Consider the following 72,089-nt stretch of genomic DNA (forward strand, 5'->3'; position numbering starts at 1 on the left):
AGGAGAACTATAGACCAATTTCCCTGATGAACATGATGCAAAAATGCTCAACAAGATACTAGCAAATAAAATCCAACAATACGTTAAAAGAAGTATTCACTACAATTAAGGAGGATTTATACCTGGGATGCAGGGCTAGCTCAATATCCATAAATCAATCTATGTGATACATTACATTAATAAAAGAATAAGAACCACATGATCCTCTCAATAGATGCAGAGGAAGCATTTGATAAAATACAGCATCCTTTCTTGATAAACACCCTCAAGAACATAGGGATAGAAGGATCATACCTCAAGATCATAAAAGATATATGAAAGGCCCACTGCTAGTATCATCCTCAATTGGGAAAAATTTAGAGCTTCCCTCCTAATGTCAGGAACATCACAGGGATGTCCACTTTCACCACTGTTATTCAATATAGTATTGCCAGCCTCAGCAATCATACAACAAAAAGAAATAAAAGGCATCTAAACTGGCAAGGAGAAGTCAAACTTTTACTCTTCACAGACGACATGATACTCTATATGGAAAACCCAAAAGATTCCACCAAAAAACTAGAACTGATCCATGAATTCAGCAAAGCCTCAGGATATAAAATTAATGCACAGAAATCAGCTGTATTTATATACACCAATAATAAAGCAGCAAAAAGAGAAATCAAGGAATTGATCCCATTTACAATTGCACCAAAAAAACCATAAAATACCTAGGAATAAACCTAACCAAAGAGGTGAAAAATCTATACACTAAAAACTACAGAAAGTTGTTGAAAGAAATTGAAGAAGGCACACACACACACAAAAGGGAAAAAAAAAACATTCCATGCTCATGGATTGGAAGAAAGAATATTGTTAAAATGCCAATATTCCCCAAATCAATCTATATATTCAATGTAATCCCTATCAAAATGACACCTGCATTTTTCATAGAGCTAGAACAAACAATCCTAAATTTTGTATGGAACCAGAAAAGACCCTGAATAGCCAAAGCAATCCTGAAAAAGAAAGCCAAAGCTAGAGGCATCACAATTCCAGACTTTAAGATGTATTACAAAGCTGTAATCATCAAGACAGTATGGTATTGGCACAAAAACAGACATATAGATTAATGGAAAAGAATAGAGAACCCATAAATGAACTCATAAACATATGGCCAACTAATACTTGACAATAGGAGAGAATATCCAATGGCATAAAGGGAGTCTCTTCAGCAAATGGTGTTGGGAAAATTGGACAGTGACATGCAGAAGAATGAACCTGGACCACTTTCTTACACCATACACAAAAATAAACTCAAAATGGATGAAAGAACTAAATGTGAGACAAAAAAACCCAACAAAATCCTAGAGGAGAAAGCAGGCAAAAACTTCTTTGACCTCAGCCACAGCAACTTACTCAACATGTCACCAGAGGCATGGGAAACGAAAGCAAAAATGTACTATTGGGACCTCGTCAAGATAAAAAGCTGCACATCAAGGGAAATAATCAGAAAAACTAAAAGGCAAATGACAGAATGGGAGAAAATATTTGCAAATGGCATATCAGATAAAAGGTTAGTATTCAAAATCTATAAAAAACTTATCAAACACCCAAAAAACGAATAATCCAGTGACCAAATAGGCAAAAGACTTGCAAAGATACTTTTCCAAAGAAGACATCCAGATGACGAATAGACACATGAAAAAAGGCTTAACATCACTCATCATAGGGAAATACAAATCAAAGCCACAATGAGATACCACCTCACACCTGTTAGAATGGCTAAAATGAATAACTCAGGCAACGACAGATGTTGGCAAAGATGTGGAGAAAGAGGATCTCTTTTGCACTGCTGGTGGGAATTCAAGCTGGTGCAGCCACTCTGGAAATCAGTATGGAGGTTCCTCAAAAAATTAAAAATAGAACTACCCTACAACCCAGTAATTGTACTAGTAAGTATTTATCCAAAAAATACAGGTGTGTTGTTTAGAAGTGGCACATGCACCTTAATGTTTATAGCAGTGCTATTGACAATAGCCAAAGCATGGAGAGAGCCCAAATGTCCATTGACAGATGAACAGATAAAGAAGATGTTGTATGTATGTATATATCTATCTATCTATATCTATATCTATATCTATATCTATATCTATATCTATATCTATATCTATATCCATACATATACATGTGTGTATATATAGATATATGTATGGGTACTTGTATATGTGTGTGTAAGTATACATATATACCTACATATATATATACACATACACACACACACACACACAATGGAGTATTACTTGGCAATCAAAAAAAAATGAAATCTTGTCATCTGCAACAACATGGATTGAAGTAGAGTGTATTATGCTAAGCAAAATTAGTCAGAGAAAGACAAATATCCTATGACTTCACTCATATGTGGAATTTAAGATACAAAACAGATGAACATAAGGGAAGGGAAGCAAAAATAATATAAAAACATGGACGGGGACAAAACATAAGAGACTCTTAAATATAGAGAACAAACAGGAATGCTGGAGGGATTGTGGGTGGGGATGGGCTAAATGGGTAAGAGGCATTAAGGAGGACACTTATTGGGAATAGCACTGGGTGTTACATGAAGGGGATGAATCACTGGATTCTACTCCTGAAATCATTATTGTACCATATGCTAAGTAACTTGGATGTAAATTTTTAAAAAACTGAAAAAAAAATAAAAAATCATTAACTAGATAATAATCAGGAAAATGATTAAGCTTTTTTAGTTACTCAAGTTTCTTTGTGAACCCCACCTTCATTTCCCTTCGTGAGTCATTTCACTCTTCCGAAACCACTGCCCCCTTGCTATCCTAGTGCCACCTACCTTTAGGTTACTCCTTGATGTCCAGTCCCCTCCTGAGGCACATGTATCCACAGCAATTTTCCATACTCTAAATCTACCCTTCCTCTCTGGATGAAAACTTTCATTATTAGCTTCAGATTATCAGTGCTTAGTTTGTATACAACTAATTGAACCTAGGAAATCAGTTCTTTTAACATAATGTAATATGTGGTTATAGCTTAATATTTCAAGAAGTTTTGAAAGTTTAAAAAAGTACTATAGACAATGTACAAGGGGGATCTTTATGATTGGGCTTCTTAGTAGCACATTTTATTTTAAATTAAGTATGCTATAAATTGACAAAATCTAGCAAGATAACCAACCTTTAGAGATTGAACAGTCGCAAGAGCACTAAGTTCTACTTTTCCCATCCATAAATATCTTTTGTGTTTAGTTTTACCTGATCAAGAGAAGATCTGTTAAAACTTATTTTTTTAATGTACTTCCATGATTTCTTTATTATTTCATGGATGCTCTCTTTCCTTTAATAGGTACCCAATCTGATTTTAGTGCATGTTTAAATTTTATTTAAACACCGTGGCACAAACTATTTAAGGTGCAAACATTTGAACAAAAATTTTCCATTACAACTTAAAGAAGTTCTCAGAAAAGAGCCAGTTAAATGAACATACCATATTTAGAGGCACAATAGCCTACATAAATGGCTAATTTTAGTTTTCACCAGTTCTTTCTACTCTCATCATAGATGCAGAAATTGAATTATGGTTATCACTGTCATGCAGATAAAGTGTATATTTATTTTTCACTCTTCAGTGATATGTGAGATAAATCATTGCAACTGCAGAAATATCTGTTAGATATTAAATCACTGATGTCAGCTGCCAAATCATCTCAGTTAACTCAGAAGGAGGAAACCTTGGCTCCTGACTCTGATTTTTATTTTTTTAGCTAATGTCAACTGAATCTCAACTGCCTGGGTGTGCAAGATGATGGGTACTATTCCAAGGTTTGTATTCTTTTTTGTGAAACATTGAAATTTACTTCCTCATTATCACTCAGGCTATGAGTTATGGATGTGCATTTTTTTTCTTTCGTGGGCTTAAAAAGTTAGATCCAGAAAGTCTCTTTCAAAGCACAAATTAATGTACTTTTTGTCTACTGTGTGAATAGGGTCTAATATATATGGTAATTTGGCTCAAACTAGTTGATAGAATTCATTTTAAGTGACGATAATAAGCATGAATTTCACAATTAAATTTCCCTATTGGCCACTTGTTGGACAAATGCATTGATTCAAAATTACTCCCGTCACTTAGAGATACTTGATTCACAGACTAGCATAATTTATATAGCACACTTCCAGTATTCTTTGGTGTACTTTGACATCTAGAGAGAGGTTTTTTTTTAAATTTTTTCTTCATAAGCAGCATATATACAGTCAACTGTCAAGATCCTTCTCTTTTTAGAACAATTTTTCTTCGTTTTTATTTTTTTGTCAGATATTCTCTAGTTTTGAATCATTCTTGGAAATTGTCTCATCTTATTTTAGACAACACAGATTCCTGAATTCTTACTTTTTCTCCATAAATTTCAGATATTGCTCCTATTTATATTGTTTTTAACTTGTTTTACACACTCACAGACCTATACTCACTCATACATTTACTTTGCCCCCTTCTTTAGGTAAGTATATTAAAGTCTTCAATAAAATTGCATTTCCTTAATCATTTGTAAATTGTGCTACAGTTTTATGTAGTTATATCAAAGCAAAAATTGCATCACACCAATTTCAACTGGTTAGGAAAACTTTACTAAGACTGTAGCAATATAAAAGAGAGACCAGAACACTATCTAAACTCAACTCTGCTGAAACAAACAAACAAACAAACAAACAACAGAACAGGAAGGTTTTAAGTGCCGAGAGCTAGTGGTAGAGTACTGGAGGATGTTAGTGGGGAGGTTGGTCAGTGGGTATATGGAGCACACTGAGTTATTAATAAGTTTGCAAATATTTTCTCTGTGATGAGGCCATATGTGTTTGCTAATTGATACCCACCACAAATTAGGCTACTACCCTCCTATTCTGAATGGGAGATGGGGACTTAATCTTCCTTGATGATTACATTTCAAAGGGATGGTTCCTAGATCCGTGGCTCCTGGGTCAAATAACTGGCAAAAGAATCTTATAAATATTTACATCTAAAACAGGCAGGTAAAGAATTTAAGATGGCAAATTTTCTAAAGAAAATGTTGTAAGAAAAGAGAGGTCAGGGCCCAGAGTCAGGAAGAAGCCCATCTAAAGTTTAGTCAAGCCAAGGGAAATGTTAATACACTAAATAAAATATCTAATATTTAGGAGGTTCCGGAAGATGGCGGCGTAGGAGGACGCGGGGCTCACCGTGCGTCCTGCCGATCACTTAGATTCCACCTACACCTGCCTAAAGAACCCAGAAAACCGCCAGAGGATTAGCAGAACGGAGTCTCCGGAGCCAAGCCCAGACAAGAGGCCCACGGAAGAGGGTAGGAAGGGCAGCGAGGCGGTGCGCGCTCCACGGACTGGCGGGAGGGAGCCGGGGCGGAGGGGCGGCTCGCCGGCCAAGCAGAGCCCCCGAGTCTGGCTGGCAAAAGCGGAGGGGCCGGACAGACTGTGTTCCGACAGCAAGCGCGACTTAGCGTCTGGGAGGTCATAAGTTAACAGCTCTGCTCGGAAAGCGGGAAGGCTGGAGGACAAAGGGAGGGAGAGCTGCTGAGCCCCCGGACGGCAGAGTTCAGCTTGGCGGGGAACAAAGGCGCCAGTGCCATCTCCCCCGCCCATCCCCCAGCCAAAATCCCAAAGGGAACCAGGTCCTGCCAGGGAACTTGCTCGCTCCTCGCAAACACCCAACTCTGTGCTTCTGCGGAGCCAAACCTCCGGCAGCGGATCTGACTCCCTCCCGCTGCCACAGGGCCCCTCCTGAAGTGATCACCTAAGGAGAAGCGAGCTAAGCCTGCCCCTCCAGCCCCCGTGCACCTTGCCTACCCACCCCAGCTAAAACGCCAGATCCCCAGCAACACAAGCCTGGCAGTGTGCAAGTAGCCCAGACGGGACACGCCACCCCACAGTGAATCCCGCCCCTAGGAGAGGGGAAGAGAAGGCACACACCAGTCTGACTGTGGCCCCAGCAGTGGGCTGGGGGCAGACATCGGGTTGGACTGCGGCCCCGCCCACTAACTCCAGTTATACACCACAGCACAGGGGAAGTGCCCTGCAGGTCCTCACCACTCCAGGGACTCTCCAAAATGACCAAACGGAAGAATTCCCCTCAGAAGAATCTCCAGGAAATAACAACAGCTAATGAACTGATCAAAAAGGATTTAAATAATATAACAGAAAGTGAATTTAGAATAATAGTCATAAAATTAATCGCTGGGCTTGAAAACAGTATACAGGACAGCAGAGAATCTCTTGCCACAAAGATCGAGGGACTAAGGAACAGTCACGAGGAGCTGAAAAACGCTTTAAACGAAATGCAAAACAAAATGGAAACCACGACGGCTCGGCTTGAAGAGGCAGAGGAGAGAATAGGTGAACTAGAAGATAAAGTTATGGAGAAAGAGGAAGCTGAAAGAAAGAGAGATAAAAATATCCAGGAGTATGAGGGGAAAATTAGAGAACTAAGTGATACACTAAAAAGAAATAATATACGCATAATTGGTATCCCAGAGGAGGAAGAGAGAGGGAAAGGTGCCGAAGGGGTACTTGAAGAAATTATAGCTGAGAACTTCCCTGAACTGGGGAAGGAAAAAGGCATTGAAATCCAAGAGGCACAGAGAACTCCCTTCAGACGTAACTTGAATCGATCTTCTGCACGACATATCATAGTGAAACTGGCAAAATACAAGGATAAAGAGAAAATTCTGAAAGCAGCAAGGGATAAACGTGCCCTCACATATAAAGGGAGACCTATAAGACTCGTGACTGATCTCTCCTTTGAAACTTGGCAGGCCAGAAAGGCTTGGCACGATATCTACAGTGTGCTAAACAGAAAAAATATGCAGCCGAGAATCCTTTATCCAGCAAGTCTGTCATTTAGAATAGAAGGAGAGATAAAGGTCTTCCCAAACAAACAAAAACTGAAGGAATTTGTCACCACGAAACCAGCCCTACAAGACATCCTAAGGGGGATCCTGTGAGACAAAGTACCAGAGACATCACTACAAGCATAAAACATACAGACATCACAATGACTCTAAACCTATATCTTTCTATAATAACACTGAATGTAAATGGATTAAATGCGCCAACTAAAAGACATAGGGTATCAGAATGGATAAAAAAACAAGACCCATCTATTTGCTGTCTACAAGAGACTCATTTTAGATCTGAGGACACCTTTAGATTGAGAGTGAGGGGATGGAGAACTATTTATCATGCTACTGGAAGCCAAAAGAAAGCTGGAGTAGCCATACTTATATCAGACAAACTAGACTTTAAATTAAAGGCTGTAACAAGAGATGAAGATAGGCATTATATAATAATCACAGGGTCTATCCATCAGGAAGAGCTAACTATTATAAATGTCTATGCGCCAAATACCCGAGCCCCCAGATATATAAAACAATTACTCATAAACATAAGCAACCTTATTGATAAGAATGTGGTCATTGCAGGGGACTTTAACACCCCACTTACAGAAATGGATAGATCATCTAGACACACAGTCAATAAAGAAACAAGGGCCCTGAATGACACATTGGATCAGATGGACTTGACAGATATATTTAGAACTCTGCATCCCAAAGCAACAGAATATACTTTCTTCTCGAGTGCCCATGGAACATTCTCCAAGATAGATCATATACTGGGTCACAAAACAGCCCTTCATAAGTTTACAAGAATTGAAATTATACCATGCATACTTTCAGACCACAATGCTATGAAGCTTGAAATCAACCACAGGAAAAAGTCTGGAAAACCTCCAAAAGCATGGAGGTTAAAGAACACCCTACTAACGAATGAGTGGGTCAACCAGGCAATTAGAGAAGAAATTAAAAAATATATGGAAACAAACGAAAATGAAAATACAACAATACAAACGCTTTGGGATGCAGCGAAGGCAGTCCTGAGAGGAAAATACATTGCAATCCAGGCCTATCTCAAGAAACAAGAAAAATCCCAAATACAAAATCTAACAGCACACCTAAAGGAAATAGAAGCAGAACAGCAAAGGCAGCCTAAACCCAGCAGAAGAAGAGAAATAATAAAGATCAGAGCAGAAATAAACAATATAGAATCTAAAAAAACGGTAGAGCAGATCAACGAAACCAAGAGTTGGTTTTTTGAAAAAATAAACAAAATTGACAAACCTCTAGCCAGGCTTCTCAAAAAGAAAAGGGAGATGACCCAAATAGATAAAATCATGAATGAAAATGGAATGATTACAACCAATCCCTCAGAGATACAAACAATTATCAGGGAATACTATGAAAAATTATATGCCAGCAAATTGGACAACCTGGAAGAAATGGACAAATTTCTAAACACCCACACTCTTCCAAAACTCAATCAGGAGGAAATAGAAAGCTTGAACAGACCCATAACCAGCGAAGAAATTGAATCGGTTATCAAAAATCTCCCAACAAATAAGAGTCCAGGACCAGATGGCTTCCCAGGGGAGTTCTACCAGACATTTAAAGCGGAGATAATACCTATCCTTCTCAAGCTATTCCAAGAAATAGAAAGGGAAGGAAAACTTCCAGACTCATTCTATGAAGCCAGTATTACTTTGATTCCTAAACCAGACAGAGACCCAGTAAAAAAAGAGAACTACAGGCCAATATCTCTGATGAATATGGATGCAAAAATTCTTAATAAGATACTAGCAAATCGAATTCAACAGCATATAAAAAGAATTATTCACCATGATCAAGTGGGATTCATTCCTGGGATGCAGGGCTGGTTCAACATTCGCAAATCGATCAACGTGATACATCACATTAACAAAAAAAAAGAGAAGAACCATATGATCCTGTCAATCGATGCAGAAAAGGCCTTTGACAAAATCCAGCACCCTTTCTTAATAAAAACCCTTGAGAAAGTCGGGATAGAAGGAACATACTTAAAGATCATAAAGGCCATTTATGAAAAGCCCACAGCTAACATCATCCTCAACGGGGAAAAACTGAGAGCTTTTTCCCTGAGATCAGGAACACGACAGGGATGCCCACTCTCACCGCTGTTGTTTAATATAGTGCTGGAAGTTCTAGCATCAGCAATCAGACAACAAAAGGAAATCAAAGGCATCAAAATTGGCAAAAATGAAGTCAAGCTTTCGCTTTTTGCAGACGACATGATATTATACATGGAAAATCCGACAGACTCCACCAAAAGTCTGCTAGAACTGATACATGAATTCAGCAAAGTTGCAGGATACAAAATCAATGTGCAGAAATCAGTTGCATTCTTATACACTAACAATGAAGCAACAGAAAGACAAATGAAGAAACTGATCCCATTCACAATTGCACCAAGAAGCATAAAATACCTAGGAATAAATCTAACCAAAAATGTAAAAGATCTGTATGCTGAAAACTATAGAAAGCTTATGCAGGTAATTGAAGAAGATATAAAGAAATGGAAAGACATTCCCTGCTCATGGATTGGAAGAATAAATATTGTCAAAATGTCAATACTACCCAAAGCTATCTACACATTCAATGCAATCCCAATCAAAATTGCACCAGCATTCTTCTCGAAACTAGAACAAGCAATCCTAAAATTCATATGGAACCACAAAAGGCCCCGAATAGCCAAAGTAATTTTGAAGAAGACCAAAGCAGGAGGCATCACAATCCCAGACTTTAGCCTCTACTACAAAGCTGTCATCATCAAGACAGCATGGTATTGGCATAAAAACAGACACATAGACCAATGGAATAGAATAGAAACCCCAGAACTAGACCCACAAACGTATGGCCAACTCATCTTTGACAAAGCAGGAAAGAACCTCCAATGGAAAAAAGACAGTCTCTTTAACAAATGGTGCTGGGAGAACTGGACAGCAACATGCAGAAGGTTGAAACTAGACCACTTTCTCACACCATTCACAAAAATAAACTCAAAATGGATAAAGCACCTGAATGTGAGACAGGAAACCATCAAAACCTTAGAGGAGAAAGCAGGAAAAGACCTCTCTGACCTCAGCCGTAGCAATCTCTTACTCGGCACATCCCCAAAGGCAAGGGAATTAAAAGCAAAAGTGAATTACTGGGACCTTATGAAGATAAAAAGCTTCTGCACAGCAAAGGAAACAACCAACAAAACTAAAAGGCAACCAACGGAATGGGAAAAGATATTTGCAAATGACACATCGGACAAAGGGCTAGTATCCAAAATCTATAAAGAGCTCATCAAACTCCACACCCAAAAAACAAATAACCCAGTGAAGAAATGGGCAGAAAACATGAATAGACACTTCTCTAAAGAAGACATCCGGATGGCCAACAGGCACATGAAAAGATGTTCAACGTCGCTCCTTATCAGGGAAATACAAATCAAAACCACACTCAGATACCACCTCACGCCAGTCAGAGTGGCCAAAATGAAGAAATCAGGAGACTATAGATGCTGGAGAGGATGTGGAGAAACAGGAACCCTCTTGCACTGTTGGTGGGAATGCAAATTGGTGCAGCCGCTCTGGAAAGCAGTGTGGAGGTTCCTCAGAAAATTAAAAATAGACCTACCCTATGACCCAGCAATAGCACTGCTAGGAATTTATCCAAGGGATACAGGAGTACTGATGCATAGGAGCACCTGTACCCCAATGTTTATAGCAGCACTCTCAACAATAGCCAAATTATGGAAAGAGCCTAAATGTCCATCAACTGATGAATGGATAAAGAAATTGTGGTTTATATACACAATGGAATACTACGTGGCAATGAGAAAAAATGAAATATGGCCTTTTGTAGCAACATGGATGGAACTGGAGAGTGTGATGCTAAGTGAAATAAGCCATACAGAGAAAGACAGATACCATATGGTTTCACTCTTATGTGGATCCTGAGAAACAACAGAAACCCATGGGGGAGGGGAAGGAAAAAAAAAAAAAAAAAGAGGTTAGAGTGGGAGAGAGCCAAAGCATAAGAGACTGTTAAAAACTGAGAACAAACTGAGGGTTGATGGGGGGTGGGAGGGAGGGCAGGGTGGGTGATGGGTATTGAGGAGGGCACCTTTTGGGATGAGCACTGGGTGTTGTATGGAAACCAATTTGACAGTAAATTTCATATATTAAAAAATTAAAATTAAAAAAAAATATCTAATATTTAAAATATTTATTTTACATTTTGAGCAACTATCTCTCTGATATAGAATTTTCAACTGTGTCAGGTCACTTTTTTGCCTTACCAAAAATAATGTAAATTTCATAAGGCAGACTTTTGTTCTATATTCTAAACATCTAGAAGAATGTCTAACATATAACTAGTGTTCAATAAATGTTGCTAAATAAATGAAATAATTAGGAACAATTTTATTCTCAATTTTTCAGTTTAGTGACATAAATACTAGTCTTTACAGTTATTCTTCTAGAGATAAAGCTATTCAAAATACTTTTTGTGATTATATTATTACTATGACATACAACCTTCACACTAAATATTCAAGCAAGTTAAAAATATTCAAAGGCAGAAGACTAAGAGAAAAAGGGAGAGTACAAAGTAGAATATATTGCAGAGTCAGTGAATAATATCTAATGTCAAACCTCTTATTGAGACCATACAATCACATTTTTTTTTTTATTGTCTCCATTTCAATTCTTCATTTTCTTACCTATCCTCCATGCAACAGGCAGGGTTATATCTTTTAAACACAATTCTGATTATACCACCTCTCTGATTAAAAGTCTCTTTCTCTTCTCTCTCTCTCTCTCTCATACTATACACACACACACACACACACACACACGCACACACAGCTAGACACTAGTCTAAGTACTTTGCATTTTTTAACTCTAATATTCCTCACAACAACTCTATGAAGTAGGTTCTGTTACCATCCCCACATTTATAGGTAAAAAATCTGAAGTACAGAAAAGTAACTTCACCAAAGCCACACAGCTACTAACTGCTAAGAGCTAGATCCTATTCACAAATTCTGGTTTCAGTCTGTGTGCTTAACTACTACCCCAAGTGAATCTAACAACTTCATCTTGGCCTACAAGGCTCCACATGATCTAGACCCTGCCTACATTTCCCTCTTCATCTCTTTTGGCTCCCCTTTCTGTCTAGTATGCTTTAGTCCTACCAGAAGCCTTACTGTACTCAAATAAACTAAGTCCTTTCCTGCCTTAGGTCCTTTACTTAATCTAGTTCTTCTGCCTAGAAGCCCTGAAACCACCATTCTTCCCTTACATTGCTTGAGGGCCCTTCTCCTTCAGATCTTAGCCTAAATATCACTTCCCTACTCCTTCTTCAAGTACCTCCTTACCTTCTTCCATCACCACTACTCCCCCTTCTTGTATTTATTTCCTACATTCATCTTCTCACAATTTGTAATTCTACATTTGTTTGTCTGTTTATTTACTTTCTGATTCTTCTCTAGACTTTAAGCTCAATAAAGAAAGGGAACATATCACCAATATGTACCTGTTTCTTAGCATAGTAGGACTTGAGTAAATAAATGAAGTACAGTTATGATTCCAACAAAATTTATGAAATATACATAACTTAATACAAAAATAAATTCAAAATACATACAAATGTAATCAACAGCAGTAATAGGCTTTTTTCTTTTTTCTATCAGGTTACAATAGGCTGAAGGAAAAGTTAAGGTAGCAGATGGCAACACTTTTCTACTCTACTATAGTATCAGCTAGACCTAGTCTAGTTCAAACTCTACTTCCAATAAAGGGGGTAAAGGAAGTAAATTCAGAATCCTTCACAACCCCCTGGTCTCTTAGTTTCTAGGGAGTTTAAGTGCAATGCAGCAGCTCCAAAGTAGCAGAAGGCTTCCTACCTCTGGCATTGCCATTACCAAGGATGAATGCCACATTTCAGAGACAGCACTGCCACCAAGCAAATGCTTCTCCAGGGCTGTTGTTTTCACTAGGACTACTGATTCACTATTGCTGTCTGCACTGTGCACCTGCACAGCTGTCCTGAAGGAGCACGACTTATATCCAATTTCTCTGCTGCTTTAACATTCCATTGCCCCCCCCCATCCTTTGACAGTGAAAGAGCCACTGCTTTCATCCCTTTTGTACCCTTGACCTTACAGAAATCCTTTTTGACCAAAACCTTCCTGAAAATTAAGTAATTCAAGGTACATAGTTTCCTAATATAGCACAACAGCTGTTTGGTAGATTCTTCTGTTTTCCTTCTACTTTTAGTCCTGAGAAATGGACAGAAAGCCAATATATTATCTTGCCTTTGTTTCCCAGTGATATAAAGCTGGGTGAGCTCTGAGAAGAGAGGATCCGGTCAGGGTTAGTACACCCCCTGATAGAAGCCCATCTTCTTACCACTATCTCCTGATTGGCTCCTTAGCTCTGAGTTTGAATGGCAAATTTATAGGGTTTTCCCCCCTTTCTTTAACTCTCTTGCTATACAATCATACTTGAAAAATTTAAAGCTTCTTGGAAGAGATAAGATTTAAGAAAGGGAAAAACAAAAAGAAGAAGGAAGTCAATGATTCTAAGCATAGAAAGTGACAGAATTTGTATTTCAAAAAAGTGAGTGAATGTCATTAGCACATGGGTGGGAGAAAAGTGAGATAAACATAATGGGATCAAGTGAAACAGATACATTTACAGGATATGTAAGGAGTTTGAATTTACAGAGGTGGTTTCACAGGAGTTAAAGGTTTAGCTTTGAAGTCAAAAAGCTTGAATTTGGATTTTAACTCTGTGGCTAATGAGCTTTATGACTTTGTCAGCATACTTAACCTCTGCAAGGCTCAGTGTGCTTGAATTAGTACTACTATTATATATAACTACGATTGACAGAAGTACATACAATTACATGCCAAAGAACTTACTGTGTTATTTGGTGCTTCTGTATGCTCTTCACCATTGCTGTCATTATCAGTGTTGTCATTTGATCCAAAAGGTGCCTGGGAACAACTACATTTGGCTACATAGGAGGAGCTCTCATGATAAAGCCCCCAGTATTACAATTTATGATATAGGTGATATTCAATAAGTATTTAATGAGTAAATAAATAAAAGTTGAAGCATATACACTATGTAGGGAAAGTTTTAAGAACACATCTGTCATGTGATATATAATATTTAAAAAAACATGCAAAGGATGTTGTGCTAAGCAACAAAGCAGTGGAGTTAAACAGACATTCATAATTACTTTCTATCTTATCCCTTGCTGTGGAGAAGTGAAGGACTAGGACTTGATATGGCGGAAGAGGGCCACTGCAGGCTTCTGCTACTGCAGGCTTCTACTGTTCCCACACTCACTAGTTAAAAAGTGTAACTATAAGCACTGCCTTAAGAAGCCAAATATCACACACACACACACACACACACACACACACACACACACACACACACAATTATCTCACTCTATCCAGTATTTTATTAAACTTTGAATTAAGGAACAAATTGAGAATACACATTTTTTTACATGAAAAGAAAAATGAGTATTCAGAACTCATGGGCTTCATATTTCCCTGAGTCAGCCTGAATGAACTAAAGGAGACTTCCCTCAAACTCCAAGTTCCAAAAATCTCTGGGAAGGATTTCTCTGGTTCTTTGATCTTCATTATACTATGTAGGGTAGATGAAAGAAACAGCCTTAGAAGTTGAATGGAATGGGCTGTGACACTTCATGTTATGATGCCAATATCACTTCCCCAAGTCTACTACATTGGGGATTTTTAGCTTGAAAGCTGTCACATGAAGTGATAATGGCTTTTCAACTCTCTCCAAAGCATGCTTAGTCTCCCTGATTTTAGAGCTCTATGGCTCTATCAGCAGGTAATTTTGCAGGCTTATGCTTAGGGACAGGACTCATGGACAGTATTAGATTCTGTAACTACAATAAAATGCTCTTTGAATGAACATAAGGTTTCCTTGACACATATTAGAGTCTGACCTTTTAAAAAAAAATTTTAAACTCTAAACTGAATACGAATTATTTGACCTCTATATCTTGCTTTTGGCCCCCAGGAATTTGAAGTATGTATATCAGGTAGTAGGAGATGTCTGTTCAAAGAAGGGAAAGTCATTTTTTTTTCCCTTAAAGGAAATTGAGTTCGAATGGGCCAATTTTCCTGGAAGCTCAAAAGGAATCCCCATATAAAATTGATTTAAAACCATAATAACTTTCATAATGAAAAGATTATACTGGATTTGGGGGTATTGCAATGAGCATTCCCACATGTGCCAACGTATAATGTAGGCCTGGCCTTCTATGGAAGGGTCCTTTCAGGCCCCCTTTTAAATTCCCTTGGACCAGCTAATCCTTCCTCTTTTTTTGTCACTGAACCTTTCACCCTCAGATTCTATTGTACTGATTTCTCCTCATGCAGATCTTAAAACAGCTTATGCGAGATAACACATTGCATTTAACAATAAAATGTAAGAACATTATTGGATTGCTGACTCTGCTGGCATATGGCCCCTGAATAACCATTTGCAGCCACAGTGCTCCTTCCTGGACACTCGTTATTTGGTATGACATATTTCAAATTCAGATGGTTAAAGATTACTATTCTTCTATCTGTATGTGGAGCTAGAGGTCTATTTGTTTTCAATATCATTATAGGCATATATATATATATATATATATATATATATATATAGCACTATATCTAGACCTATCACTCACCAGACTTTGACCTCTGAGTAAGTAAAAATAATATATATTCTTTTAATCTCTTTCCAAAAAATTGAAGGTGAAAATCTGACATATGAGAATAGGATACAAATTCAAAACACCTATTATATTGTGATTCTTAGGTTTTAAAATCAATCTCTGTGAATAAGTAACTTTGTGATCATAATTAAGTATTTTAACTTCTCTGTGCCCTAATTCTTTCAGCTGAGAGAATAGGGATAATAAGGATAATAATAATAATAATAATAATAATAATAATAAACACTTTTAAAGGATGACTCAAGTGAAAAACTTAGAACTAAGTGTCTGTCATATAATAGATATTCAGGAAATATTAACTATTACCACAACCAGAAATAATATAATTGCTTGCTGATAGTGTACAGGTCTATTTATAGAAATATTCGAGAAGAATAGTCATAGCTGACAGCGTGATTTTTAGTTCATACATATCAGGTTCTATGCTATCCACTGATAATGACAATAGAAATGACAGTTTTGCTAGAAAGGTATGATCACTACTAGAAGGGGTGGGATTACATAAACAGAAATTTCTACGTGAGGTAGAGCCTTTATCATTATCTGGGCATTCAGGAAAGGCTTTCTAAGGGAGTGTTACTTGAGTTGAGTAATGAAGAATGAAAGTTAGCCAAGTAAAAGAATTTTGGGTGACCCTTCTGAAAGGAACTGGGAGACACGACTAAAGATATGCAGTGATGAAAAATGGTGTGTGAATGAACTGCATATAGTTCAGTATCATTGGAGCAGAAATTGTAAGAAATGTGCAGTGAGAGAGAAATAGGGGCCAGGTTATAGAAGCACTGACTTCCCTGTTAAAGAACTTAGCTTTACTGTCTTTATGGCAACTTTGTTGAACTTTTTATAGTGTAGTAAAATAGTAATTTAAATGTTCTGGAAGGGATTTTATCAGATATGAACAAGAACTGTGAAAATAGGAATAGAGTGAAAAAATTAAACATTAAAATAAATATTCAGAAAACACTTCTGCCAGAATATATTAGGCATTAGATACTTGGGAAAAGGATACAAAATCTCATGGGTATCCTTAACATTTCTGGTTTATGTTACTATATAGCTATACTACCAACAGAGTTACATAATATATAATGACAAGTTAAGAAAATTATGGATTCTGGGCTTTTTTTCATGTTTATTTATTTTTTGAGAGAGTGAGGGAGGGGCAGAGAGAGAGAGGGAGACACAGAATCCGAAGCAGGCTCCAGCCTCCAAGCTGCCAGCACTGAGCCCGATGCGGGGCTCAAACTCACAAGCTATGAGATCATGACCTGAGCCGAAGTCAGATGCCCAACCGACTGAGCCACCCAGGCACTCTGGATTCTGGGCTTTTCAAACTGGTCTGTGCAGAAACATTTGTGTATATATGTCTCACTATCAAGGAGGAACACTGGAGATATATCTTTGGGAGTTAAAATAAGTTCAGTGCAAAGGACTACCAAGATGAGTTTGAAGAGAAAGAAGCAGTGGATAAGGATCAAACGTAGGATTATAAAGCTAAAAAAAAAAAAAAAAGACTGGATATCCAGAAAGGATGATGATAATGGATGACCAGAAAGGTCAAAGAAGAACTTTTAAACCCTTGACCTTACCACTTTTTTTTTTTACCACCCACTGTTCATCTTGTATCATTTCCCTCTGTACTCATCTTACAGTCCAATGCACATCATTATAATTGTTCTCTTGCACTCTTGCAGCCATTTTAATCCCTTTGTCTTCTCTTTCCACTTTTATTACATTAAATATACCAACCATGGCAAGCCTCCATTTTCTGCCCACTCTATACCTGAACTCTGAATCTGAATTTGTCTAACAAAAAGTCAACATTGCAAAATAGCTTAACTACATTTATGATGATAAAGTACTTCAAGTGAGTTTTCAGCTATGCTTCATTATTGGACTATATATCCACAGACATACTTTTCACTCTCTTTTTGTATAATTTTGTAATGAAACTATAAAACAAGATCTTCTACATACCCCACTATTTTTTCTACCAAACCGCATGAATCGAGATATCTATACTTTGTCTTCCCTCCAGTGACAATGAAAACCATATATATGTGTTCCTATGGCCAGTGCTTCCATTTGGTCACAGAACTCACTTGCTTCCTCATGGACTTTGCCTTTGAGTCATCCACTTTCCTTCCTGCATCATCAATTATCTTTACTAGACTATTCCAAGCAGCATACATATGTTTTCTAATGTATCCCATATTAAAAAAGCAAACAAACTTAATCTATTTAAGAGTTAGAAATCTCTGGTAGCTACTTCTCCATTTCTTTGCTCTGACTAAAGAAAAACTCTTCATGGAAGTGTTCTATATTCTCCTCTATTTCTTTTCCTCCTATTTTCCCTATAGCCCACTTCAATCATTTTTTGCTTCCAACTTGATACTGAAACCTGTCCTAAAAGGGATCTCCATGTAACAAAGTAAGATGAACTCTCAAAGCAACATTTGACACCAGTTTTCCGTCTTTCCGTATTGAAACATTTTCTGGTCTACTGTGCCAGGACACTACTCTTCTACTTTTCCTCTAATTTCATTCTTTGCTGTTTCTACATGTTCTTACCCTCTCTGATTAAATTTTAGAAATCCCAAATTTAGCTACAATTTCTTCTTGTAATAAAATCTCTTACTTAGCACTTGTATTTTGTTTTAATTCAAATCAGAACACTGTAAGATGGGTGATATTCATTTACTTTTATAGATACAGAAAATGAATCATAAGAAAATTATACAGGTAATAAGTGCCCACACTGGGATTTGAACCTCAGGACCATCGGATTAAGCAAAGATACTCTTAGCCAGTTTGCTATCCAGCATTTATCAGGTAATCATGTCTCAACACTGCAACTGTAAATATCACCTATGTACTTACACTTTCCATATTAATAACTCCAATCTTTATCTCACTAATAAACTCCAGCTTTTTGTTTATTTTTACCAACTACCTTTCAACATGTCTACCCTGACAACTAATAGTACAAAATCAGTGTTTCCCAGTGTTGTAGACAGAATAATGGTCTCATTCTCTGTCCATTCAGGCTGTTATAACAAAATACCACAGACGAGGTACCTATAAACAACAAAAATTTCTTTCTCACAGTTCTGGAAGCTGAAAATCCAAGATCAGTGTGCCAACATGGTTGGGTTTTCTTCCAGGCTGCAGACTGCCTACTTCCCTCACTGTAGCTTGATATGGTAGAAAAGGCAAATAGGCTCTCTAGGGCCTCTTTCATAAAGATGTCCTATTCATGAGGGTCCCATCCTAGTGACCTAAGCACCTATCCAAGGCAACCTCCTAATACCATCAACATGGGCATTAGGATTTCAGCATATAGGTTTTGGAGAGATACATACATCCAGACTATAGCAGCTTCCAAAGATATCTACATTGTAACCCACAGAACCTAAAAATATCAACTTATGTGGCAAAAGGGAGTCTGCAGATGTGGTTAAAATAAGGATCTTGATAGGGAGAGATTATCCTGGGTTATCCAGGTGGACCCAATGTAATCACAAGGCTCTTTATAAAAGGGAACCAGATGGATCAGTCAGAAATGGAGACACGATGAAGCAGAGGTCAAAGCGAAAGGGTACCGCTGAAACACGGAAGACACGTGACCTCTAAACGTTAGAAAAAGGAAAGAACAGATTCTCCTCTAAACTGCAGAAGGAATTCAGCCCTTCTGAAACATTCGTCTCAGAACTTATGGCCTCCAGAACTGTAATATAACACATTTTCATTGTTTTAAGCCACTAAATTTGTAATTTGTTATAGCAGCAATGAGAAACCCATGAATCCAGAAAAGACTCAAAATAATCCAACTTTTCCTTCTATAATTTTTTACCGTTTTAATAAATTAAACTACACATAATAGAAGTGTAGTTGGGGAGTTATAATTTGATAAGGAGTAACCCTGAGAAGGAGAACTAGAGAATCCTATTCCTAAGGGCTTATTCTCCCTGTGAGTTTAATGCTATAATAATCCACTGAAAAGCATCAAGTTTGTTCCAAAGAGCCAAAAGAGCAGGTCTTCGAAGAAAAAATAATTATACTGAACACATACACATGGGAAATGTAGTTGTATGGATTTGGCTTTATGAATATACTCCAACAAAAGCTCTGTTCTGTAGAGGCAAATAAGATGACCGAAGAAAAGCAAATAGGCTTTGTGAAAGGGGAATAGTATGAGAGCAAAACAGTGCCTCAGTTTGCACTAGGAAATACCTATAAAATTTGATCTAAAATAACTTGAGGATAAGTTCTTGAAGAGTGAGAGAAGTACCTGAAACCCAAAAGCAGATAAATATCTGTTCACAATGGGCTAGGCCCAAGTTTAAAACAGGTATCCACTGTCTTAGCCTGTTTAGACTGCTGTAACAAAGTATCATAGACTGGGTGGCTTATAAACAACAGAAATTTATTTCTCACAGTTCTGGATGATGGAAATCTAAGAAAAGGGTGCCAGCATGGTTGAGTTCTGTTAAGAGTCTTCTTCCAAGCTGCAGAGTTCCAATTGTATCCTCACATGGTAGAGAATAGATTGAGGAAGCAATCTCTCTTATGTCTTTTATAAGAGTACTAATCCCATTCATAAGGATTCCATCCTTATGACCTGATCTAATGCTAATCACCTCCTAAGATTCCCAACTCCTAATAGTATCACGTCAAAGGATAAGATTGCAACATATGAATTCTGGGGGAACACAAATATTCAGTCTATAACATACATCCGAATGAAACAAGAAAAGGTTAGGTTATTTCTTAATTTTTTTGCAATGTTTATTTTTGAGAGAGAGAGAGAGAGAGAGACAGAGTATGAGTGGGGGAGGGGCAGAGAAAGAGGGGGACACAGAACCTGAAGCAGGCTCCAGGCTCTGAACTGCCAGCATGGAGCCCAATGTGAGGCTTGGATTCAACAACCACGAGATCATGACCTGAGCCGAAGTTGGACGCTTAACCAACTGAGCCACCTGGGCTCCTTTAGGTTATTTCTAACATTATATAAAAGAGGAAAATGAAGGAGAAATGACGTTGCTTCAAACCTTCAAGGATAAAGACTCCCTCAAAAGTTTCTGGGCTTTAATATAGGAGATGATTAAATATGATAGAAATTGTTCAGAGAAAGATTATGTATTGTAGCGAGTTTGATTTCACAGAGATATAAACTCCTACCCCAAAGCAAGTATGTATAGAAATTCTGAAGCCTTCATGGGAATGGTAAAATCAAAACAACCTTTGGTTCTTATTTGGTTATCGGTATGGCTAGCATGTTTTCTGATATATAAAATATGTTTGTTTTGTTTATAAACAAAACAAAACAAAAAAGAGAAACACACACACAAACTTTCCTGGATGCCTGGGTGGCTCAGTTGGTTGAGTGTCTGACTCTTGATTTCAGCTCAGGTCATGATCCCAGGGTCATGGGATCCCATCCCACATCTGGCTCCACACAGAGCACGGAGCCTACTTAAGGTTCTCTCTTTCTCTCCTTCTGCCCCTCTCCCTACCCACCCCAAACAAAACAAAGCAAAACAAAACAAAACAAAGAAACCTTCCTTATTTGGCAAAAAACACTTGCATGCATCAGTTAGTAGCATACATATAAACTGAAGACTGGAAGTATCACTTGCTTCACTTGTTTTTATGTTTGTTTGTGTTTTTTGGGGGGGACTGTTATTTAGTGTCAAAGAAGTTAAGCAGTATTTTTTTGTTGTTGTTGTCTGGTACCATTTTAAAAATTATATTTAGAGACAACATTTTCTCGAAGAAACCTTGTGTGTGTATGTGTGTGTAGGGGTACCATATTTATTTCATTGGTAATACTGCTGTTCTTTATTGTTCAGGGGGGTTTTGTTTGAGTTTTATCCTAGAAATTATAATGATATTATTAACTGCTAATGAAATATAAATAAAATAGAGTTGAAGAAAATGGATACTGCAAATGTAATCCATTATAGTATACTTTGTCCTAATAATTGAGAATATCTGGCTTTCTTGGGAAAGTGAAATTTCTATTGATATTGACAAGTAAAATTAGAATGGAAATGTCTGTCCTTAAGAACAGGGAAGTGAATATTTTCCAGGCAAGTTACAAATGTTATCACCTTAAGGGGAAGAGTCTCAGTGCACCACAAACAGTACTTAACCAACTACATGGCTCAGGGTCACCAGAAAGATATGACCCACACAGGCACTAGATGAAATTCTTTACTCATGTAGAAAAGAGGTAGAACAAGATCAGCTTCAATAGTGGGCACTGGTCCCCCATGACCCACAGGTTCCCTCTAGCCCCATGCAACGTGATGCTCTGCACAAATGCCTCTCGTGCGATAGGTAACGAGCCCCATTTTCTCCCCTGTGAGGGTTGGTCAGGTGTCATATTATGCACATGCATAAGCAGGATAAAGAGAGCATGTTGACTGGGAAAAGGTAAAAACATTGCCACACAAAACGATAAGCCCAGTATAGGTTGTGTGGGTTTCCTACCTCTTGGTAAGCAACTGCTCTAAGCCCAAGGACCATTCTTATATGGCCGAGAGGGTATTTAAAGACCACATGCACATGTCCACCTTTCCCAACAGTCCTCAAGTAAACAGTCTCACTTGACACGGTCAGTGTTGGTGTCTATATGTATACACGTGTATGTGTGTACACATATTCATATATACATATATATGTATGTATATAGGCCAGACACTGGCAAAACTGCCTGTTCATATGTATGTACACACACAGACACACACATATACATACCCAGAGTCACAAGTACAAGGGCATTAAAAAAGATGTTTTAACTAATTATATCTCTGTATTAAAAAGGTAAGTAATGATTTGGTCCTTAGTATATAGTTTTTATCACAGAAACTTGATAATGTTTGTATACCCTTGGTTTTATGTTGATTTGTCAAGAGGGACTGAGTAAGATCTAAGTAAATTAAATGAGGACACCAAAACTCTCACAGTGTTATAATGACTTGATCACACAAGGAAATATCGTCTATGTAAGGCAGGTCATTCAAGTGGTGTTGGGTCTAACTAGAAAAGAAGAGTGGGTGGACTGAGGGAGGTATTGGATGGGGGAAAACAGAAGGTAGATTGAGAGATGTCTAAGAGTCCAAGACTAGAAGTGGTACATATATTTTTTTCTCAGTCATTTTTGGCCAAACCTTAGTCAAATGGTCCCATCTACATGAAAAATTTGGAAATGTAGTCCTTGTTTGGCAAACTTACCAGTACAACTCTATATCATGGAAAAGGCTACTCTTTCTTACAACAATTCATATACATCCTGGGGTCTCACAGGATAAAAAGGAACTTCTGAGATGTAAACATTTAATAAGTTGTTAACTCTTTCAGATTGATCTCAAACACATTTTGGGACATTGATGGACATACCACTTAGGGAAAAATGTTACAGTGGGAGCAGAACACCCTTACCTAACCAGGAGTGCATTGTGAACATTCAAATGCAGAAATATTTTGATATATGATATCCCCTGCTCCAGTTCCCTCTTCCTATACTGGTATCATTTTTCTAAAACTTATCTTAGGTGATCTGATATTTGAAAACACTTAACAGAAAATTGCTAAATTTTTTTCACATCATTATTTTGTTGACTAAATTTGTGGAAAAAAATACAAGGAATATTTGAAATATAAAACACAAATCATGATCCTTGTCCTGAGCCTGGTATTACATATATTATTATTATTAGGATCTTAATACTAATAATAAGCAGGTATTCTATATTGACTCCAATAGTCAGGAAAGTAAAATGATATGTAAACAGATAAATAATTACCTACTTGGAGGTCATAGCACAACTATCTTCATGATTTTCTCTTCATTTTTAACCTGTGATGCAAAAATTATTGATCATATTAAGGATGTATCTAGATTTTCACTTTCAATTAAAGCTAATAGGTTTGCATTTTCTGTTACACAGAGCAATGAAAAGGTCATATTCCAACTTCAAATAAAAAAGTGCAGAAGCAGCAATTTTTCAGTAGAATAAACTATTATTAAAAGCAGATTAAAGAACATCCATTTCTAACTCTGCATTTTAAAAGTATTATGGGAATCGCAGAAATATCCTGTACCGTTACTTCATATAGTAAAACAGTGTTGCATGGCATGGAACACTAGTGGAGATGTGGTTACTTCCATAAATTATAAATCAGTCAGCAGAACATGTACAGAAAATATATGAAACAGAAAATGATAACAATTCATAGAGGAGAGAAAGCACAAATAACACACTACAAGTTTGGCTTCAAAAATCTGTCAGCTATTTCCTCATAGTGTGTTAAGTGAAGGAGAAAAATAGAGCTCCAGGATATGTGACCATGTAGCATTTCAACTGGAGTCTCCTAATTGCAAAACTTGAAAAGCCGTTCTTTCTTTTCAGCTCAAAAAAGTGAAGCTTTGTGTCTAGAGGGCAACTTGGTCAGATTTCAGATTGCAGTCTTCTTTACCTTGTATGATTATATTACTTTGGTTTGTAGTTGCCTATAACTTTTATTTACCCAGAAGAATCAAATGCCACTTTTTTCTCAACACCAAATGTTTCAAAATTTGAACTTTTGTACCAACACTTTTTCTGATGGTTTTTATTTTGTCTAACTTGTTTTAGATTATGTACAATATATATATACTTGAAAATTTTATATATGTATATTTATGTGTATATATATATGTGTATATATATACACACATAAATATACATATATGTATGTGTATATATATACACATATGTGTACATATATATATACACACACATAAATATACATATATATACACGTATATATATATGTATATATAACACATACATACGCACAAACTCTACTGGAGATATGATATGTATGGTATTTATATGAATTAGGTAAATTAAGATTATAAAATAAATTTTACCTTTTTATTGAATTAAAATAATTAAAGGAAGGTCTAGGGAAAATAATTTACTGTTTCAAAATGATTTGTGTATAATAATTGCCATAATAAATGGATTTGAGTATTTTAAAATTCAAATAGGACATGCATGTTGTAAGAATCCCTTCCTAAAAGAGTGAAGTGATAAATGAGATAAACTAACCAAGTAAACATTTCCAAAAGAAAAATTTGTCCTAAATTTTTTGAACATTTCAGCACATATACATTTGATTTTTTGTAGTCTGACTTTTTTTAAGTTTATTTATTAAGAGAGAGAGAGCGAGCAAAAGAGAGAGAGAGAGAGTGCACCTATGTGTGCTTACAAGTAGGCGAGGGGCGGAGAGAAGGAGAGACAGAATCTTGTGCTGACTCTGTGCCATTAACAGAGAGCCTGATGATGGGCTCAAACTCACTCTGTGAGATCGTGACCTGAGTCAAGATCAAGAGTCGGATGCTTAACCAACTGAGCCACCCAGGCACCCCTGTAGTTTGACATTTTGGGCCACAGATTGCATTCATGTCTTCCAGAAACAAGTGTAAGTTTCTACAAATTTTACCCATATTTTCAATTTCAAAAGTGGATAGCATACAATTTAAATCACAGAAAATACTTTGGGTGACTTTGCTCTAGAGATGTTTTAGAACATTATCCAATTCCTCTTCTACAGAACCCAAGAAGGTGTGTATGCTCATGCTCTGAGTCAGTTGCAGTTCTAGATCTGAATTTGGTTAATGCAATGCAAAATATTTTGGAAGTCCATTGCTTCTATAAATGTAAGAATATACTGTTTTAAGTCTTGCTACAGGTTTATCAATTTTATCAATTTCTAAAGAACCAGTTGTTTGTTTTACTCACTTTCCCTGATGTTTTCCTATTTTCAATTTCAATGATTTCTGCTCTTTTATTCTCTTCCTTCTTGCTTTGGGTTTATTTTGCTTTCCTTTTTTTTCTTTAGTTTTCTGGGCAAACTTTATTTGAAACCTTTCCTCATCTCTCATGTAAGCATTTAGTATTATACATTTCCCTCTCAGCAATAATTTTGTTGTATCCCATATATTTTGAATATGCTAAATTTTCATTTTCATTGTAGTTTATATGATTAAAAAAAGACTTTGAAACTTACTCTTTGAAACCTGAATTATCTAAATGTTTATAATTTGATTTCCACATATTTGGAAAATGCCTATTGTCTTTCTGTTATTGATTTCTAGTTATCACCCAGTATATGTAGAGAACATACTCTGTGTAATTTAAGTGATTTTAATTTATTGAGGTTTGTTTTATGGTTCCAGATTTGGTTTACTTTGGTGACTATTCCATGGGTTCTTGGGGAAAAAATGTCTATCCTACTTTTGTTAGGAAGAATGTTCAATGTATGTCAATTAGACCTTGTTAGTTGGAAATTTTGTCTCTGCTGTGTGTGAGATCTCTTTGTCTATCTCTGTCTCTCTCTCTCTGTATCCTATTGGATTTGTTTCTTTAGGGAACCCTGAATAACACTTAGACTTCCAGAGTTCTCTTGTGCTTGTCTCTTTTGATATTTCCAGAGTTTATTGATGTACTTGATGGGAAGAAAACCAAAGAAACAGGTTTACAATATCCTGTCTAGACCAGAAGTCCTAAAAGTATATTGTGGTAAAACTCGTGATCATAAGAAAAAATATTTTATACAATTCCTGTAAAACTCTATACTATCTCTAGGACATCTATATTTCTTCCTTTTTCTTCTTAGGAAATTGTAATTTGCTGGAGGTAACTTGTCACAGTACCAACATGTCCAATATAAATTTATCCTCTCTTAGGTCCCACTGCTGTTTGACAGTCATTTTTAGTCATCTGATATAGACTCTGTTGCATTTACCACAGCTGTTATCTAAGAATTACTTTCTTCTCTCAAACATCTAAGTATGCTACTTCAGTTGTCATCCTTATCTGTAGAATGCATCTCCTACTTTATTTGTAAAAATTCAAGTCATCTGGGGCACCTGGGTTGCACAGGTCATGATGTCACAGTTTGTGAGTTTGGACCCTGTGTCAGACTCCACACTGACAATGCAGAGTCTGCTTGGGATTCTCTCTCTCTCCCTCTCTCTCTGCCTCTCCCCCACTCACATGCTCTCTCTTTCTTTCAAAATAAATAAATAAACACTAAGAAAAACCCCAAGTCATTTGACCCAAAATTCCTGCATAGTCTTGTTCTTTACTCAAACATCCATTTCTCCTTTCTGTTCCATTTCAGAAAAAAGTATGTCCCTCTTTTCGTGTCACTGTTCATTCTATCTTTGGGCCTCAATCTATGCCTTATTTATTCTATAATTTCAATTTTCTCTTAAAATGTTTATTTATTTTTAGAGAGAGAAAGTGGGGGAGGGGCAGGGAGAAAATCCCAAGTACGCTCTGTGTTCTCATCTCAGAGTGTGACATGGGGCTCAACCCCATAAATTTGAGCTCCACAAACAGTGAGATCATGACCTGAGCCGAAATCAAGAGTCAGACACTTAACCAACTGAGCTACCCAGATGGCCCTATCATTTGAATTTTTAATCTCTCACTCACTCTTGTCCCTTAATTCAATGAAATTAGTGTTCCCTAGAGTTCTGCAATGTGGTGGCCCTGCAAAATAGAACCAGAATCTATATAAGATCATTTTCACAGTTCAATGGTGAGTTTTCTAGAAATCTTTTCTCTATTGAAATCCACTTTCAGTAATTGCAATATTTTAAAGGATGATTTACTAATTCACATTCACTGAAAGATGCTAACATTTTTTATAGCTGACTGTGTCTTAACAAGTGATGATGTTAAAATTAAAGAAATGGAATCTCAAGAAGGATATAGACAATTTGAAATTTATTACTCAGAGAACCTGGAACCATCTTATAAAATATTACAAAAACTAAAGGAAAATAGATTTAAAATGAGAAATTGGAGAGGAGAGGTAGACAATCATTTCTCTCTTCAAAAATCTTTAATTTCATTTCAAGAGGAAGAGAGATAAGGTGTTTTCTACATTTTCCAAAGAATAATGCCAAGATGTAAGGGGAAAAAAAAACTGGAAGAGAAACAGATCTTGGCACAATATCAGTAAAAATTAATTAAGAAAATTAAATTTAGGAATGTTAAAGTAGTTTCCTTCAGTAAAATTTGAGTTACTCATAAATGGAATAACTCTTATGGTTGGAATACATAAGTAACTGGGCAATCTTTTTGCAAAAGTATTGAAAGAGGACTTAAACATCTGAAGGAACTTTAGATCAAATGTCCTCTAATGACCTTTCCAACCCTGAGATATAAAACCTAAGCTTTGACATTTCTCCAAGAGAGAAAGTAGGGTTTATACATTGGGCTGAAGAGATCTTTCAAGTACTCATAAATAGCAACAGAAAAAGAAATATTTTAAAATCATTTACAGAACTATGGACACAGATAATAAATGTAAAAAAAAAAAAAAAGTAAACAGTGGTTTATTCCAGGACCAGGACTACCAGTATAATGATGTCTTTGTTCTCCATGTAATTTTTTTTTTTTTAAGAGAGACAGAAAAACAGAGCACACATTGAGGAGAGGGTCAGAGGGTATATAATGCAGGGCTTAATCCCATGACCCCAGGATCATGACCTGAACAAAAATCAAGAGTCAGATGCTCAACCAACTGAGCCAGCCAGGCACCCCTGTAATTTACCATTTTTATGTGAAGACTTTAAACATTTTTAAAATAGATAGATCTAATTTAACCACATTGTATTTTCCAAAAGAATAAGAATTAAATTTGAGATTCATTTCCACCTCTATAAGTCAAATACTCCCTTCACTAAAGTATGCTTATACTTAAAGTATGCTAAGTATGACCTCCACTACTTAGAATCAATCATAGCATTTGTTTTAAATTTATTTAAATTTAAATTCAAATTAATTAAGACGATGTAGATCCAGTTCTACTGAAATGTTTTCTGATTTCAAATTTTCATATGGGGAAAAACATTTATAGCTTTGCTAGCAAAATGAGTTATTTTGTTACTCTTTTTTAGATACTGGCCCTAAAAAAATAAAAACATTGAAGATTTGTTTTTTTTGTGATTTTTAATTTACAAACGTTTGTAAGAAAATGTCGGCTTGGGTCATGTGGGTGGCTCAGTCGGTTAAGCATTCGACTTCCGCTCAGGTCATGATGTCACCTCTCCTGAGTTCAGGTCTTGGATCGGGCTCTGTGCTGATAGCTCAGAGCCTGGAGCCTGCTTCTGTTTCTGTCTCCTTCTCTCTCTGCCCCTCCCTCACTTGTCTTCTGTCTCTCTCTCTCTCAAACATAAAAATAAACATTAAAAATTAAAAAAAAAGAAAATGTTCGCTTAATAATAGTCATTTTATAATGTCTGCAGAAAGATTATTAACTTCAATAGTTTGGGAACCTACTATTATATAGTTGGTCAAAAGTTCCCTATGATATACTTATCACTATAAGTGAATCATTCTGATTTCTATATACTTTAAAGTGTATTACTTAAACTACCTATATCAGAAATGATGGTAGAACCAATCCTAGGCTTTCACAATCAGATTTCTGAGAATAGAGTCAGAGAATTTCCATGTAAAATAAAGACACATTCAAGTATCATAACAGGGATGATAAAAGTAAAATAAAATAGTAAAATAAAAAAAAAAATTAAACTCCTTATGAAGTCAGAAAACCATTTTAAATTGTTTTGAAGGTCTGTGAACTTGTTTATAAAACCAAAAACTTCTCCTTATTTCCAAAAAAGAAATATATATAAATTTATATATAAAAATATACAAATATATATATATATATGTATAATATATACTTACTTTCAGATTCTCATCTGTACTATTTAGTACTACATTCTCATCTGTACTATTTAGTCAACAGAAACTACTTTAAAAATTATATCATTTGTATAAAGAAAAGCAGTCTGGAACATATGGAAGACTTAATATTTGGGAATAAAATTTTCACAAATTGAAAAGTGGTAGAGATTTAGATAAAAAGTTCCTCTGTCTATTCCTAATGAGAGGAAAAAAATGCTTTATTCTTAATGTTAAAAAAATTTTTTTAAATGTTTATTTATTTTTGAGAGAGAGAGAGAGAGAGTGTGTGAGCAGAGGAGGGTCAGAGAGAGTGGGAACCACAGAATCTGAAGCAGGCTCCAGGCTCTGAGCTGTCAGCACAGAACCCGACGTGGGGCTCAAACTCATGAGCTGGGCTCACCAGCCGTGAGATCATGACCTGAGTTGAATTCGGATGCTCAACCAACTGAGCCACCAGGTGCCCTGCCCCTGTTCTTAATGTTTTAATCTGAGGAATTACTGAACAAAGAACATAGTGGGGTAGGGGCAAGAGGGCTTGGGGTAGGATGGCTGAAGGAGAGTTGACCTAATCTGGCCATTGGGTGATTTATTGCCGAATCAGCACCACTCATCAGAAGGCACTGTGCTTGGCACTGCTATGTGGGCAAATAGAGCTTTCCCCCTTCTTTTGTTGTGCTACCTTTTCATGTGTATTCCTGTGTCCTTAGGTTGTCTCAGAATCTGTATTTGTGTGTGTATTTTGTGTGTGTGTGAGAGAGAGAGAGAGAGAAAGAGAGAGAAACCCAGATCCAAAGCTTAGCCTTGTCATTGTTTTTCATGTCAGTGAGCCTTTGCACATAGAAACATTTCATGAGTTTTGTACTTCATTAAATATTGAAGAGGTCTTAATAAGGATAACAAAATAGACAACTTTCAGGAAAATCTATTATTCTTTCCTTCATCTCCCTTCAATTCACAGTATTTGGATATATCTGTAATAGATCCTCTACTCTAAAAGAATTGTCAAGAAATTCATATTTCAAATGCAAATAATTGTATCTATGAAAAATCACCTAAAGATGCTTTTTTCCCCACATTAGAATGTAGGTTCCCATCAGGCATGGATTTTTGCTTGTTTGTTTTTGTTGCTCTTTGTCAAATCCTAAAGGCCTAGAAAAAAATTACTGGATCACAGATCCTCAACAATTAATTGCTGATTGAATGAAAAAGTGAGATATTTTGTCTACTGAGTTTTTTTCTTCTATGGGGTCAGAATCACATGTCTTACTAACCTTGCCTTAACTTTTCCTCTGTAGGAGAGGGAAGAATTCACACTGGTATAGGCTACCTTGTGATAGTCATCTTTACTGTAACCAGATGAGCTAGGAGAGATTCCTGGTCTTCTCACCTGCCCAAATAATTATGAGTCCATATGTACTTACACATACAGAGTAGAGCTCTGGTATAAGTTTAAGGGGCATTCTGATAATAGGAGAAAACATTATTCCCAGGAGGGCAGGGGATATGACAGATTGAGTCACATTTATATCAACTTCAGCTCCTTAAATGAGGCTAGTGCTGCTGGTTCCAACCTGGCTGTCTGGTCTTGCTTCATGAGGCTACCTCATGGTTTCTCACTCTCATTCCTTCTCTTTAGAAGGAGATCAGTTGGTTGAATCAATTAGCCACACATTCACTTTTCTGTGAACTATTCCCACAGGAAGTCAGGTAGACCTGGATAAATTTCCCAGCCAGTACCTCACCTTATCTTGATGTTTCATGCAATATATGGTATTTCTCTTTCATGTTTTCTAACAACAAATACTTATTTAATATTGTCATATTTAGTCTAGTACAAGTTTCTATTTTCTGGGAATGTGCAGAACTTCTACTTCCCCAACTGAGGCTCTTCTCCCTATTCTAGAATCACTCTGTGCTTTCTAGAATTAGGGACTTTTTTTTTTCAAACTATGGTTCCAAGTTACAAAGATGTATGGAGAATTACTCTTTTGACCACTGCAGTAGGGTGGACAAAATGACGCAATTCGAAGATGTGCAATAAACTAGTTGGTGCTCTAAATATGTCAGCTTCTAAGAAAGAGTTGCTGCATCTCTACTTCCAAGCATGATAAACTGCCAAAATAAAAAAAAATGAGAAGGGCAAAATGAGATAAGTGAGAAAAGAGGATGTTGGCAGCAGCCATTGATGAATCATTTGTAAAGGTGATATTAAGAAGTAGAGAACTAATTTTTAAAACTACAGTAAGACTTGTTTGCAAGTGTCTTCTATTATCATAAAATACCATCCTGCTGCATAGCAGAGAGAATTTGATTTTTACTCTCTGAAAATAATCACTTGACATGCAGTATAAGTCTCTGCACTTGAAAAATTGTTTTACCACTTGTCTCCAGGATGGTTATTTTACAATCCAATATAAATGCAATAATCGGAATAAGAATGTGTGGGCCTCTCACAGTTTTAGAAACAAGGACTCATAAGGATATTATTTCACTAATATTAATGCAGTAACTCTTTTAGTATTGAAGGTAACAAGTCTTTAGTAGTAGAAAAATATTAGGCCTTTCATTTTTGTTTACCAAGCAGCATTTCATGAGATTTCCTGCCTGTGTCATTATCCATGGAGGAAACATTACTTTCATAATGGAAATGCTATACAGCAAACCTGCAATCATCAGATTGTCTACATAAGTAACACCAATGTGGATTTCCATCCAATAATTCACACTCCTTCGGTTCCATTGGACCACAGTGGGAATAGGTGTTGTATATATGCCTTACCCAAATAAACTCCTAAGTTACAAATAGTCATCTCCAACCATGATTCATATCATGACCTCTTCCTCAATCTTCATGTCACAGATGTTGCTGCTGCCTTTGTCATGATAAATGTGAAAACATAGCAATGACTCACATATGAACTCCGGTATTTTGAAAATATGTGAGTTCTGAAATAGCCAGAAAGTGTTAAAAAAAACTGAAAAATTAATATGGAATATTAAACCAGGTACAGATTCAAAGGTAGAGCTGACTTTCCTATTTAAATCCAAATAAGTACTCCTATCCAACTCTGGGTGCCCAATGGGCATCCATCTTTCTTTGGCAATGCCTTAAAATGTGCACTTTTGATATACTGCCAAATCTAAAGAACAAGATATTAAGGTGGATGCACACATCTTTAAAACGCTCCTTACTCAGGCAAACTTCACTCAAATAGTTGTGCCCAGTACAAATATTAGAACAATGTAAGAGGCTGAAATTTAGAGAATTTGATTGCCTAGAGATGAGAAAGAAATGCATGTAGTGGGAGGGTAACCCAATAAACTTTATTTATGAAACTAGTATCCAGGCCATTGGCCTTAAATTGTCAATCTAATGTATTTTTTAATAAAAATATTGAATTGAATTACATATTTATTTCCTGAGTTTTTTTTAAATATCTTCTTACATTTTATGCCCAAGTTCTGAATGCCAAAGATGAGTTGTCAGCTATTAGTTATGGACAGTTAAATCAAGATACATGTCTTGCATTTTGCAATTAATTTTTTTTTTTTTAATTTTTTTTTTTTTTCCAACATTTATTTATTTTTGGGACAGAGAGAGACAGAGCATGAACGGGGGAGGGGCAGAGAGAGAGGGAGACACAGAATCGGAAACAGGCTCCAGGCTCTGAGCCATCAGCCCAGAGCCTGACGCGGGGCTCGAACTCACGGACTGCGAGATCGTGACCTGGCTGAAGTCGGACGCCCAACCGACTGCGCCACCCAGGCGCCCCTGCATTTTGCAATTAATTTTAATCACAATGGGAAAAGCATTTTAAACTCCAATTAACTATTTTTAAGAATTTTATTTTAATGGGGCGCCTGGGTAGCTCAGTCGGTTGAGCGTCCGACTTTGGCTCAGGTCATGATCTCACGGTCCGTGAGTTCGAGCCCTGCGTCGGGCTCTGTGCCGACAGCTCGGAGCCTGGAGCCTGCTTTGGATTCTGTGTCTCCCTCTCTCTCTGACCCTCCCCCATTCATGCTCTGTCTCTCTCTGTCTCAAAGAAATAAATAAATGTTAAAAAAAATTAAAATAAAATAAAATAAAATAAAATAAAATAAAATAAAAGAATTTTATTTTCAGAGTGCTTGGGTGCCTAAGTTGGTTTAGTGACCAGCTCTTATTTTAAGCTAAGATCATGATCTTATGGTTTGTGAGTTTGAGCCCCACATTGCGCTCTGCGCTGACAGCATGGAGCCTGCTTGGGATTCTCTATCTCCCTCTCTCTCTCTGTCCCTCCTGATTCTCTCTCTCTCTCTCTCTCTCTCTCAAAAAAATAAGAATTAAAAAAAAAAGAATTCTATTTTCAAGGATGTGAGGAGGAGAGATTTATGTTTACACACACACACACACACACACACACACACACACACACACACTCTTCTAGGGTTTTCCCTGAGAAACCAAGGGTAGCTTCATTTCATTTCATTTCAGAGAGATCTCCACAATCATCTGAGGAACACATGACCTATTGGTGATGTTTCCTTAAACACATGGAAGTCTCTTATGACACCCCAGGGTGCATTATGTTTTGGGGAAGAAAGCAAGTTAATACCTGCTTCTACATAGAAAATACATTAACAAAAGTGCACACAATTCCACTGGGAAGAAAATATTGATAATTGTTGGATACATCCAAGCAAGGTCTATATCCATCAGGGGCAGCTGATAGTGTCTCCAATGTGTCTCTTCAATCAGATGGTAAACCATTTCAGACAAGATGACTGAGTTTACTCTTTGTTTATAGAATGACTTCCTGAGAGCCTTCATTTCAACCTGTCCTGTTTGTCCCCATTATCAGAAATATGGCCCTCTTCCTCTCTATAGAATGTCAGTGGGATGACAACAGGAATAAGGGTGAGAAATACAAGTAGAGGTTTTGACAAGTATCTCACATGGAATGTACAGGATCTGTGGTCATCTCTTATTGTTTCCAATGACAAAAGGAAATAATTATCAATTCTTATCAGAGTTAATATGTTTGGACATGGCAGACCCAATAGTCGGCTACATTTAAGGATCCATCGTTGGTTTGGGAGAACTGCAATAGGATGCTTTCCTTCGTGGGTAAGATTCCAGTGATAATTGTCAAAGACAAAGATCATTAATTGCCCCTCACTCTTCTACATCTCCAGGAGATGTTCCCTTTCCAGGTCACAGAACTGTTGCTCTTCTACTGTCCCCTAATCTATACGTCCCATTCCAATAGCCATAGTTTTCCCTATTTTCAATCAGCACTTACTGGAAACCAGTTTTTCCATCCGAAAACAAGAGTGTACAAGGAAAAGTGGAATTGTTACAAAAGGTACAGATGTGTAGTTGTCTCTTTCTTTGTTTTTTTTTTTTTTTTTTAACGTTTATTTATTTTTGAGACAGAGAGAAACAGAGCGTGAACAGGGGAGGGGCAGAGAGAGAGGGAGACACAGAATCTGAAACAGGCTCCAGGCTCTGAACTGACAGCACAGAGCCCAACGCGGGGCTCGAACTCACGGACCGTGAGATCATGACCTGAGCCAAAGTCGGACGCTTAACCGACCGAGCCACCCAGGCGCCCCAGTTGTCTCTTTCTTTGTAGGCCAGTGTAGGGGGTTCTTGGCAATCACTGTTCTTGTGTAAGTATTCATTTTCCTTATGATTATTACATCAAGCCATCAAGAGAATACATATAGCTGAAACAGAATTGTTTGCCATCCTTTAGCTGCCTTACCAAGGTGTGTGGACTAAGAGGAGGGGAAGGGGGAGAGTGTTATAAATTATTTGAATGGATTTTGAGGAGGATATTTCAATACTAAGTTATACCAAAAGCCCGTGGATATTAGGGTGTGGGGAAAGTCTACTGAAAACATTATCGGCCATTGTTGTCTTTTTGGAAAAAAAGGTGCATCATTACCATATGGAAAATTGTCCAGAAAGCTGAAAACGTAACACAGTTTAGTTCCAAGGGCCATAATTACATGGCCAAAATCAGCTGATCACATTGGGACAGCAGCACCATAACTTGAAAAAGTGCCAATTTTGTTGTGTTCCTACCAAATAGTTTTGACAGTGGTCGAAGTTCTGGTGTAGTCAGTATGTCAAGAGTGAGCAGGAGCCATAATCTGCCCCACATTGTCATGAGACAAATGGACCAACTTTTGGCAGGAGTCAAATCTGGCACACGGTGCTGGCCTCTGCATCAAAACACTGATTTGTTTACTTTGTGCTCAGTCAAGAATAGTGGTTCAGTTGCCACATCTGGTACAATTATGAATATAGGCAATAGTGTTTATAATCTGGATGTTGAAATATTTTATTCAGACCTTGACTTCATTGGGTCTGTTCAGATAAAAGGCCCTTAGTGTGTACATCTTTTGTGAATAATCTAGAGTCTGATTAGTAGCCATGATTTGTTTCCACCACGTACATTTCCCAAGAGTGGTGCCTTTAATTTTGTAGTTTTGCAACCGGGAGACTAAACAAGAACCCCATCTCTTGAGCAATAGCTCAAGAGTCTGTGAAAATATAACAAATTTAATCAAGGGGAGTATTGGCCAGGTACGTGACAACAGCCTTGGGTTCAACCCACTAAACAGAGAGAGCATGTCATTGGCAGTTCTGCATAGCTGATGCTGAGATAGAACAGCTGCCACAGCCCAGTGGGTACCATCAGGTCTCACCTCAGCCAAAGCATCAGTGAACCAGGCCAGGTATGTGGGGGAAGCTCTGTGAATTGTGGACCCCACTGAGCCATCAGCTTTGCTTCAGTCAATGGAGTAGAAAATGGAGTTTTCCCTAATGAGATAGTTGCCACTTTTTCATATAAAATAAAGAGCTACTGGGGCCAAATCAGCTGTGTTCTTGAATATAACTTTTCCGGTTCACTAGCTAGGTTTCTAGGTCCTATCTTCTTTGTTAATCATTGAATCTGAGTTGATCCACACCCAAAATAGGAATATTTGGTTTGGAAGTCACAAGACCTTCATAGTTCATGTGTTCAGTTTATACAAGAGTTTAATAATAAGCAAATAGCTGCTTTTGAAAATAAATGTGCCTGGTAGTCAGTCCCAGGAGAAAATGAGTACAAATCCCTAAGGAGAAGACCACTTCCCACTGACAGAGGTTCCAGTGTTAAAAATCATCAGTCACAAAGACTCAAACTTCAAAGGATTATTAGAATAGTGGGACCCAGTGTTCTTAGCACTTCTGCTTTTTTTGTTGTTTGTTTGTCTGTTTTGTTTTTTTCCATCAGGGGAATCCCTTCTGGTACTTATGGGAAGAGAAAGTGGAAGCATTTAACACATCGATTCCAACTACATATTCAGGGCTGAAAACAATGACAACCTGGGGCACCTGGATGGCTCAGGGGGTTAAGCATCTGACCCTTGGTTTCGGCTCAGGTCAGGATCTCACAGTTTGTGCCCTGCATTGGGCTCTGCGCCAACAGTGTAGAACCTGCTTGGGATTTTGTCTCTCTCTCCCTCTCTCTCTGCCCATAACATACCTTCTCTCTCTCTCTCAAAATATGTAAATAAACTTAAAAAAATAAATGAAAGCAATGATAACAGTTGCACAGCACTGACTATAGAGGTAACAGTTATATTTTCCATGAGCAAGGGTATATAGTTTCTTCTTTTGAGCAGATAGAGTGAAGCGCCAATCATCTCAATAAAATAGGGGATTGATCTGGGTTGGGAATGGTTCATAGGGCACTTCTGCTTCACCCCAGTTCCACAGGTAGGTTCTGGTAGGGGCTGAATATTTGTGACTCCCTCACATTCATATGTTAAAAACCTAATACTCATGGTAATGGCATTAAGAGGTGGGGGTCTTTGGGAGGTGAACAGGTCACAAGGGTGGGCCCTCCATGAACATTTTCACCAGAACCTGACCATGCTGGTACTCTTATCTGGGAATGCCAGATTCCAGAACCGTGAAAATAAATTTTTGTTGTTTATAAGCCACCCACTCTTTGGTATTTTGTCATAGTAGCTCAAACGTACTAAAATAGGCTCCTTCCAAACTTGTAATTGAGCCTAAGGTCCCTTTCCTCAACCCCTAACAGTTCTATCCTCCAGAAGTTTTGAGCTGGATTTTTAACCTCACTCCAAGCATATTAACAATTTGCTGAATGAGTTGAGGGGAGATGAACCTTGGCTTTGTTGCAGGCCCCTTCATTCTAGCTAGACCTTGTATCCAAAGCACTGTGAGACTATGAGGGAATTCACTCCACTTTTCTGGCCTATTCTCTGACCCTTCTCCATTGACCCAGAATGCAGAAAAGTCATTGGAAAGTCATCTTGTGACTTGTGACCGGGTTGGGTGCATATTGTAGTGTGGTAGGTTGTACTTGCCAAAGATGGTCACAATAATAACTCTCATGCTACATGTACACATGCAATGTGACTTTGATACACTTTCCATTGAGGGGTGGGATCTGTGTTCCTTCTTAAATTGGGCAGCATTTTATTTCAACCAATAGGGCATGATGGAAGCAACACACCATGAGCTCATAAAATGTGATTCAGCTTCTGCCTTTTTTGACAGATTCTTTCACTCTTACAGCCTTCAGCTGTTAACAATTCAACTTCCCTGAGGCCACCAAACTGTGAAGAAGCCCAAACTATTCCACAGAGATTACATGGATAAGCCCTGGGACCACATGGACAGAGAGACAGAGAACAGATAGCCCTCAGTATTCCATCCCTCCACTATTCCAGCTCCAGTCACATCTGAATGCAACCACTGCAGAGACTCTAGGCCAGAATCACCCAGCTGATATTTCCTGGCATTCTTGTGCCAAAGAAACTATAAGGGAAAATAAATGTTGTTTTAAGTCAAAGTTTAAGCCTAAATTTTGAAGTGATCTGTTCCAGGGAAATGCATAACTGGAATATCTAGTTTCGAGTTTGTGATGCCAACACAGTAAGATGGTCAAAATATCTGCTGTTTCTTTATTCCTCTATAAAATTTGCCTACCAGGGCCAATAGAAACACAATTTGTGCCAAGATCTGGCAAATTCCCAGAGGGAATAAAGTAGCTGGCAATCATTAAATCATTTAAAAAGGCTTTCTTCTCTGGAATTCTAGAGCATCTGGTCTTTGTCATTTGGTCTCTGATATATTTAAAAACACATTTATTTATTCATTTGTTTGTTTGTTTGTTTGCAGTTTATTCTTTTATTTTCTAGTTACCACAGAGGGATTCTTGGCCTGCTAAGACACAATCCGTTCTGTTCCCATTCTGTTTGAAGGCAAATACCCCCTTCATTCACTATACCTATTTCCAACAAAGTTTTATCATTGCATCTGTCACTATTTAGAACACACACACATAAATGCTTCCCTCAGTTTGTTATAATACTTATCTACTAATCACTATAGAATCCAGGACTTTCTGACTCCAAAATAAAGTTGTAAGTATGGTATTTCTTAGTTTGAATAATGGATAATTTTTTTTCTAAATTTCACCATTTCCGAGTATTATAGAACTAGGTGGTAAAAGCAGTCACACCCAAAGCAAAACAGATGCCTTCTGAAAAAGCTGCCCTACTTCTCAGTGGTCCAGATTGGAACACAGAACCACATACGGACCAACCACCACAGTACATCTAGGATGTAGTAATTAATATAAGCCAGGTAAGGTCCACTCCTGTGTTGGTGGGTAAGATGATCACTAAGAATTTTGAGGTTCTGTTAGGAATGGGGAGGGGATATACTAGTTAGTATTCTTAATACCAAACAATATAAAATTATTTCTGTAATTCCTGTTAAAAAATATTGAAGAGCTATCAGAGGGCCCAGTGTATATACTATCTAGCTAACCATCTGTAGAAATGGAATGGGGTATAAATTTAAAAAATACCATAAATCCAATCTCCCTAGGATGACTCTACCCACTAGAAATTTCCTGCCATGCCACATGATCTAGACATTCCAGAAAACTCACCATTGCATTGCTTACCTATGGCTTCCTAGGTTCCTATTCATTCCAAAATGCTGATTCTGAGAAGAGGCATATTGTCCTCATTTAGAATTCCATATTTGAAAGCCAGGCCCCATATCCAACTTTTCCTGGATTTACCTGAAATATTCAGGTGGTACATGGCAAAAGAACAACAGAAACAGAAGAAAAAAGAAAAAAAAAAAAAAAACAAACATACATGTTATTTCTTCCACTTTTCTGTGCAATGCTATTCATACGTTTTCACTTACCAACATAGATAAAGTACAGTTCAGGGTTTCTCAAGTATATCATTGCATTAGAAGTCAAATTCAATTGTGTTCCAGACCTTCATGATCATGGCTAAATTGTATCCACTACTTCTGTAATAAATTACCATGAATTTAGAGGTTTAAAAAAACCGAAATGTATAATCTTCCAGTTCTGTATGTCACATGTATGCCACGGGTCTCACCGAGCATAAGTCAAGGTGTTGGCACTGATGCATTCCTTGCTGGAGGCTCTAGTCACAGCCAGTAGCTATGACTTTTTTTCTGTGGTGTCACATTTCTGTCTGGCTGACTACACCAGGAGTTTCTCCCATTTTGATTATACTGAGCCCATTTTAACAATCCAAGACAATCTCCCCAAATCAAGGACCTTAACCCTTAATTACACCTCCAAAATCCCTCTTGCCATGTAAGGTAACATATTCACAGGATCTGTGCACAGTGGTGGTATTATTTTTTATTTTTTATTTTTTTACTGGAGTACCTGGTTTATTCTGACGCAGGTGAATCCCAGCACAGCGGTAGATTGTAGATTGTGAAACGAAGGTGTGGATTTCCGGATGTCTGGGTCTGGGCTAGCATTTCACCGTGTAAGGCGGGAAGTCCTCGATCTGTGTGGAAGCTGCTGTGCTGCTTCCAGCACCTTGAAGCCCAACACCTGGTGCCGGGCTTGCGCCGCCTGCTCCTACCACTTGTGCGTCTCTTCGCCTCTCATTACTTGTGCGTCGCCACGCAATACAAGGTGAGTATCAGGGTCATCTGGAGGTCATAGTCCCACTGCTACTTGCGTGTTCAGTAGCCCGCTCCGCAGGGCCCCTCTCGCCCTCTTCCTTGCGCCGGGCTTGGCCGCTGGTGACTTAGTACGGAGTACCAGGGGAAAAAGTCAATCTCCAGGTAGGCGCTGCCCCAAATGTACAGATAGGCCAGGTGGAGGTAGACAGAGGGCAGGGTTAGAGGGAGGGAGCCGGCTGCTGGCCTACTCAGATGGGCTTCGAGTTGCCGTCTGGGGATTGAAGACTCTGTACAGGGGCACCCTTGTCACTGGCCTCGCTCCGGGCGCTGAGTTGCGGACTGACCTGGCCCTCAATAGCTAGCTTCCTTGGTATTGGGAGCGGTCCCCAGAGTGGCTTTGCGGGCAGCAGTACCGGCGTTGGGGCGAACCCCGGACTTCCGCGAACTGCCAGGGCCCTTCGACAGCCCGGCCTGCTGGGGGCTGGGCGCTGGGGGCAGCAAATCGGGGTCCACCATGCACGCGCTGGGCGGAGTGGACAACAGTGGGAGAAACCTGAGGGGGTCTGGCAGCGAGTATCGGCAAGGAACCCCGAAGTTCTTGGTCTAAGTTCGTGGTGCTAGGGGACCTCCGGAGCACTCCCCTGCTCCCGTCGGAGCTGCCAGGGTTTAGGGGAGTCAGTACAGCCGTGCGGTGATCAAACTTTCCTAACCACTCCGGGTAAGCCCTCGTGTTTCGAGGAGGCGGAGCACCCTGCCCCCGGCGCGCTGCGCGAGCCTCAGCCCTGCCCCTTAGCGGTGGTGGTGCGGTCGGCAGTGCTCTGCCGCGCAGCGCAGGCTCGAAAGAGGCAGAAAGGGACTACCCCTTTGCGGGGCGCGGAGAGCCGACCCCTGCAGGCAGCCATGGGAGTGACGTCGGGCCTGGCCTCCTGGCCCCACTGTGGGCTCAGCGACAGCCGCCTACAGTCTTTGGCCTGTGGGCTGGTCGGGGGAGGGCGTGAGAGGGCTCCAGAGCGGGAGCCGCTGGTGGCCTACAACACCTCCAGCGTTTTCTCTTCCGGACTATTGCTGTCTGCCCCGCAGGCCTCATTCCCAGCTCCAGTGTTCTCTCCAGGCAGGGCGGGCCACTGCCGAGCTGTTCTCTCCACACCAGAAGCAGGAACCTGGTGGGAGCTACTGGGTGCTTCCTTGTGGTTGGGACGCCTGGGTGGGGTGTGCTGGGCACTCTGCTGGGCTTGAGGGCTGCCTGGGGACTCGCCTTCTTGACATCGACCACAGCGGAGGCTGTGCTGTGTACCTTCTGGGGATGAGTCTGAGAGGGTCTCAGGTTTACCTCTGAGAGGAATGGCTGCTTCTTTCGGCCCTGTGAGGGGCCTTGGCTGCATTGGGTCATTCAGGGCACCATGGAATGCTCCTGGGCAGGCCTGGAGGGTGCTGTTGTTGGGCCCTTTCTTCTTTGAGCTGCCCAGGGAGACCATGCTTTCCTTACTCTCAGCTTCCTGAGGTCCTTGCTATGTCCTAGGGGTCACCACATGTTCTGCAAGAATCCTGAGTTCCGCAGGGGGCCAGACCTTCCACGAGAAGGGTGGGTGTAGTGCAACCAGGGGACAGCACCTTTGTTGATGGGGCCATGGGGTGTCACACCAGCCAGGCATGCAAGAAGCCAGCATGTGGTCGATGCAGGCCAAGGTGGGGGCAGCTGGCCCATCCATGACTATCTTCTGGAAGAATTTGGTAGGCTTGGATGGTGGCAGCCAGGGGCTCATGGTCAGGGGCATGATGATCAGCCAGTCCAGGAGGCCTGCGGCCAGCTTTGCCTAGTACTCATAGCACACCAGCTATGAGGCATGCAGGCATTGAGACCCAGGACACCCATGTTGGGTGAGATGAGTATGTAAAGCCTCACCTTTGGCCACTTTATCCTGCTAGCCCAGCTTTCTTAATAGATTCTTGAGGCCAGGGAGGCTGTCATTGCTCAGGTGGGTCACCAGCACAGCTCCTACCCAGTCTGGGTGCCTCATCAGCTTCCAGAAGCTCAATGGGGTTAGCGCTGCCTTTGACCAACTGTGAAGCCATTGACAGTGAAGAAGGTGGTATCACCAAGGACTCGGGGGAAGATGTAGCAGCAGCAGGGCCTGTTGAGCCTGGGAAAGCCCATTGAGGCTGCTGGCACCAGCAGCTGGGCCACTTACTCTAAGAGATCTCCCAGGCCCTTGGAGGCCAGCAGCTGCACACTTCCTGCCCACAGTGTAGGGTATGGGTTGTTTGTGGATTTGGGTGGTTAGTTACGGCTTTTGCACCAGGGGTAGCAAGGAGTGTATGTGTGTGTGTGTGGGGGGGTACTCTCTTATTCTCATAGAAGAGGTTTTAGCACAAGTCTTCTTCTCACTTCCACCGCACCTCATTATCTCCAGATCTCCTTCTCTCCTCACATATTGTCATGATAGAGTCTGCACATTACTTGATCATGCTTTTTTGAGATCACTGTTGGGGCCACTTGTGGGGTCAAGCTGGGCTCCGCTGAGAAGGAGCTGATAGTGCTATTATGGAAAATTGTGGATCTGGCCAAGAACGAGTACACAAAACAACTATCACAAAATACTAGTTAGACTGGATTCGTTGGAACTGATGGAAAAGAAACTAAGATCCATGTGAAAAGCCTATCCTCTCAGGAGTAGGTGGACCCAGCTCTGAGACAGTTTAACCAGTCAGTGAACAATGAACTCAACACTGGGGTGGGGACCTCCTTCTGTCTCTGTACTGATAGGCAACCTCATATCAGGCAAATCTGAAGGCTTCCAAGAAGAATGTATTATTGCCTGAATCATTTTTTTTCTATTTTTTAATTTTATTTAAATCCAAGTTAGTTAACATAAAGTATAATAATGATTTCAGGAGTAGCATTTAGTGATTCATTACTTACATATAACACCCAGTGCTCATCCCAACAAATGCCCTCCTTAATGCCCATTGCCTATTTAGCTCATCCCCCCACTCAACACCGCTCCAGCAACCCTTAGTTTGTTCTCTGTATTTAAGAGTCTCTTACGGTTTGCCTCCCTCTCTGTTTTTAACTTACTTTTTCTTCCCATCCCCTATATTCATGTTTTGTTTCTTAAATTCCACATACGAGAGAATGTATTATTGCCTGAGTATTTTTTTTTAATCTTTGAGGAGAATTCAAGAAATGTTACCCTGATTCATCTGATATTGATAAACTGGATATTGCAGCAATGATACTGTGTTTAAATTTTGAGAATAGGTCAGTCTCCCAGTATGGAACCTCTCAAGTTAGATGTGGGGAATATAATTTTAGCAATGATTTCAGAACCCTATCATCACAGATTTTCAAATCCAGAGATAGTAAGTTCCAAATTTGGAAGTGGCACTTGCAGCAAGATGGAACTTATTGATGATAATACTGTAGTCAGGACTCAAGGTTTACTATGGCAGTGTTTAGATCAAGACATTGCAGGATTCTTTAAATGACTCAATATTGCTGTGGGAGATACAGCAACTTTGTCTGAATGTCCAGGGTGGAAAGAATAGAGAAGCACCAGTTAGGTTTGTACATGAGGAGTATAGAGGCCTAGTACTACAGAAGCACAAACATCACATGGAGACCCAGTACACTGAGGTTTACAAAGCAACAGGTGATGATTTTCTTAAATTTGCTGGTGGTACATCCAAAGAAGTAGCCCAGTTTCTCTCCAAGGAGAAAGAAGTCATCGACTGTATGTGAGTGCTCACATCTGATGAAGTGGTGACCTTTTCTGGACAGCATTGCCTCACCAATGGGGGGAAGGAAGGCATCTTCTTTGTTAACTCCTGGATCAGTAGGCCCACAGGAAATGCTTTTGTCCTCTTTGCTCATGAGGAATATATACAGAACACAACGAAGGAGCATAAGGACTTGTTAGGAAAGGATACATTGAACCCTTTAAGAGAATAGGAGCTGAAATTCAGCAGATGATGAATCATTTCTTAGCCCCTCTCATTCCTCTTCCCACCATTATTCCAGTATTACCTAGGCAGTTTGTACACCTACAAATGTTGAAGAGCATATACACCTTTGAGATCTTTCTTGATCTTTCTTGAGGACCTCCTGTAATTTCTTGGGGAGTTTTGTCCAAATATTCAAACTCACAGGGTTCACATGGTATTGAATCAACAGGGCTACCCATGGGTAAAAGTGTCTTTATCCAGATGAAGTCTGTAGACAAAGCATTTATGGCTGCACAGAAGTATCCTAAAAAAACTGTGAAGGACAGACATGCTAAAGTCTTTTAGTATTCAACTGAGGAGATGAACTTTGTATTCATGGGACAGGGCACATTTTGTTTTTTTACATTTACTAGTTTATTATATAATAAAGTATATTATATAGGATACAGACAAATAGCCAGATGAAGCAGTACATAGAGTGAGGTCCCAAAGTGTCCTAAGCACAGGAGCTTCTGTCCCCATGGAGTTGGGGTGTGCCACCCTCCTGGCATGTGAATATGTTCACCAACCCAGAAGCTCTTTGAACCTCATACTAATTGAGATTTTTTAATGGAGGCTCCATTATAATTAATTATCATTATTGATAATTAATTCCATTTGTAGTCCCTTTCCTCTCTTGGTGGAATGAAAGTTAGGGCTAAAAGACCTAAGATTCTAGTCATGGCTTGGTCTTTCTGATGGCTAGCCCCTATCCAATAACGTACCAAGAGTCATTTTGTTAGAACAAAAGACACTCCAGGATATTCTAGGGGATTTAGGAGTTTAGTGTCAGATGCTCCTATTATGTAGGAAATTGCAGTTCTTAGGAGCTCTGTGTCACCAACTGGAATCAAAAATGAAATGTTAAGGAAAAAAAAATTCTCCTAGCACCTCTATTATAAAGGGTTTGGGGAGCTCTGCATCAGGAACCAGGAAAAGACACACGCACACACAGAAACATACATCATTTCACACCAGGTAATCTGAGTCTGTTCCCCACCTCCCACCCCCACCTCATCTCTACTCCCTCTCCAACTATATCATTGATCTGGTTGAGCCAAAATCCTAGACTGTTGAGAGTTTCTTAGACAAAGCCACAGCTCTGGTACCAAGAGCCAGTGATACGATGTTTGTATTAGTTTTTAACTGTTGCCTAATGAATTGAAGCCAACCTAGTGACTTAAAGAAAACCCATTTATTCACCGTTCTGTAGGTCAGAAGTCATTCAGGCATGACTGTGTAGCATCTCACAGGGTCAAAATGAGTGAGCCAGGCTAGGCTCTTATCTAAAGGTCATCGTCTTTTTGTGCCAGCCAAGTAGCCACAGGTGGGACCAGTGAGCCCTGGACTGAGACTGCCTTACAGTGACGGTTCCCTACCCTCTTTGGGAGAGATAAATGCTGACTCTACTCTGAAAGCTCCCAACTGCAAAGTTTACTTCTTTAGCTGTTGTGGTTAAAAGGTGCTTGAGGATCCCTCCTGCACTGGTGCTTTTGCTTTCTGCATTCCACCTCCCACTCCAGTGCTCTGCTAGGTGAGGGCCTGTGGCTGCAGAGCTTTTTAATCTAACTTAGCACAGAAGCTAGATGCTTGGTCCCAAAGAGAACAAGTAAACCAAGAATATGTAGAAGGTGCGATTTCTGTTCCTAATTTTAGAAAACACATCACTCCGGATCCTAGTAGGAGTCAGCATGGTCTGGCCAGAAAATCACATTATGATTTCAGGTATGGAAGATGGCATGGTGACCCCAAGTGCCTGTGAAAAGCCTTAGGAGTCTGTGGGCTTAATAGCTCTGGTGCCAACAAGTACAGAGAGTATGACATTCACATAGAAGATCTGCCAACTCCAGAAAGCATCCATGCCCAAGGAGAAAGTCAGAGTACCACAACCCCATATGTGGCAGCTAGTCACTCCATGGAGAAAGTGGATGGAGAGATATGGACAACAGTGAGAAAGATGGCTTGGTGACAGTGACCTTGGTTGGAATCATAGTTGAGTGTCTTATTAGCCAGTGCATTCATTAGTGGGATCATTATCGAAGTTGGGTGAAAAATGTCAGAAGAATACCCTGAAGAGCTAAAGAATTGTGATATTCTGCCAACATGTTTTAAAAAAGAGATTTTCCAGGATTGCCTGGGTAGCTCAGTTAGTTGTTTCTGACTTTGACTCAGGTCACAGTCTCACAGTTCATGAGTTCAAACCCTGCATTGGGCTCTGTGCTGGCAGTTCAAAACCTGGAGGCTACTAATAAATAAACAAACAAACAAACATTAAAAGAGAGTGAGAGAGAGAATGAGTTTCCAGTTTTTCCCATCCCTGAGCATGTGGGAAAAGATGACCCATGGACATGCTTGGCCACTTCACTCAAAGTCCATGATAATCCCTCCACTTGCCAATAGTAACCAAAGGAAAACTAATTCATAAAACTTGCTTCTCTAAACATTTGTCTTCTGACTCTTTTTAAATACGTGTTTTGTCAAATATGATTTAGAAGACAAAATGCATAGAAATATGGAGAAAAACCAAGCTGATTTGTAACAAATGTAGACAATATAATTCAATCAATATTAGAAACTATGATGATGTCCTTGTTCTAACCATTCTGTTCTTTTTAAAATGCAAAGAATATATTTATACCAATGGAGTCCTTGGGGCTAGTGCTATGCCAGTAAGTAGAACAAACATTTGGCAATGTCTGATCTCTCTCTCTCTCTCTTTTTTTTTTTTTTTTTTTTTTTTTTAGAGAGAGAGAGAGAGTGAGCTCAAGTCAGGAAGAGGGGCAGAAGGAGAGAGAGAGACTCTTAAGCAGACTTCATGCTCAGCATACAGCCTGACATGGGGCTGGACCCCCATGACCCTGGGATCATGACCTTAGCTGAAATAAAGAGTCTGTATTCAACCACGCAGGCACCCCTCTTCTACTTTTAAAACTTGATTTGGGGTGAATGTTCAAGTAAAGAAAAAAACTAGAATTATATATAATGAGCAACTGTCTACCACTCATTTAGATAAATCATAAAGGTATCTATTTTAGATCATAAATGGGAAGTTTATACTTTGGAGAAGACATATGTTTCTCACAATGAGGACATCAGGCAGCCTGCAGGTTTGCTTTACTGCCTTTTCCAGTAATGACTGATGACTGAAAGTTTGCCCCTACCTGCCACCTGCACTTCTTTTCGATGAAGAGAAGGCAGAGCTAATGAGGCAGACTTCTTTCTTTTCTGTGGAATAAGTCCTTCAGATTGGCTACTTTGTTCTGGAATATGGAGATCTCTGCTCTGTATTCTGATGAAGCTGGACACCCAATGTTGATAGGGGCTTAGAAAGTGTTCTAGAAAGTAAGAACCATGATGGTTCCCAAACAGAAAGAAACTCTGTGAGTGCCTCTAGCATGAGAAATAGAACCTTTCGGTTTCCTAACATTTACTTCTGCTCCAGAGGACACACGTGGGAAGCAAAAATAATCTTGCAAAACTCTAATTTTAAAGATGCAGCTGGATTTAAAGGCTTGACTTAAAAATAAAAAAATATTCCCAGTCTTCATGATATTCCACATATTTCTGTAGGGTCATAATTGAAAGATCAAAATAAAGGCTCCAAAGCTGCCATTCTGTATTGGCACTATCCAGCTTAGTTTATTTCTTCCTATTGATCTGTTGAATTCTCTTCTGTAAAAAAAAAAAAAAAAAAAAGTTTTGTCCTGAGATGTTTTGTTGTGATTATGGTGGTACAATTCTGACATCCTCTAAACTTGTACAAGTTTATAAAATAGGAAAAAGTAAACTCTCAGTCAGAAAGCACTGCCTGTACCTCCCATTTTTGGCAGTAATATGTGGATGTTATTTTAAACAGTGTGCCTTTGTGTTCTCAAATCCAGTTGATCTTACACTGGACCCATTACCTGCTAGGACAGGATCATGAATTTCTTGGTCATATCTGTTTTGGTACTTAATGCAGTGTAGACATGTTCTAAAACTATCTTTCTATCTATCTATTTATACACACACACGCACACACACACACACACACAAACACACACACATTCATGTATATATGTATATACATACATGTTTTGCTTGAACCAAGAAAATTGCTAACCACAATTAATTATTAATGATTTAAAAGTCAAACTGAATATCATAAATAGATTAGTCTAGAATAGTCTTTAACTGGTAAAACTATATAGGTTCTTATTATCTTTTTTAAAATTTCTTTAATCTAGGAATAATAAATGTTTTGTAACCATACTAAAAATTATTGTACCCAAAACAGTGTTAATGTTATCATAGGGGAAGGAGGGAAAAATAAGATAAAAGAGAGGGAGGCAAACCATAAGAGACTCTTAAATACAGGGAACAAACTGAGGGTTGCTGGAGGAGTGTTGGGTGGGAGGATGGGCTAAATAGGTGATGAGTATTAAGGAGGGCACTTGTTGGGATGAGCACTGGGAGTTATATATAAGTGATGAATCACTAAGTTCTATTCCTGAAATCATCATTACACTATATGTTAACTAGCTTGGATTTAAATAAAATTAAGAAATTAACAAAACAAAACAACAACAAAAAAAACATAACCCAGGTTACTCACTGTCAGAGAATGAAATTGAAAATAAGCAAAGGAGGAACAATGAAAGGAACCCTGTGGTGTTGAATCAAGGTAGGAGGGATAAATGTGTACTTGTAGATTAAAACAAACAAAAAAAACAAAAAAACAAAACAAAACAACAACAACAAAAGGGGCACCTGACACCTGGGTGGCTCAGTCGGTTGAGCCTCTGAGTCTTGATTTCGGCTTAGGTCATGATCCCAGGGTCATGGGATCAAGCCCTGCATCAGGTTCCATGATGCTAAGCCTGGAGACTGCTTAAGATTCCGCCCCCCCCCCGCCCCTCTCCCCATTCATGCTCTGTCTCTAAAGTAAATTTAAAAAAAAACAAAAACAAAAAACAGGGGTGCCTTGGCTCAGTCAGTTAAATGTCCCATTCTTGATTTTGGCTCAGTTCGTGATCTCATGGTTCATGAAATCATGTGCAGAGTCTGGCTCTGTGCTAACAGCAGGGAACCTACTTAGGATTCCCTTTCTTTCTCTCTCTCTGCCCCTTCCCTGCTTGCACTCTCTCTTTCTCTCTCAAAATAAATAAACATTAGAAACAAACAAAAAATAATGCATATAGATAGGGAAGGAGGGAGGGAATTATACATGCAAATAAAATACAGATGAATGTGTGTACATGGGTTAGTATACATGTATATATTTGTATGTATATACCTCTGTCTACTAAGTAGGAGGACTAGAAGAAGTGGCATTCAGGTAGAAAGGAGCATACTTGATGCTCAATCTTGGTTTCTAACTACCATGCTTCAATAAAAGTTCCTAGCACTCCTTGGAGAACTCTTTGATTCAAGCCCTGGTATTGGAAAAAATTCAAGATAAATGTGACAAAATAAATCTTTCCTGAATTTCTTGGTGTTATCATAGAAATCTTCGCTTCCTGAGAAGGCTTCCTGAGAAGGCCTTGGAAAATATACCATAGAGACTGAATGTTTGCTTTCATGTCCCTTAAAATAGTTCATATTTCACATGCAACAAGGAATAGATAAGCAACCATTTGTTTTGGGGGGTTTGTTTGTTTTGTTTTAATGATGGAATTAATTGATTCCACTTAATAACCTCTCTTATCTCCCAAAGACCCAGAAACTTGATTCTGTGACAGACATTTGGGTTAGAGTATTATCTTCCTAGGTATTTACATTTTAAAAAGGGATGGCATCCTCTACAGTGGTGGCATCTTTAGACTGTGAAAAGGCTTATCTTCCCTTGGAGAGATAAATTTATATGCCAAAGTATTAACCTAAGGATCCTTTCCTACCTGTTCTTTTTTTTTTTTAAGGGAATCCTGATTTCTTTCCTTTCTTTTTTTTCTTTTTTTTTAATGTTTATTTTTGAGAGAGAGAGGGAGAGAGAGATAGGAAGAGACAGAATCCCAAGCAGGCTACATGCTGTCAGCACAGAGCCTGAAGTGGGGCTTGAGTCCACAAATTGTGAGATCATGTCCTGAGGGGAAATCAAGAGGCAGATGCTTAACTGACTGAGCCACCCAGGTGCCCCTTTCCAACCTGTTTCTAAGGCAACCTAGAAAAGAAGTAGAAGTGAAAAAGAGCAATGAATGGTCTCTTTCCCCTTTTTAAGTGGAAGAACTTCCTCTTTATCCCTTGCTTACAAAGTGAGACTGCTACTTGCATAGGATGGTTTTCTACCTGGCTCTTTTTGGGTTGCTTTTGAAGAGACTGATGCTGTAATATTATTCTGGCTATTGATTGTGCTGTAAGGGGAATCATGTTCTTTTTCTTTTTTTTTTTTTTTCTTTTCTTTTCTTGGTCTGTTATTGGTACCTCTTGATATTAAGAAAAGCATATACATCTCAACAATTACATATGTTTGTATATATATATCAGACCCTTTAACATAGGAATCTGGAACATCTGTGGTACCAGAAAGTGAGAAGTTTCTTGAAAAAAAAAAAAGATGGGCAGGTTAAAGAACACAGGAACTAAATTCGAAGAGCTTCCAAAGGTCAAAGCTGTACTCATTGGAAGAGGAAGAGAAGGGATGATGATGATGATGGTGTTATTATTGCGTTATAACTTTATCCAAGAGATCAAGATTAAGATCTCCAGCAATAAGAGTCATGATCCAATATAGTGGCATAGGAAAATCCTGAACACACCTCTTCCCACAACACACCAAATCTGCAGCTACATGTGGAACAGTTCCTTCTGCAAAAGACATGAAAACTAAGTGAAACCTTCCTTATAACAAATGATAAAAAGACCACATCAAGATGGGTAGGACAGACAAGCATGTGATTTTACCAAAAACCCCATCCCTGGCAGGGTAACCCACAGTCAGGAAAGATCTCACAAATCAGAAGCTTCTCCCTGGGGAATGAGAGTTTTGTGCCCCACATCAAGCACCCCAACCCTTGAGACTTAACACCAGAGACAAACCCCAAAACATCTGGCTTCGAAAACCGGTGGGTTTTCTAGGAGAAAAACTAGGAGACCCAAAAAGATGTAGAGAACTGAGATACTGCTCTTTAAAGGCTTGCACACAGACTCACCCCAGGGGGCTCAACCCAAAAGCAGCAGTTTGAAAAGCTCCTAGACTATATGTGAAGAGGATAGTTTTGCTAATATATAGCATCTGCCAGAAGGGCAGTTGTTTGTTTGAGACTCTCTTCAGGAACAAAGGTACTGGTGGGCACCATTTTTCATTTTCCTTCTATATTATTATTGTCCGTAGGTCCATGCAGTCCCTGCACTGTCTCACTGCCCCACTAAAACTTGGTGTCTTACTCCCAGTGTCTTCCTCAAGCTGGAGGATATACTCTGGCTCTCTGCTTTCCTTCTTCCTGTCTAAATCCAACAGACATGCACAGAGAGGGACCTCCTTGATTACCGGGCTTTGAGACCCAGGGACACTTATGTTCCTAGATCCCATGAGACTGTAAGAATTAGAGAGACAGTTCTTGCCAGAATGACAGTTACCAGGAGAGGGCTTAGGGGTAGGTGAAGGGGGTCAAGAGGTATAATTTTCCAGTTATAAAATAAATAAGCCATGGCGATGTAATATACAGCATAGTGACTGTAGTCAATATTGTAGTTCATTTTTGAAAGTTGCCAAAAGAGTAAATTTTCAGTGTTCTCATCACTAGGAGAAGGGAAAGGAGAAATACTCTGATATCTTGCACCTCCATTAGATCACTACATCTCTGTGGTATTCATGCCCCCAATTTAAAACTTCAATCTGATTTTGTGGAAACATCAGACAGGCACAAATTAAGGAACATTTTACAGAATCAATATATGACTGAAGTTTTGCAAAAATATTAAGGATTTGAAAGACAAAGACTGACTGTCAAAAATTGGAGGAGTCCAAGAGACAAAGCAATCAAATGCGATGTTGTAAACTTAATAAATCCAGAAGTAGAAAACAGGATATTTGTGGAAAAACTGGTGAAATTAGAATAAAGTTACAGTTTAATTGACATTATTGTATGAATGTTAATTGTACGGTGGTTGTGTAAGATGTTAACATTAGGAGAATCTGGATAAGGATATGGGAATACAATTTTTGCAAATCTTCTATAATTCTAAAATTATTTAAAAATGAAATTAAAGAATTATGGCCTAGAAAACACATTATGAGAAAATAAAATATGTTGTTCAAATCCTGTAGTATAACCAATATTTTAGACTATATTTTATATTTATTTAAATTTCTACAACTCAAAAATTTGAGGTGCACATATATTATAGTATTTATGGCCACAAAACTATTTAAAATATAAGCAAGGAAAAACTGGAATGAATACATCAAAGTTTGAGCAGTAGTCATTTGTTCAACTATATATTCAAAAATGATTTAGTGAGAATTTCCTATGCTGTAGGTACTGTGATAGACTCTAGAGAAGCATGCGTGAACAAGACAGAAACAATCTTTGCCTTTAGGGAACTTACATTCTATTTTTAGAATAGATTAAAATAATCATAACAAAATAAGTATTCAGTAACTAGAATAAATACTATAAAGGCAACAAACAAGTGGGCAAGATGGAGAGTAATGGTTATGGACAGACCTACTGTAGAAAGAATGATCAGGAATGGTTCGGGGAGCACATCATGTAAGGTGAGTCCTGGAAAATGAGGAAAAGCAGGCCCTGAGGAGAAAGGAGATAAAAAAAATTCCAGTAAGAAAAAAAAAATGCAGCAAATATGCATCGCAGTCTTCAAACAGCTAAAACTGTGGTGTCCTGGAAAATTGTAAAAACAAAAAAAACCCAGCTAAGTGATTTGAACTTAGTATTTGTAAAGTGTAGAGAGACAGGGAATAGTCAGACATGCAGGACCAAAAGACAGTGAAAATATGTCTGGATTGTTATTTATTTATTTATTTATTTATTTATTTATTTATTTAAACAAAATGGGAAGTAATTGAATTGTACGCAAGGAAGTAAAAGTTGAATTGGAGGGGAAAAGAAGGTGTGGACTTTCATGAAGTATTTATTTTCAAAACCAGGTAATATCATGGTTCCCTGCGCTGAGGTCTTACACTAGAACTGTAGAAAAAGAGACAGATTGAAAAAGCTTTGCAGGTAGAATGTTATGGTGACCTGGATATGCAGAGTGAGGAAAAGGGAAAAATTGAGACTGACTTAGAGTTTTGTATTGAGTAATACTGTGATAAGAAGTAGAAGGATAAAAAAAGAAAAGAGGGTGTGTTTGCTATTTCAGCAAGGGCGTGCTAACCCTCCAAGAATTATTCTGTTATTAGCCATGAAGGAAAGGTTAGAGTCAAGAGTGAGCAGGAGATGGGAGAAGGTAGACACTACCATAAATTTAATTTTAAGGAGACTATTTGAGAGTTATGCTAGCAGCATAACAGTATTTTTCCAGTAGAATATTAGAGATGTACTGTTTTTTTTTGAAACTTTAACCTTCTTCTAATTGCTAGAATACAGTACTATTCCATTATGGCAATGCTGATATCTCCTTAAGTATTGTGTATATGTGGTAATATTTATAGAATGGATAAGAGGTAGGGAAGAAGTAAAGATTATTTTTGGGTAGTTGGGATGTGTATTTTTTCCATCCTGTACTTTAAAATATTTCACAGAGTGTATATATATTACTTTAAAACTTAAAGCAATGGTAGTTATAATGTATTAAATAAAGAAAGTGTTCCAAAATATGCCGACTAGGTGGAAAAATAAACTATAACCAAATAATTTTTATAGTTGTATATCAACTGATTTCAGAATTAAATTCTGTTATTTTTTTCTTTGCAAGGTTATTAACATATTAAATATGAAAGCAAATGTGTATTAGTACTTCTAATACTTGTAGGCTGAAGTTTTATTTTTATTAAAGCACATGTGAATCTTAGAAGTTTCCTAAATTTTACATATTCAATATTTTTATATCAAAATTCAGTTAGCATAAAGAGAAATTGACCAGTATGATTTTTCTTTCTACTCTAAGTGTTATTCACATAATTCACATGAATGGTTGACCTTGACTTCCCTTAAAAAAGTTAAGTGAAGCTTTCATGCTTAAAAATCTGTTAAGAAGAATTATATTTTTCTGTCCCAAGCTCTTAAAGTGCTTTGAAGTTCTATAACTGATATCTAGATTTTAAAATCACATGATTTACCTTTCAGTCACATCTTCCCCAAGTGTGAAAAACTAATATATCCTAAGGAATATATATATTTTACATTTCAGTGGCAAAGAAATTACATACTTCTATTGAATTATAAGTACCTTTTACTTTTGTATGGGTTTAGTTCGATAAATATGAATTGTTTTTTCTTTTTCATACCATGTTTTGATAGCAAGGAAAATAAAACCTACTCAAATTAGCTGATAGAAAAATGATTTTAACATTTAATAAAACACCCATATGCAAGAAATGGCATGCACAAACAAGAAATGAACTATAATATGAAACATAATCAAGTCATAGAATGACTGGAACTGGTGGCTTGTCACTCACATTTACATCTTTCTTGGTATTTCTACTTCCCTATAGAGACTTGATTCTGCTTACATTACACTTGTTTCTGGTATCTGTAACTGGTTTGTACATGATCCTGGATTTTAAATGTCCTTATCCTGTCCTTAATTTTCTGTAAATCTGGATCTTCAATGTCCAACACTGTCTATTCTTCACAGACTCAGAGGCTTATTTTCTATTAAGAGTAAAGAGAATTTAATTGATAACTGATTTAGGCTGTTTCAATTATCTGAAGCTCAACATTTAGGCTAGGGGTAAATGTTCCTTCATTACCAAGAAAGAAAACACAAATTAGAACTTTATCCATTTTCTTCAGTTTGGAGGCTATTAAGGAGTTTCAGACTTGCATCTTTGACCAAGGGTATGCAAGTACTGTAGTAATTCTATTAAACCAAATTCTGTCAATATTTATTGAAAATTAGCATCAAGTTGAAGTGTCATGTCAATTGATAAATCTTGCTGAGTATAGTGTTGAGAAGAATCCCAAGGCTTAATCTGGGTTCAGTAGTCAAGGGTGCCATGTTAACTAGTGATATAGTCAATTGGCATGGGACAATGAGAAAGAGACTAGAATGCCACACATTTGCCTTCTTATAAAAACACTGAACAAAAAATAGAAGAATGTTAGTCCCTAATAGCAGCATTTTTCAATTTTTAGTGTACTAAGAATCATCTTGTGAGCCCATAAAAAAAGTAGATTGCAGGTGTCCACTCTGGGGATTATTATTTGGTAGGTTTGAGATAGGGTTCCTTAATCAGCATTTCTTTCAAGCACCCGCATGAGTCTGATAACAGTGGAATGATATTCATACTTTGAAAGCAATGTTCTGTTTAACAAACTTTTGTCCCCAAAAATGCCAGTCAACTAGATTGTTCATTAAAATGATAAAATGCCTGAACTAGTGAAAATGTTAGGGACTAGTCCAAATATCCAAACTTTTACATGAATTCTTGCTATAAACAGACAAATAAAATAGATTTCATTCAGATTATTTATACAAACGTAAGTATGGGGTATCTTTAATGTCCTAAAGTATTAACAATGATTTTATGGGTCAAGTCAATTTATCTGTAGATTCCAGCAGCTAGACCCCATTCTGACTTTTGGAATGAGCTCAAGTGATTCTAATCACTTTTTCCACAAGCAGTCCTCTTATAATCTCTTTTCCAAGAAACCTCCTTTCTTTAATATTTCTCTGTATTTGTGGCTTAAGTCTCTTTTCCATATGAGTTGCCTAGAAGTTTGCTAGTGACAGTCATAGTGATTTTTTCCCAAGTTTAAACATAGTTTTCCATGTGCTTTGATGCATGAATAGTGCAGTTTGATCCCGTTCATCATCCAGGCACTTTATATCCATTAAAGTAGCAGTTCAGCAAAATCCTAGAGAGATTACAATATAATATAGTGGCTAAATACTTGAAAGTTGCCCTGAGACAGAAATGGGTTTTGAATTCTGGCTCTGTTTACTTAGATGTCTGAAATCATATCAGATTGTTACATATGGATGGATGGTAAAGAACTTTGGAGGAGATGTATTTAATTAATTTTCTTTTCATAATGCTGAAAAAAATAATAGGAAATTTGTTGATTTGACTCTTAGATGAAAAACTCAGTTTTAAAGTAATTTTCACTGGAGGGAAAAATTTGATGAAAAAAATTAGAAATATAATTGTGACTATTTGGTAAGATAGTAGCTGTACAGAGAATTTGATTATATGACCAAATTCTTATTCCAAATTGAACTACACCCAATTAGCACTGCAGACATGATCTTTACTAGAGCCAATATTCCCTTTGCCAAGATGTCTTGTTTGCTTGGATCATAACAACAAACTGGCAGACCTGCCCAGTCATGGCGATTGCCTGCCTGCATGCCTCCTGGCATTCAGAGACCTGAGCTCCATGCCAGGTGACCCAATCTATCTTACCTCATCCCATAGCTCCTTTTATTTATTTATTTGTCTTTTTCTTAATCATATACTCAGAATAATCTAATCAGTGTCCTTAATCCTTGAGACAGAAACTACTGTTTTCTTATTCTTTATCGATTCTCATCTTTCTTCTCAACAGAAAGCTGATTTTGCTGGGAGTGGAATGTGCTTGGCAAAGAAAACTGCGTTTTCTTGTCCCCTGTACAACTAAGGCTAGCTCATAACTGAGACCTGGTCAATGAGCCTTAACAGTAGTTTTTGTTCACCAAAATTGGGAACTCAAAAGAGAAGAGAGTTTAAGTCAACTGGCATATGTCATTTTGTCTTTCTTCTTTCCTACTGCCTGAAAAGCAAATGGTGTAGTGAGAATCCTAGTGATCATCTTGTAAGCATGAGGTTACTTTGAGGGTGAAGCCTAAGGATGGCAGAGCACATATATGGAAGCAAGTAGGAAATCGATAATATCTTTGAGTTGTCCTGAAAAGCCCAACTCTACATTTAATTATTTGGGAGAAATATGAGTTCCTCTCTTAAGCATTAATTTCTAGTTTCTGTTACTCAGAGCCTAACACATTGATACATCACTCTGAGAGAGGTAACTCAGATAGGAACAATTCTGGTAATGGTTACATAGAATCCTGAAGTTTTCCAAAGGGACACTTCTGGTTTGCAAACATATTTATTTATTTCGAGTGCAGGGGAATTATTAGGATGGAAGGGGTTGCCAGTTGTTTTCGTTGTCAAAAATTTAGAAGAAGTTAAATTCTAAGCCAAACATTTCCAACTTGCTTGTGAAAAGTATTATTGAATAATGAAGAACTATAAAGATTTGAAAAACACAATAAATAAGCATATGTGGTAAAATACTTTCTATAAAATTCCTAATCCACAAAATATTCACATTCCTTAAAATATGTCAGGAAAAAAAAACCAACTTGTTAGTTTGGAGGAATTATTGGAACTTTGGGTGTGACAATAAGTTGTAGTTAAGAGTTGCCCTATATATTGCAGAAAGCTTAACATTTCTGGATTCCACTCACTAAAATATTCTACCCCCATTCAATATAAGGGTCAAAAACCGAGTTCTGAGGAGTCATTAATTCTTTGTCCCTTACTTCTTCTTCCCTCCACCCTCCCCATCTTGTTGAAAATCACTGTTTCAGGTGGAATCTGAAGCAGTTTTGCCTTGAGAACCTATTTCATTTATTCCTTTACTTCACTTGATCCACAATCAACTATCTTTATTGATTTAAAATATTGAATTCAGGTAACCTTTATTTTTCTCTAATGAAACTCTGTCGATCCATCCCTCCCTTCTCTCTTGATTCCCATGCAAAATGCTGATGATGGTAATTAACATAAATTTAAAGAAGTGCATATTAATGAAATAGTTAGGGGTCTATAATGGAAACAATAAGGAGTTTTAGTCTAGACCCACTCTTAATTTGCTACAAATCTTGTAGTTTTTATTCATCAGTGAAGTATGGTTAACAATATCTTCAATTTCAACTACCTGTTACTATTATCAAAATCATATGGAATAATGTGTGTATAATCATCATACATGAAACACTGGGATAGTGATATTTAGTCAGATACCATTACTACTTTATTTTAAAGATGACAAAAGTAGGGCACAGAGAGTCTAAGGAACTTTTAAAAGGTCATAAAGCTGTTACTCTAGGTATCCACACTATAATTTAGGTAGTCTGAGTAAGGAGTTCTTATTCTTAACCATTGACAATACAAAGAATTTATGCATTTTGTATAAAAAAATTTTTGATAAAATAGTCATTCCATTCTGAATTCTTAAAAGGCATTTTAAGCTTTAAGAATTAAGTATTCAGTTTTGCCACCCAGTAGACGCTTATTCAAAATCATATTCTTTATTTCAAAAATAAATATCAGAATTAAAAAAGTCTAATGGAGGGGCACCTGGGTGCCTTAGTCGGTTAAGTGTCCAACTCTTGATTTTGGCTCAGGTCATGATCTCACAGTTCCTGAGATTGAGCCCTTCGTCAGGCTCCAAGCTGACAGCACAGAGCCTGCTTGGGATTCTCTCTCCTCTCTCTCTCTGCCCTTCCCCTGCTCATCCTCTCACTCTCTCTCTCTCAAAATAAATAAATACACATATTTTAAAAATTCCTAATGGAGGCTACAATTTGTGAATGCTTTACAGTTAACCCTTGAACAATGCAAGGGGTGGGGCACTGACCCTCACTTAGTCAAAAATCCCCATGTCACTTTTGGCTCCCCCAAAACTTTACTTAATAGCTTACTGTTAACCCGAAGCCTTACTGATAACATAAATGGTTAATGCATATTTTGTATATTATATGTCATATATATACATATATATATACACACACTACAATATTCTAATACAATAATCTAGAGAAAATAAAATGTTATTAAGAAAATCATAACAGGGCACCTGGTTGATTCAGTCGTTTGAGCTTCTGACTTTGGCTCAGGTCATGATCTGCTGTTCATGAGTTCCAGCCCAGCCTTGGGCTATGTGCTGACAGCTCAGAGCCTGGAGCTGGCTTCAGATTCTGTGTGTGTCTCTCTCTCTACCCTCCCCTGCTCGCTCTCTCTCTCTCTCTCTCTCTCTCAAAGTTAACATTTAAAAAATGTTTAAAAAAGGAAAAAAAAGAAAATCATAAGGAAGAGAAATACATTTATAGTAATGTACTGTATTTATTGAAAAAAATCTGCATATTAGTGGACCCACATTGTTCAAATTCATGTTGTTCAAGGGTGACCTATATTTGTTTTCCTCTTGCTCTTTTTTTCAGTAATGGAAATGGGGTTTTTCTTTATATATACTAAGAAGCATTGTGGCAAGAGAGGGTATAGCAGAAATAAAAGATGGAAAATATTAATCAACTATGAGTCACCAGTATGCTTTTAAGTAGAAACTGTATAAAAGGCTGTAGATATTCTTAATTTTTTTCTAATGACTCATGACACAAAAATGGGGAAGTAAAAGATAATATTAAATTAAATATTATATTTTATATAAAATTTCATTCAAATGTGTGATATATAAAAATATGGAATAATGCATTATGTAAAATGTTAGAATATTTTTACAATTTAATATTATATTTTATATAAAATTTTATATAAAAACCAGTCTCATAAAGAAAAATCATTAATAAATTTGATAGCTTTAATATTTAAATAAAGACTATGTGATGCTACCAGCAGCTATTTTTTTTTTCATTTTCTTAGAATTTAGTTTCAGAGTATAAGTCAAAGCATGGAATCCATTTTCTTTGTTTAAAGCCAGCTAAAATATTGACAGTGTTAAAATTAGCATTTTATGTTATATGGAATCATTTTCTCACTATCATTATGCCAGCATAAATATCTTATAATTTCTAGAATTAAATTTTGAAGTAGTATATCATTTTAGTGAGTCTTCTTTTGATAATTTTAAAAATTGGGGCACCTGGGTAGCGCAATCAGTTGAGCGTCTGACTTTGGCTCAGGTCATGATTTCATGGTTTGGTCTCTGGCTTCGAGCCCTGCATCAGGCTCTGTGCTGACAGCTCGGAGCCTGGAGCCTGCTTCAGATTCTGTGTCTCTCTCTCTGCCCCTCCCTCACTTGCTCTCTCTCTCTCTCTCTCTCTCTCTCTCTCTTTTTGCGAGAATATATAAATAAACATTTTTTTAATTACGATCAATGTATAAAATGGAAACCCATCCAGTTATGGATGCTATTTCTGCTAACATGAAGTTTATAAAAGTGTCTAATAAACCATTTTCTTTTCTAAACAATTGAATCATTTTCTTTGTTGTTGATATGGTACCAGAAATACATCTGATAACAAGAATGATGAGAGAAATATTTGGATAATTTTACATAAATGTTTAAAGCCAAAAATAATTATTTGAACATTAAAATTAAGTCTCAAAAAATGACTTAAAATCTCTCCCTCATGCACAGAATGGAAATAAAAATATACTTACATGTGTTATATAATATTATTTCAAATTATTTCCTAGTAAAAAGAACTGGCAAAAATCCTAAAATATATTTAACTTACTTATTTTTCATGATGTAAGATATGTTCATGATTATGAATTATTAATGAATATGATGAAATATGATGTCAGAAAAGGAAATTAACTAGCTTTTCTGTTGCATATTAAATACAAGGAAATTGTTCTTATAATCATCTTAGTTTACTTTCTGAGAAAATTCTGTTATCAATAGGGATATAGTTTCTTTTCAAACTGCCATATTTGGTAAATATTTTTTTAAAAAGCCAATAAATAGTTACAATTTTATGTTTGTGAATTAGGTGATATGTAAATGGAAATAAGTACGTTACTGAATTTATAATTTCCAGAATAATAAACTCATATCCTGTAGTTCTATGCTTTTCATGTGGTACTTTGTTTTGGTAATGTCTGAATATTTAATAACTTGTATGGTATAGGCACAGAACAAACAATACTAGCTTTAAAAAAAAGGACAACCATATTGCACAAACAAAATGTCAGCTCTGGTATCTCACATTGCAGTTCATTAATGAACAGATTTATTTGTACATATTCTTTGCCCTCTGGGCCATTCTTTTGGATATACACGTGACTTACTCTCTTACCTTTTAAAAATTTGCTCAAATATTACCTTCAAAGTGAAGATTATTTTACTACCTTATCTAAAACTGCACACACACCCTATCACCCTTATCCTGCTTAGTTTTTTTCCATGTTACTTTTTTATAAATATATATTTTTTGGTACCCAACCATGTCTAATTATTGATGTATTGTCTGTGGTTGTTTTGCCCCTACAGTGACAGATTTGTGTAGTTATGAGAGAGACAATATGGAAAACAAAAGCTAAAGTATTTACTATTTGGCTCTTTGGGGAGCAGGGGGGAACAAAAATAAAAACAAAACCTGCCTGTTTATGCCCTAAACAATTTGCTTATATGTTGCTTGTCATTTTACTTCACTAGATTATAAATTCCATGGAAGCAGAGATTTTCTCTGTTCCTTTTTTTTTTCTTTCTCTTTATCAGTTCACTATTCCCAGAGCCTATAATAATACCTGGCATGTGGTAGGTAATTAATAAATATTGATGTATAAAGGGTAAATAAAAAATAAAGGAATGAAATGTTGATCACTTTTTCCATGATTTTCTCTTTTCACTTAGTAATCCTTTAATATTTTTTACATCAGTTTTTTATTTCTTAAAAAATTGCAGTCATATATAAACTTAAAAGATAGAAATAAAGCAGTATATAAGATTATTTACAACAAGCATTATAAGTTGTGTCAAATTGACCACGATAAAAATAAAATAGTAAACTATCAAATGATTTATAACCTGGCTTTTTTTATATTATAAATATGTCATATAGTCTAATTTTTATATCAAATGGACATAAACCACAGACAGAGAGAAAAATCAAAGTTCTTTCATCTCTTTGAAAGTAGAATTGACAATAGATATTGCTACTTTGCTTTTAATGTGGCCAGAAATGAAAAATGAATTTATGATGTGGAAAGAATCTAAAAAGAAGAGGCTGCTTCATTTTAGTTTTCATAATAGACAAGGAAAGTAATGTGAAGAATTGTCAGACTTGAACAAAAGATATTAGGAAAGTAGATTTCAAAAAAGGTCATGGAAAATATAACATACAATTCTAACAGCCTTTAGGTGTGACCATAGCTTAAAATGAATAGAAAATATGTTAAGAGAATTCTGATAAAATAGTATGAGGCACTATCAGTAAGGAAGAAAATAATAAAACACTAAGAAATCTGAGTAATTGCTCAAAGTACTGGTTATGCTAAAAGCTTATATACATAAAGATGTCAAACGTTTTCAGTCAGGCAAACCTGAGAGGAGCTGAGACTTAAAAAGTGATGAAGACCCAGAAATCCATGTTCCCCTTTCTAAGAGCCAAAAGATGAAATTGAAAATAATTGTGCCTACTGATGGGGGGAAATGGTGTACAGCTCAACATTGAAAATGAGAAAAAAATAATCACCCACCTTACTATGACAGGTTAGGTTCCCAGGTGCTAGGAAAGAGATTCTGAGACAGAGAGTAGCCTGCGGGATGTTTATTGGAGGGTCCTCCTGAGGTTAGCACGTGTGGAAGGGAACAAAATGAAAAAAACTTGGCAAAGGGAGAAAAGGCGTTATAATCCCAACAAAAAGGGCACCCTTGGGGTGCTCTGGAGATGTGATGGCCCATCAGAATTGCTCCAACCTGTGAAGAGATAAGCAGGCCTTTGTATCCTTATGTTGATCAGTCATTGAGTGAGGCTGCCACTAAAAGAAATACTAGTATTGGTCAAGGTTGTTTTCTTCAGCATAGCAATCTGCAAATAGGGTTTAAAATTGAAAAAATGTCTTCTGGCACCACTCACAGTTCTGTCAGTGAAGGCCAAGGTGCAGTGGGTGGCGGTTGGGGCGGGGGGAGGTTCATTCTTAAAAGGAGATCTGGGCAGCGCATTATAATGTAAACTACAGTCCACTTTATTCGGATAGGTTTTGGGAGTAGTTCTTCATGGATCCCAGAAGAACCTCTTTAAGGTATTTAGAAGATGTTAGTTGAATAAGTATGAGCCATTGCATCTGTAGCTAATATTAGGACCATAACAAGACAGCCATTGTCTCCAACCTCTGGTATACATTGTTAATTCCCCTGACATTCTGATGCTTTATTTTGTATCATGAGATCTAATCCCTGAGGGTTCTGAAACTTTGGTTACCACGTCCTTCTCAGCCTGAGGTTGCTTCACTCTAACATTTATTTTTATTTATCATGTCTTCTATACCTTTCTTGATTTTTGGTCCAGTAAATGTATCCATCATTGAAAGTAGGGTATTAAAGTTTCCAACTATTACTGTTCATTTGCCTACTTCTTCCTTCAGTTCTCTGTGTTTGCTTCTTGTATTCCTATAATGAGCTTTGCTTTTACATGTGTATATATTTACACATACTGTATCTTCATAATAAAGAATACTTTTATCATTATGAAATATTTCCTTGTCTCTAGTAGCATATTTTAAAAATCATTTTGACAGACTTTTAAGCTCTTTCATGTTTTGTTCTTGTGCACTGTATTATATTTTATCGTTCATTATCAGCCTACTTGTGTCTGTACTGGGGTAGAATTTTCAGTTGCAGTTGACAGCCCTTTCTCCCTCATCATTTTATTGATATCATTCTATTGTCTTCTAACTTTTATAACTTTAGACTATAAATTTTCTGGATTTCTTATTTTTCCCCTTTAAGTATGTCTCTTTTTTTTTGTGATTTCCTTCAAAAGTTTTTCTTTACCTTTGTTTGAAGGTTTTGAATGTCACCTATCTAGGTGATTTTGCTGGGGAAGTGTTTATCCTGCTTAGTTTTCTCTGAGATTCTTGGATCTGTGGCTTGCTCTTTGCTATTAATTTTGGAAATTTATCATCCATTATGTCTTGACATATTTCTTTCTTCTCTTTTTGGGATTCAGTTGTATGTATATTATATTTGATGTTGATCCACAGCTCTTGGTGATCTTTTTCTAGTTTTACCTCTGCCTTATTTTTCCCCATTTTGTTTCAGTATGGATAATTTTTAATGACTCCTCAGTAAGTTCATTGAATCTTTCCTTGGATATGTTGAATCTACTGAAGTGCCTGTCAAAGAGTTTCATTTTTTCATAGCTTAAAAAAAAGTTATGTCATTTCCATTTCAATTTTCCTTTTAGTTTTCATCTCCTTTTTGAAATTTCCCATCTGATTTTACACCTATTTCATTAGCACCATTAACATATTAATTATAGATATTTAAATTCTATCAGTTAAATGTCTGTCATGCCTGTGTGTGGTTCTGATGATTGCTCTGTTATCTTTTGAGTGACCTGTTTCTTGCCTTTTATTATGTCTGTTTGTTGTTGTTATCAAAAGCCAGACATCTTGTGTAGGGTAGTACAGACAGATAGTTTTATGCCTAGAAATGGGCACTCCTTTCCTTCTACTGATCCTTTAATGCAGGGTATTTAGTTAGTTTAATTAGAGTAAGGATAGATTTAATTTTTTTTGTTTGTTTTTTGTTTGTTTGCTATGACTATTCTCAGCCACTCGTTTCAAATTCCTGTAGATATATCTTGTGTTAAGTTGCAGGTTGATTTTTCACAGTAATCCTATTGAAGTGTGAAGTTTAAGTTTTTCTTTGTGCTGTGCCTCATGGAAAGTTGTTTTCATTCTCTTATTCATTTCCTGTGCTTCATCCAGGAGTAATCTACTACTGCTTATTATTCAAAATTAGTTGGCTTAACAGTTAGAAGGGGAGTTGGAGGAGTTAATTCTCTGTTGTTCTAATTAAACTTCACCCTGAGGGATGTACTATGTTCCTGGGTCTCAAAAATGTGCCCTTATTTTTCCTCACCCTTTAATGACTGTACTTGTGGGCAAAAGTATATTCTTGACCTTCCCTTAGGAAAAGTTTTCTTTTCACCTTTCTCCCTCCCTGAGATGCAATGAGTTTTCACTGATGCCTTAAAGGCAGCAATACTTTGTGTCCTTAAACCCATACACTACAGCTTTGTTTCACAGTGGTGGTAGGAAAGAAAGATCCTAGTGAAACTTCTTACACTTCCCGCACAGCAACTATTTCCCTACCCCAAGTTTGTACCTCAGTGAATAACTTCTTAGAGCTCTTTCTGAACTTTTTTTGTGAGTGTTCAACTGAGTTTGTGGAAAAATGACCTTCAGGAGGACGTGGATTTCCTCAATTTTTATAGTCCCAGGTTTCAGATTTATACAGTCTATAAATATTTAAAGGTTACTTTCAACCTTTACCAATTTATCGACTATGCTATTGGAATTCTTCTTAATGAGGCCCACTTGTGTATACCCCAGTTGAGCAAGAACTCACATCTACTCTCTCACAACAGAAATAATCTATCCTTATGGTTGGCCAGTTCATTGTCCTGCAACCTCAGCTATGCAATTAGTTTGAAAAAAAATGTTATTTTCAGTTATTTATATCCAGAGGTATAAGTATACTTTATTTTTAAGTAATTATATTTAAATTACACTTGAATTTTAAGTAATTATTCTCAGCTTTTAATTTTTTTCCAGATTGTGTTAACAATAAAACATCGCAATAGCCACCCAGTTTGATGTCTTAATAGCCACTATTTCTCCTTTATTATACTTCTCATCTGAACATTGCATCATGTGTGTGAGTGAATGTGTTCATTTCATAATATGTTATATTGATTTACCACCAATGAAAGTTTTGTAAATTACATACCTACCTTTTAGTTAATATCAGGTAATGTGTATGCTTCATCCATGTCCAGTAGGATTCTTGTTTTCAAGGCAGCAAGTGTTACAACTCCAAATTTTCATCTTAAATTTATTTTTTGACTATTCCTGTCCCCTAGTCATTCAAGTTCAGTTCTACAGGAAGCAGAATACAAGTCATAGCTAATTGTGAAGAACATTTATGGGGAGTGCTCTTGGAATCAATATCTTTGGAAGATAAGTAAAGGAAGGAAGACTGGACATATGGAGAATTTTAGCCAATGTAGTTCCAATAAAGGCTTCAGTTGATTCCCACAGGGATTTAGGATGGCATGTAAGAGTGCCCTGAGTTGAGATAAGGGGTTTTATCCTTCTGTGTGATAGTTCACTAGAGGGAACTTTTCACAGAAGAAACATGACATTGAGAAAAGTAGTTTCCTTAGATTGAGGCTCATAGGCAAGACTTGCCAATTGGCAACACTGTCAGTAGGTGGGGGGGATAACATCTTTATTCAAAAATAGAGTTTGGTTGGCATACCTTAGTGTATACCATGTTTATTCTTACTTTTTTTTCTATCAAATAAAAATATCTTAAAATTAATAGCCATCATTATTATAGATCTAGGAATTAAAATATTCACATTTCTGGTTCCACAAAATCTACTGACTAGTGGGGAGAAAGAAGTATGCAGGCAGTAATTGCTTATTACTGGATGAGCATCTATAATACCATTTGGTTGGCACATTTCTATTCTGAAAAATGTTACTGCCTTCCCTTAGAAATAGGAGTGCCTGTGTCAATATAACTTAAATATTTGTTCCAAGGAATACTCACCCAGGAAGTTAAGATTGCAAACCGATAAATAACACCAACTATTTGCTTTAGGAGAACTGTTGCAACAAAAGTATCTGAGAAAACAGTTTGCTCATCTGTGCAAAGAGCTGTCAGACAATATTTTTCATATGTGGAGAAACAGCTCATTTATCATGACAATAGTTCCATCAAAACTTACCTCAAAATCCTTATCCTACTTTGTCTATTGATACTATACTACTGTGTAAACTAATGAACAAACAAAAAGCCTTTAATTCTAAAAAAGTTTTCCACCTCAGAAGACCCAGTTTAAAACCACTTGAAGTGAGACTTATAATTTTATAAATATCCTTCACTAACTTCCTCTGAAACATTATTAGGACTGTGTCAAGGTACTGTTCTCTGTTGTTACAGCAAATTTAATAAGTTTAGCTTGATTTAGTCAATAGTCTTGTTTTAATTTTATTTACAACACCCAGTGCTCATCACAAGTGCCTCCTTAATACCTATCACCTATTTAGCATATTCCCCACCTACTTCTCTCCATCAACCCTCAATATGTTCTGTATCATTAAGAGTCTCTTGTGGTATGTTTCCCTCATTCCTCATCTCCTCTTCCCATATTTTCATCTGTTTTGTTTCTTAAATTCCACACATTAGTGAAATCGTATGCTATTTGTCTTTTTCTGATTGATTTATTTTGCTTAGCATTATACATACTAGCTCCATCCACATCATCCCAAATGACAAGATTTCATTCTTTTTGATGGCTGACTAATACACACACACACACACACACACACACACACACACACACACCACATCTTCTTCAACCATTCATCAGTTGATGCACATTTGGGCTTTCTCCATAGTTTGGCTATTGGTGATAATGGTGCTATAAACATTGGGATGCATCTACCCCTTTGAATCTGTATTTTTGTATCCTTTGGGTAAATACCCAGTAGTGAAATTGCTGGTTTGTAGGGTAGTTCTATTTTCAGTTTTTCCCCCAATGGTTATTTATTTATTCTGAGAAAGAGTGTGTGAGTGGGAAGATGGGGAGAGAGAGAGAATTCCAAGCAGGATCTGAGCTGTCAGCTCAGAGCCCGACTCTGGGCTCATGAATCGTGAGATCATGACCTGAACCAAAATCAAGAGTTGAACACTTAACCGACTGAGCCACCCAGGTGCTCTATTTTCAGTTTTTTTGAGGAACCTCCACACTGTTCTCCTGAGTGGCTGCACCAGTTTGCATTGCCACCAATGGTGCAAGAGGGTTCCCCTTTCCAAGCATCCTTGCCAACACCTGTTGTTTCTTGTGTTGTTAATTTTAGCCATTCTGACTGGTGTGAGGTGACATCTCATTGTGGTTTTGATTTGTATTTCCCTGATGATGAGTGATGTGGAGCATCTTTTCATGTGTCTGTTAGCCCTCGGGATGTCTTCTTTGGTAAACTGTTTATTCATGTCTTCTGTCCATTTCTTAACTGGATTATTTCTTTTTTGGGTGATGAGTTTCATAAGTTCTTTATATATTTTAGATACTAACCCTTTATCAGATATGTTGTTTGCAAATATCTTCTCTCATTCCATACACTGCCTTTTGGTTTTGTTGATTGTTTCCTTCACTGTGCAGAAGGTTTTTTTTTTATCTTGATGAAGCCTCAGTAATTCATTTTTGCTTTTGTTTCCCTTGCCTTCAGTGATGTGTCTAGTAAGAAGTTGCTCTGGCTGAGGTCAAAGAAGTTGTTGCCTGTGAATTCCTCTAGGAATTTGATTGTCTCCTGTCTCACATTTAGGTCCTTCATCCATTTTGAATTTATTTTTGTGTAAGGTATAAGAAAGTGATCCAGTTTCATTCTTCTGCATGTAGCTGTCCAATTTTCCCAACACCATTTATTGAAGAGACTTTCTTCCATTGCATATTCTTTCCTGCTGTGTCGAAGATTAGTTGACCATATAGTTTTGGTTCCATTTCTGGGTTTTCCATTCTGTTCCACTGATCTATGTGTCTGTTTTTGTGCCAGTACCCAATTGTTGTGATGACTACAGCTTAGTCAACAGGTTTTTGGTGGTCTGTTGGGGAGAGTATAATTGTCAATTCTGAAGATCACACCAAGGGCCTCCTAATATTTTCTTTCTGGCATGGTTTATTACCCTTTACTTATAAATAGTGCCTTCCTCTAAGGCTTTATATCCCATCCAAGGATCGCTGTGACCACAGTAGTAAATTAAACCCGCATTTGTTGAGTTCTAATTTCTGTTTGTATAGGTCAAGGATTTTCAAGGTATGGCCTGCAAGCCATACTTGTTCATTTATGTCTATGGCTTCTTCCCTGGATGAAGATGGTTGGGACAACATCTTCTGCAACAGCAGAACTGGATGGTTGGGATTGAGGCAATTATGGTACCTATAGCTGAAAATATTTGCTATCTACTTTTTTAGAGAAGAAATTTATCGGTTTATTGTCTGCATCCTAAATGCTGAATTAATTTTATCTTCTGAGAATGGGGATCCCTCTTTTACAAATCATTTAATTACATGCTCATAAATTGATAATATATATAATACATTGATAATAATATATAGATAGATAGGTATATGCTATAATATAAACATTTTTTTCTTTCTGTTCTTATCTTTTTTTGTTTGTTTGTTTTGAGCCTGTAAGAGGAGTTCATAAGACACAGTGGGCATAAGACCAAGAAGTCTGTTTTTCAAGATAGTTCCAAGGGCTGCTAAGATCAGAAAGTTTTATCATATCTATATTGTTATAGGATAAACTTTGCCATGGTCAACTTTTGAAAACATTACAAGAAGTTTCCTGTGTCTCATCTTTGTTTGCCTGTTTTTCAGTTTGTGTAGATCCATTATCGCCAAATGGCTATATGGATCTGAGAATGGGGGCTGGGTTAGAGTGTACCAGATATCTGGACTTCAAAGTTCCTGGTAAGAGTTGGAGGGAATCATAATGCTGCAGGATCTGAGGTATTGCACAGCTCCCCAAAATGTCTTTTTCATGGTGAGCAAAAATTTACTTGTCAGGCCAAGAGTGGCTTCTCTCTCTCTTTCTCTCTCTCTTTTTCCCCCCTTTGCTGCAGGTTCTTTCCTCCTTGGATAGATGACATTATTCACATGATCCCTTGAGGTTCTGCTACCATCAAGGCAGGCTACAGATCAGGGTAAAACTACTCAGTTTATCTTGTATGTCGTGGCTGCTGTAGTGAACCACTCAGACCCCTTGTCATGCCTGAGGGTACCCATTCCACATCTGCTGAGATCATTGGCAGCTGATGGCTCAAAGCCAAGCCTGTTTTTGGAAGTGCTCATAGACAAAGAGAGATGCTATACCCAAACTCTTAAGCTCTCCCTGAGGTCAGGCCATATCCAGTAAAGTCTAAAAGCTTTGTTCCCTTGTATCAAAAACCGACACCACTGAAGGACCATTCAAACCTTAGCATTCCACTGAGATTAGCTGAGCCATTTGTCGCCACCATATCAAAGCTCACCCTATGCTTCTTCCAGATTTTACTTTTCTTCGTAAGTATTGATTCCAAGAGCCATTTCTAATACATGTCCTACAAAGCAATATCCATCTCAGTGTCTGTTTCCCATGAAATGTGATTCAAGACACTATCCTCACCAAAAATATATCCAAATCCTATTATTTTAAATTATTGATTTGCATGGAGAGGAGAAAAAAGGAAAAAGCAAGGGATTTACAAAGATTCTGGTATCTTACAGTATATATTCATAATGATAACTTTTAAGTAGCTCACTTTTATTACTCTTATAGCATATGCTACATATGCACGTATAAAGTAAGTTAATCCTATCAACCCTTGAAGTCCTGGGTTCATAAACTGTGTGTCAAGACAACTCACAGTGCTTCATTATATTATGAGGAGGCCATTTTGACTGATATTTTGGCATAGTTAGAAGATGAATTTGTGATACTCTACTTTTTCTACTTCAGTTACTGGCTATATTATCATATACAGATCAGTTCATCTTGCTTGGCTCTAGAATAAAAGTTTTACAGTAGTTTTTAATGCAGAAAATTGGTGTATTTTACTTCATTGTCTCAAAGAACACTGCATTATTTTAAGAGTGTTGGTAGATAACTTTAATAGGCTTTCATAAATATTTTGAAACTATTTACTAAGATAAAATAAAATGACACTTCAGCCTGGTTATGCAAAATCATTTGAATTTTATCATACTTTACTTCCACACAAAGTTGATGTTAACTAAATTATATGTGGAGATGCCGCACGTTTTTGTTCATAATATCTATTGAGATGTGCCTTTTTGAAAACAATTTACAGGTATTTAAAATTGGCCTTTTGTGTTGGAGTAGAAATAAAACATGGAAAGATAAGGCTTCAGTAACGCAATGATTGAGTTAAATCTTTATCTTCAAAATCAAATTTGAGGCTGCTAAAGATCATGCATGGCTATGACTAAGTTATACTTAGTTAGGAGATGTAGTATCTTCCCTCAGAAATGAAGTACATTGGCCTTCGAGCAACTCAGGTTTGAACGGTGTGGGTCCACTTATATATGAATTTTTTTCAATAAATACCATAATGTAATGTATTTTCCCTTCCTTAAGGTTTTATTCATAATATTTTATTTCTTCTAGTTTACTTCATTATAAGAACCCTATATGTACATATAACATGAAAAATATGTTATAGTTGACTATGTTATCAGTAAGGCTTCTGGTCAACAGGAGGCAATTAATAGTTAAGTTTTAGGGGAGTCAAAAATTATACACAGATTTTCAATTGCATTGGGGTTTGGCACAACTAACCCACCACTTTATTCAAATGTCAGCTATTTAGTGACAGAGTCAAAAATATGTGAAATATAATAACAAAAAAATAAAAGACTATCTGAGTCATTATGCAGTTAGTTAACAAATGAAGATTTCAAGTAATAATTCCCTGAGTTCAATGGATATAGATTACAGATGGCTCAAGTCACTAAACAGTTCTGGGATGACTTCATGGAAAGTGGCAGGGTGTTAATTAAGCCTTGAAAAGGTGGACAGCATTTGAAGGATGAA

General features: G+C 37.4%; 1 long non-coding RNA gene and 1 pseudogene across 1 annotated transcript; one reads left to right on the top strand and one right to left on the bottom strand.

The window, feature by feature from the left end:
- Positions 1 to 23,498: 23,498 nt before the first annotated feature.
- Positions 23,499 to 40,366, bottom strand: LOC122238400. The gene is made up of 3 exons (XR_006217314.1): positions 40,188 to 40,366; positions 39,435 to 39,554; positions 23,499 to 23,555 (listed from the first exon to the last, which is right to left on the bottom strand). It is a non-coding gene; the product is annotated as an uncharacterized LOC122238400 (long non-coding RNA).
- Positions 40,367 to 42,872: 2,506 nt separating this feature from the next.
- On the top strand, positions 42,873 to 46,385 carry LOC102958164 (annotated as a pseudogene).
- The last annotated feature ends 25,704 nt before the right edge of the window (positions 46,386 to 72,089 follow it).

This window comes from Panthera tigris, chromosome B2 (assembly GCF_018350195.1).
Source record: "Panthera tigris isolate Pti1 chromosome B2, P.tigris_Pti1_mat1.1, whole genome shotgun sequence".
Taxonomy (NCBI): domain Eukaryota; kingdom Metazoa; phylum Chordata; class Mammalia; order Carnivora; family Felidae; genus Panthera; species Panthera tigris.